The sequence below is a fragment of the Gossypium hirsutum genome, chromosome A13 (genome assembly GCF_007990345.1).
Source record: "Gossypium hirsutum isolate 1008001.06 chromosome A13, Gossypium_hirsutum_v2.1, whole genome shotgun sequence".
Classification (NCBI taxonomy): Eukaryota; Viridiplantae; Streptophyta; class Magnoliopsida; order Malvales; family Malvaceae; genus Gossypium; species Gossypium hirsutum.
Window position 1 is genome coordinate 91,444,283 of NC_053436.1, and position 72,089 is coordinate 91,516,371.

General features: G+C 31.8%; 5 protein-coding genes across 7 annotated transcripts; 1 reads left to right on the forward strand and 4 right to left on the reverse strand.

Annotated features, from left to right (window-relative positions):
* The first annotated feature begins 26,917 nt into the window (after nt 1-26,917).
* Nucleotides 26,918-31,479, forward strand: LOC107895156 (cell division control protein 48 homolog C). 2 transcript variants are annotated; one of them, XM_016820402.2, is made up of 10 exons: nt 26,919-27,965; nt 28,097-28,713; nt 29,354-29,506; nt 29,758-29,874; nt 29,979-30,083; nt 30,186-30,251; nt 30,357-30,421; nt 30,507-30,708; nt 30,804-30,935; nt 31,044-31,479. In XM_016820402.2, exons 1-10 carry the CDS (start codon nt 26,984-26,986, stop codon nt 31,089-31,091), a joined length of 2,487 nt encoding a protein of 828 aa, XP_016675891.1. In that variant the 5' UTR covers nt 26,919-26,983; the 3' UTR covers nt 31,092-31,479. The 2 variants fall into 2 exon arrangements, with proteins under 2 accessions (XP_040941165.1, XP_016675891.1); XM_041085231.1 differs by lacking the exon at nt 31,044-31,479 and having other exon boundaries at nt 26,918-27,965; nt 30,507-30,685.
* Nucleotides 31,480-31,640: 161 nt separating this feature from the next.
* Nucleotides 31,641-34,479, reverse strand: LOC107895157 (probable amino acid permease 7). Its single transcript, XM_016820404.2, has 7 exons — nt 34,262-34,479; nt 33,879-34,115; nt 33,288-33,381; nt 32,700-32,914; nt 32,492-32,625; nt 32,198-32,425; nt 31,641-32,097 (listed from the first exon to the last, which is right to left on the reverse strand). The coding sequence occupies exons 1-7, from the start codon at nt 34,332-34,334 to the stop codon at nt 31,696-31,698; spliced, it is 1,383 nt and encodes a 460-aa protein (XP_016675893.1). The 5' UTR covers nt 34,335-34,479; the 3' UTR covers nt 31,641-31,695.
* Nucleotides 34,480-34,971: 492 nt separating this feature from the next.
* Nucleotides 34,972-39,533, reverse strand: LOC107895158 (vacuolar cation/proton exchanger 5). 2 transcript variants are annotated; one of them, XM_016820406.2, is made up of 12 exons: nt 38,849-39,533; nt 38,261-38,302; nt 37,870-38,133; nt 37,721-37,788; nt 37,597-37,625; nt 37,309-37,505; nt 36,850-37,221; nt 36,416-36,532; nt 36,292-36,345; nt 35,844-35,960; nt 35,456-35,552; nt 34,972-35,346 (listed from the first exon to the last, which is right to left on the reverse strand). In XM_016820406.2, exons 2-12 carry the CDS (start codon nt 38,300-38,302, stop codon nt 35,327-35,329), a joined length of 1,377 nt encoding a protein of 458 aa, XP_016675895.1. In that variant the 5' UTR covers nt 38,849-39,533; the 3' UTR covers nt 34,972-35,326. The 2 variants fall into 2 exon arrangements, with proteins under 2 accessions (XP_016675895.1, XP_016675894.1); XM_016820405.2 differs by having other exon boundaries at nt 37,870-38,136; nt 38,849-39,515.
* A 95-nt stretch (nt 39,534-39,628) lies between these two features.
* On the reverse strand, nt 39,629-43,538 carry LOC107895159 (cytochrome c oxidase assembly protein COX15). The gene is made up of 7 exons (XM_016820408.2): nt 43,027-43,538; nt 42,088-42,383; nt 41,595-41,820; nt 41,262-41,507; nt 41,040-41,150; nt 40,793-40,924; nt 39,629-40,715 (listed from the first exon to the last, which is right to left on the reverse strand). Exons 1-7 carry the CDS (start codon nt 43,189-43,191, stop codon nt 40,542-40,544), a joined length of 1,350 nt encoding a protein of 449 aa, XP_016675897.1. The 5' UTR covers nt 43,192-43,538; the 3' UTR covers nt 39,629-40,541.
* LOC107894363 (oleosin H1) lies at nt 39,802-40,152 on the reverse strand. Its single transcript, XM_016819644.1, has one exon. The coding sequence runs from the start codon at nt 40,150-40,152 to the stop codon at nt 39,802-39,804; it is 351 nt and encodes a 116-aa protein (XP_016675133.1).
* Nucleotides 43,539-72,089: the final 28,551 nt, after the last annotated feature.

The following is a 72,089-nucleotide window of genomic DNA, read 5'->3' on the forward strand; positions in this document are numbered from 1 at the left end:
CTTTTTTTTTTGTTTCACTTGATTTTATTCTAAAAATTTCCATTGGTGCCTCCTGACACACTAGTGGTACCCATTAAAATGATGTTTTTTTCTTCCGAAATACCCGTATTGTTAACAGGTATTTTAAAAAATATATATTGGTGCCACCTAATACAGTAGCAACACTCCTTTTTTTTTGAAAAGGTGATTGGGTCATAATTGCATGACGGTACCATCAACTATAGAGGTAAAATCATTTACATATATAATTTTTGCCCTAAATCATTTTCGTAATTAATGAACTAAAATGGTTTTTTTTAATATGGATTTTAGATATAATTATTAAAATGTATTAATTTTATAATTATAATTCTAGTTTCCACGTCTAAAAAAGAAAAATCAAATTGAGCACGTTAATAACGTGGCATCCATGGCTTATCCATAAAATCTGGCAATGCATTGTAAGTTCACCATATGTTGCATATTGATCATCCTCAGACCCAATATGCATTTGCCGTCACATGCATTCTTTTTATTATTCAAACAACCAATGATTATGACTAAATATTTATATATATATATAATTATGAATTTTTTATCAATTCTATTTATATATATTTATAATCTTTAGATTTTTATAAACTTTTGAATATATTTTTAAAAGAATATATCTTTTTTTTAAAATTCTCATTATGCTATAATTCCATGATAATACAACACGTGGGCATATAATTTAATAATTATATAAAGCATTAAGAAAATGCAAAAAAAATCTTCTGTTAATTAAAATAATTAATTAAGTTATTTTGTTAAAATAAATTGATGAACTAATTAAATTGTGACATGTTGTAATTTTTGATATAATATAATATTCTCAATAAAAATATTATAAAATTATATAAAAATTATTAAATTGATTTAAACTTATAAAAATTATAAAATATAATAAAAATATAATAAATTCTAATAAATTTATAAATTTAATAAAACAAATTTAAAATATATAAAATTGTACAAAAATGTAAAACAAATACTTGAAAACTTATAAAAAATTATTAAAAATATAAAAATGATAAAAAAAATTATTAAATATTTTAACATTAAAATCATATAAACTTATAAAAATTATAATAAATATAAAAAATATAAAAAAATAATAAATTATTTAAAAAATATATAAAATATTTTAATTCTTATAAAAACTAATAAATAATATAAAATTATTAAAAATTATAAATATCATTTAAACCCTTATAATCATAATGAGCACATGACCTCATACCAATCGTTAGGTAATGAAAATAGTTATGACATTGTTAGTATCATTTTCATGTTGAATAAAATGTTCTCGATATTCCACAAATAAAATGATAATTGCGGAATCCTCTCTGTAACACCCCAAACCTAGCCTAAATGTTATGGCCGAATGTGGCAATGTCACATGGAATGAGATTTGAAATCGAATTAATCAAGTTAAAACCGTTTTCGTTTATTAGCTTTGATTTATCTCTCGTCAATTTTAAAATTATTTTCTCGTTAATTTGATTCGTTTAAAAATATATTCGTTTAAAAATATAGTTTAAAGAAAACTATTCGCGTTTAGGAAAAACATTGTGTTTAATTAAATTTTCGTTGAATTTTACAGTTTAAAAGTCCATGAAAACAGTAAAAATCCAGAACAAATGCAAACAGTCCAAAAGTCCCAAATTACATCAAAGATACCCCAGAAACCAAATAGGAAATAAAAGCCATAAATGAAATTAATACAGTTCAATAGACATGTGGTCACCGTTGAGTCCTCCGCTGCACCGATCCGTCTAAATTTGGGGATTACTTGTGCAGATAAAACAAAAATGGGTGAGTTTACGTAAACTCAGTGTGTAATCCCCACATAAGACATGCATACAATCACACGACAATTATCAGTCAAATATAGTCTGGGGCCTAAGCCTATTCAGATACAATTTCAGGTATAAATTAGAACCTTAGCCCATCTCAGATACAGTATGTATACAGTAACAGAAATCAGTATCTTACTCACCAGCCTCTACACACCATCTCCGACCATCCCTACACACCATGTGGGGTTTTAAACACCCATCCAGCCCTACACACCAAGTCGTATCGAGTGTGGCACATATTAGTAATATTGTAGCTGAGCTGCTAGATAATAGGCATGAAAGCCTTTCAGTACACTTCCTCCAATAATCAATCATCCTACCCCAATGCAGATTCAACTAAACATGCTCAATGCAAACATACATAAATACATGCTTACATGCTAAAATTCAGTTATCAGTCATACATAAGGATCAATGAACATGCATAAATTTAGCATGCTCAATACATACATTATATATCCAGGTCACACGATTTAGGGTTTAAGTATCGCTTACCGACCCTACAGTAGGTTCACAATCGACTTGGGTGACCCGTGCAACCCTAGGAGACATTTTAGCTAAATGGACCTACACGGCCATGTGGCTTGCCCGTGTGGACCCACATGCATGTGTGGCCCACATGCCCAGATTGGCCTTGGCCTGTGTGGATCACACGGCTTGACCCAAATTCCCACACGCCCGTGTAGACTACCCGTGTGGACCCGCACGCTTGTGTGGCCCACATGGGCCAATTCGGTCAAGCCCATGTGTCTCACACGGCCTAACTGGTCATCACATGGTGGTGTCTAGCGCACGGCCTGGCCTTCGTCGACCACACGGTCGTGTTGTCGCACACGACCTACCACACGGGCGACCACACATCCGTGTGGCGTCGACAGTGAGGTTTTTCAGCTTTCGTCGAGTCTCATTTTTTTGCATTTCAGGTACATACTTGGTATCGATTCGCTATGAAAACAATCTCGAGCCTTCTAGAACTTAAAATTGACAATACCCAAGTTCGAATTTAGCAATTTTAACGAAACTCAAGTGGGAATACTTCATTATTACAACCTTACACTATCACTAAACGCACTCGAATACTTACCGCTATCGAGCCGAAATCTCAAGTACTTAAATCGATGCTAAATCCTCAGCCCAAAACTTGTCCTTTGTCTAAATCGAAAGCAACAAAAACAAACCCCTCATCAAACCCTTAACCAAAAACATCGAGATTAAAAAGAATAGGACTTACCGAACAAATACTACCGGGATTTGCACACAGGAGTCGAATTAAAAAGCCGGAAAGGTAATGAAAAGAATAAAATTTTGACAGGGGATACGAGGAACTAAAACATCAAAAGGGGAAGAAGAATTTTAGAAAAAAATCAAATAATTTATTTTGATAATACCAAAATAACTCCCACATCCCTCAAAACTCTCCCACTAACCCATTACTCAGAGTTCAAAATCCATCAAAACTCTCTCTTTCATCGAATCGAACAAAAAATAAATATCCTTGCTCGCACAAAAATTCAAACACAATACCTCCTGTCCACACACAAACTCTTTACCACTTAAACCAACAAACTTATTCTAATTTAAAATTAGAAGTAATTAAATATAAGTCTGCTGAACAAGTGTAAGGCTTAAGTTAGAAAAAATACCAAAATTTGCTAAAGCTAGGTCTGAAACTTGAGACCTCTTACATGCTCTCATAACACTTAATCACTAAAGTAGATACCCAATTGTTAAAAACTTGTAGAAGCAGAATTATTAAATTTGGGGTGTTACACTCTCCTTTTATTGATAATTTTTTAAAATTTTTATCTCCACTTTTTTAATTAGAGTACAATAGCTTGGACTTGAAAATTGTTTGCTAAGTATTTTTAGTAAAATTAGATACAGCCAAATCAAAATTTCATTATCCAACTATTAACATATGTTGGAATGAAATATTTTGACCAAAGTTTTCAGAACAGAACCAGTGGTCAAACCGTTTAGGCCATCGATTTATCAGTTCAACTAGTCCATCCAATTCAATTAAATAGAACACAAAAATAAAAATATTTAAAAAATAAAAAAATTGGTTTAATCGCCTGATTCTTAGGTTAACCAATCTAATGGCTTTTTCTGGACCGGTACACTTGTTGATTTTAGACTAATTGGTCCAATTGACCGATTGATCCAATCCAGTTCAAGTTTTTATTTTTTAATTTTTATAATTTTATATCAATTTTAATATTTTTATGATTTTTTATAAGTTTTTAAGAACTTTAATATTTTTTTATAAAATTTTAAATATTTTTATAATTTATTAGAATTTTAAGATATTTAATAATATTTATATGGTTTTATTATTTTATTACAATTTTCATAAGTTTATATCAATTTTAATATTTTTAAAACTATTTTTTTAATTTTTAGAAATTTTTTTATTTTTTATAACCTGATTTCTATTTTTTAATATTATTATGAGAAAATATTAAATTAGACCTAAAGCTACCACCTACCACCTGTCACATGTCACTATTTGGTTGGTCCGTCAATTTATTTTAACGGTTAATCTAGTCAATGACAAAAACCGTTAATGGAGGGGCTTAATTAATTTTTTTTTTGTTAACGATAGAGACTTAACTATGTACAAATTTAATATAAAGACTTAATTAAATTTTTACATTTTTAAGGACTTTTTTAACATATAAGCTGTTATATTTTTTTGTTTGAGGGGGCTTACGAGGTCAAATTTTTTTAACAAAATTAGTTAGCACAGTTGTACATACATTATTTTTAGATGGAGTAAACTATTCTAAGCCTTACTTAATTGTATATTTATTCCCTAAACAATTTTTTTATGGTCTCGTAAGGATTTGTTTCGATAAAGATTTTTAAAATTTTGAAAATTTTCCCAACGTTAACATTTTAATATGCTAGTATTGGTGAATATTTCATTAGGTTAATGAAATTTAATAAGTTCAAAAATAATTATATTAAAAATAAATAATAAATAATATTATTATTGTGAGTCGTGTTTTTCATTGTCAAATTGAGTCTTTTATAGAAGGCTTTTACCTCTTTACAATGTCTTTCTTGAGAAATTTTATCCCTTACATTATTACAAACATTACACAATTATTATTTTCAGTACTATTATTATAGTTGTAGAGAATATATTCTTTGAATTACAAAACTTTTGCAAGGAATCTCTATTCTTTCTTCATCTTTTTTCTTTTGAGATGTTCAATTTTATTTTTTCTTTGCAGAGAATCTTTATTATTTATCTCTGTCTTTTCTTTGCAAAAAATCACTCCAGTTCATCTCTGTCTTTTCTAACCTATTCAATTTTAATTAGAAACAATAGTCCTTTTCGACACAGGAGTGGATCAAAATTGTATTAGAAAAGGAATAATTCCAATAAAATACTATGACAAAACATCAAAATCTCTTAAAGTCGTAAACGGTAAAAAACTTAAAATGTTTGATCTGGTACTCTAAGTATAGTATATTTGTTTTGTAATTTTTTCGAATAGATTGATTAATAAAAATAATTCATGGATTATATTACTATACTTTGTATAATGTTCTTATGTGGTTTTTGCATGCAAAGCAAAATAGAAGCAAATATTGACACATTGGTTGTCTAATGTTTAAACTAATATTACGCAGTATTACGTGGTCAAATCGTAATACAAAAAGACAACTTATATTAGTAGACGAATCTAAACATATCCTTAGTCTAATTGGAAATGAGCAAACTAATTGTGTTAGGATTTCGACCCGATTAAGCAACGAACAAGAAAATAGCGGAATAAATTGAGAAATTGAACACACAAATTTAACGTGAAAAAACCCCTCCAAAGAGGATATAAAACCACGGGCAAAGATAATTTTATTATAATGGCAAAAGAACAAAGAGTACAAAAAGATGGAGATAAAAACTAAACCCCGAAAACCCGGAAAAAAAGAACTCACAAAACGTAAACACAAAATTCTCTAAATGTGTTTGAGTTCTAATCTTTAATGGGTATATTTTCTAAGGTTGTAAAAGAGCCTATTTATAGGCTAAATTCATAGATCAAGTAATAATAAAATAATCTAAACTAATCAGTGTTTGATTGAAACAAGTAAACAGAGTTTAACTGAAAGATTATTTTTCAAATTTGACTGAAAATAGGAGTCATGTTTAACAAATTGAAAGACTAATATGCCGTCTATCAAGCCCAACTAGGGAGGTGTCTTGTGTTGGGCATCGAATACCAATTGTTAGCTCAAATAATCAAATTGAAATTGCCAAATGGGGGTGAATTAACTTTTTAAAATTATTTTGGATACTAAAGAGAAGGGATAGAAAATTGAACACAAGAATTTAGAGTAGTTTGGCCTCAACTGCCTACTCCGCTATCTTAGTTTTCTACTACTAAGTATTTTTTCAAATTCACTAATTTGATAACCTTTTAGGATAAGGTTTGACTTAACCTTAATTAAGATTTAAACCATCTCAAATAGATACAAAGAAGCAAATAAAGAAATAATCCTTACAAGATCAAGGTATTTACAAATTAAGCTTAATTACAAAGAAAAATATTTGAGCTAATAAAATAGCAATGAAGCTCACAAGTGTATGAAAGAAAAGTATGGAACTATTTTGCAAAGTTGTTTGATTGATCTTTTTGCTTGAACATTCTATCTTATTGTTGTAGGGCCTTTAGAAGATGTTATTTATGCCCTTTAATTTATTTCTAATTGTTCGGGTTGTAGTGGAAGTTAATAGAGCCGTTGGAATAAAAATATCAGTGCATTTAATTCACCTGCAACAAAAGATATCGATACTATTCGGAAAAGTATCGATAATTTTAACATTTAATGCCTTAATTTAGTGACAATTAAAATCGATACCAAATAAAATGTATTGATATTGGATTGATACTTAATGAATACCTCAAAATGGCAAAATGCTAATTTCGTATCTATACTAAAAAATGTATCGATAAAGTGTGTCAAAATCGATACCATTTAAAAATTTACCGATACCTAGCAAAAAGGTATTGATACCGTATCGATACTTGGTAACTCATTTGCAAGTTAGTAGCCTATTTTGGTATTGATTTCTAGAAATTTATCGATAGCTGACAAAAAGTATCGATACTTTTTGGCCTAGAGCATTTTTAACTTATTTGAAAATATTTTGAAATATTGTTTTTAATTTACCTGGCCTCGAAAATTTTTCAAAGTATAAATTTGACATTTTTGTATTTTAGAAATAATTTGAATTACAATTTTGTCAAGTGTTGTTTAAAATGACTTTTATTCAAAACATAGTATTTGTTATATCAAAATAATTTTGTTAAATAAAGCTTGGGTCAACAATTCTAGAAAAATGTTGGAGAGGAAGATGAAGATAAATTTGGGGAGAGACAGAGACCAACGAAGATGAAGAAGATAAAAATATATTTTAAAAATATTTAATATAAAATATTATTTCCAAACTTTAGAAAATATAAAAATAAAATATTTTAATATTAAATTGATGTGAAAAATACATTAAAATATTAAAGGGCTTATTCGTCATTTGAGTTTTTCTATTTTTACTATCTCATATCTATTCCTTTCAATAAAATTATGAATACTATTACAATACTTATTCCATTCCATTCAATTAAATTACTGGTATATCTATTCAATTTTATTATAGTTTTATTTCAACCAAACTTAGTATAAGAATGATTTACCCACATCTGTAGGCAACTTTCCACCATTGGGATTTGTGGAAACTCACATCAAACAACCTTAACCCGAGCTTGGTTGAAGCTCCATGGTGATGGTAGTGCATGGATTTGAGAGAAAGGAAGAATCCTATAATTTTCAAGGTCCACCAAATGGGGTTTGTTAATTAGAAATCATTTAATTTAAACCTTCAAATAAATAAGAAATATATGCAAAAACACATAGATTCCCGTAAAAACAAAATAGTGGGAAGCAGAAAAGAAGATGAACAAATATTTTAAGGGAACAGAGGAGTTACACTTAACTACCACCCCATCACCCTCGTTAATTTAATTTTTAACGGTTAGCGTTGGTGGATAAGTTTTTTTTATTTATTTATACATTTGTAAAAACTTATAAACAAGTTTTAATAAAATGGAATTTAAAAAAGTATATATTATAATTAAATAAAACATTATTTATCATGTTTAAGTTTTTCTAACTTATAATGAGACCATGTGTATTAAATCAAGTAAAATTATGAGAAACTTTGAGAAGTCACATATCTAGGGGGAATTTGAAAAAGAGAATTGAGCTATTAAAATCCTCATAAATTTTGAATTCTCCAATATATTTATCAAAAACAAGTAAATTTATTTTTAGAATTTTGAAAATCTTGATACAAATGAAATTCCTCACCCATACACACCCTAAAAATAAATAAGTAGGACATGCATCATTAACACCATATTTAGATTAAAAAAATAAAAGAAAGCTGAGCAAAATGAGGGAAAATGGGGGATTCATTTCTATTTTTATTAAAAGAGGGGAAGTAAAAAGGGTTTTAGAATTAATACTATTTCTTTTAAAATCGAACTAGAATGATTGATCAGATCGGTTGGATAGTGAATCAGTTAAGGTATTGGTTCGAAATAAAATATTAGATCCATTGGCCCGTGAATTGATTTAACCGATCGAATTGATCGAGCGATTTGATTGAATCAATTTTCTCTATTTTATAATTTTTTTAATATAATTCATTCAATTGAGCCAAATGAACTGGTTGAATCTGGAATCAGTGGTCTGACCAATTAGACCACTGATCTAATTATGAAAACCTTGTTACTTTAAATCAAAATTAAAAATAAAACTTGACATTTAATAAAGTCTTAATTTAAAATATGAAGATTTAAAAAGCTTAATTACGAAGTAAAGTATAAATGATTGACAACATAATGGAGCAATGGTTAAGCCCTACACCTTAAAGGTTAAGGTCAATTCTTTTTGTTTTCATTCCCCTCCATATGTACAATAAAAAATTAAATAATTTAAAGAATTCGATTTTAATATATATTAGATTCAAAAAAGGAATAAATTTAATAATTTGAAATAATTTAGACTCATATAACTTTAGTGTCATGATTGAATCCGTAATAACTCAACATGAAAAGTTCGAATGATTTAAACCTAAAATGAAATAAACTCGAAATAGTTTAGAGATTTAAAATTTTAAATTAACCCAAAAATTTAAAATCTAAACTTGAAGATTTTAAAATTTTATTAATAATACCTATCCCTTCACCTTCCAACTTCTAGTTCACAACTATTGAATCATCAAAATTAATCTTTAACTCATTGCAGGAAGGTGGTTCTCAAACCAAGTTGGTACTAGTAGCAATAAGTAATGCCACACTCAAATTTACTTTATCTTAGGGGAGAAGTTAGAATTTTTTTGGGTTGAGATTGAGTTATATATTTTTATGAGAGTTAGAATGCAATTTCACCATTGTATTGACATGTATTTTTATAGTTTTAGGACTAAATCAACATTTTATCATTTATAAGTGTCAAACTATAATTTTACCATTTATTTACTTAATCTTTTTATAAATCTTCAATGGCTAAAAGCATAATTTTCCATTTTAAGGGACTAGGGCCCCTAGTTGTCTCACCCATTTGCCCGTGATTTGCCTGTCAAGATAAGTGTTTTTTTTAAAAAAAAAATTCGATGGACTTTATACAAAAATGAAAAATAATTTTACATTAATTTTTATACATTTTATATTTAAGATAAATAAAAATATTTTAATTATCAAATAAGAACTTGCATTAACTAAAATACAGTTTGCTACATAAAAGAGCCATGAGCATTAGCAGATGAAAAAGCTTTGAAGCAATCAAGGGACTTATGATACATACAAAAGTGATAGAAACAATTAAAAATATTTGATCCAAGGAGATTTTAAAAGTTGTTTCAATACAAGTAAGTGCATCTACACTTTATTAACATCCGTAAATGCATGCTTGATGAAACTCTATTCAAATTGGTATAGGAAAGTCATGCAATCCTTAACCAAAACAAGCATTTAACTCAATTTTTAATTGTGAAATGTTAGCAGATGAAGCAAGTCTAAGACCATTGCAGAGTGCCTATAATTCAGTTTCAACACCAGTGGCATAGAGGATATAGTTGAAAGAACTAATGACTTAATTTCCTCTAAAATCTCGAATTAAAGCATATGTGTCTCCTATCCTTAAGTGGCTAATAGAGAAACCGTTTGAGCTTAATTTGTACCATTCAATAAAAGGGTTTTTCCATATGACTCCAATGACAATTTTGGTGGGAATTAGGTCTTTTTTGTAATCGAGACAACAAAAAAATATTCCATTGCTTTCAAGATGGAAGTATCGTTAATTTATTTGTCATTGAAGATAAGGGGATTTATTGCCAACCAAATTTCACGAAGACGGAAGTTGAAGACAATGAGCTAAAGAGTTTATGAAGCTAGAACCAACTCTTTGATAATAGATTGATTTTCAACCAATCTTTCCAACTGAAGGAAAATGTGAGTGAGTGAAGAGGTTTGGGTTGAGCTTCTTCCACTAGTTATTGCTAATAGAATATACGCGAAGTAAATATTCAGTTGTTTCACAGTGGTTTAAGCATAAAGGATAGATGCCTTAAAGGTGAATACATTTCTTGTAAAGGAGATGCCTAATGGGTAAAATGTTGTGCAAACATTCCCAATTGAAGAGTATATGGTTGTGATAAGTTTTAACTTCCAAAGCCATTACTTGTTTTTTGTAAAGAAACACAACAAAATGATAAACCAAACAAATGTTTTCCATTGAAAAAGAATACGTCCAAGAGATTGAACTTACTATATTTATACAATATTTCTTAATGAACTACTTCAACAGCTTGTTAGCAAAAACAACTACTTTAACCGCTAACTGATTAACAAACTATCAATTAATTGTTGACTTATTCCTTGACATTCACCCAACTGATGCACCTCTGTCATCTTCTGCTTTGTAAGGACTCAATTCTAATAAAACTTTAAGTTGTGTCCTGAATCTGGTAAAACACCCAGCTGAAAGAGGTTTGGTGAGCATACCAGCCATCTGGTCCTGACCTAGAACATGACCAACAATTAGCTTTCATATGATTACCTTTTCACAAAAAAAATAAATCAAGCTTCACATGCTTGAACTTAGAATGTAGAGTTGAATTAGCAGATACAACTACTGTACTTGAATTGTCACACTAAAGAACTGCCTCTCTAGCAAGCTAACAAGTTGAACTCTTAATTCTCCTAACAAAGACTCCAGCCAAGTAACTTCTACTGTAGCATGAGCCAGGCTCCTATAATCTACTTCTGCCAGAGAACGAGATACCACATGTTGTTTCTTTGAACCCCAAGATACAAGATTCCTACCAAGGAAAATACAAAAAGCCGACACTGAGCGTCTATCATCAAGATCATTTCTCGAACTAGCATTTGAGTAACCAACAAGAGATAGATGAAAGGCAACAGTGAAATAAACACCATGATTTATCGTTGCCTGTAAATATCTTAAAATACATTTAACAACTTTGAAATAATGATCAAGGGGCTTGTGCATGAATTGATAGACCCTATTGACAACAAACATAATATATGGCCTGGTAATCACAAAGTATTGAAGGGCCCTTACGATGCTCCTATATTTTGATTCATTGTTAATAGGACTCCTCATATGAGCAAACAACATACAAAAAGATATCATGGGAGTAGGAGTGCATTTGGAATTTTCCATGTGACTTCGTTGCAGCAAATCTTGAATGTACTTTCGTTGACTGAGAAAGAGCCTCGAAGCTGTATGTGACTTCAATGCCCAAAAAGTAACTCAACTATCCCAAATCCTTAAGAGAAAATCTCGAATCTAAGGACTTTACAAAGTTATGAATACTTGACTGATGATTGTCTGTGACTATAATGTCATCGACATAAACTAGAACATATAGAAGAATCTCACCAGATGGTCTAATAAACAAAGAGGCATCAGATTTTGATAACACAAAACCAAAGGCAACAATAGGATATCTCAACTTTTGAAACCATGCCCGAGGTGCCTGTTTGAGGCCATACAATGCCTTCGTAAGCTTGCACACCAATGGTTTACCTCCATTATGACGTTTAAAACTTGGAGGCTGAAGCATGTATATTTCTTCATTAAGATCCCTATTAAGAAAAGCATTATTTATATCCACTTGCCTCAAAGCCCAGCCAAACGTAACTGCAAGGGAAAGAACCACTCAGATTGTTGTAGGCTTAGCTACCGGACCAAAGGTTTCATGGAAATCAATACCTGCTTCCTGAAGATACACTTTGACAATAAGCCTGCCTTTATAACGAGCCACAGAGCCATTCGTATGTCTCTTGATTTTGAAAACCTATTTACAGCCTACTGCTCTCTTGTTAGGAGGCAAAGATACAAGCTCCCATGTTTGATTATGTATGAGTGCAACGTATTCCTGTTGGGCAGCTTTAGTCCACTAAGGACTTAAAAATGCCTTGTCAATCGTCAAAGGCTCATGTTCAGCTAAGTCAGTAGTACAAAGCTTTGGTTTGAAAATACCATGCTTAGACCGTGTTTGCATAGGATGTGTGTTGGAACTAACAGGCGCAACTGAAGATGTAGGAGCAACTCCAAATTGATCTGTAGGAACACTAGTAGAAACTGATTCAGAATAAGAAGAAGATGTCCCATGTGACTTTTCAAGAGAACCACTTAATTGATTAACAGGTTTGAAAACTTCAGTAGTCAGCCTTTGAATGGAGTCGAACAAGGAAGTAGCAGTACCGGTATCAAGTGATGGAACAACTAAAAAACCAGGTTGATTGACAGGTGTCGAGACTCTAGCATTCAACGCATCACCAGAACTAGATAAAGAACCAGCAGTATCAGGATCAAATGATTGAGCAGTTGAAATACCAAAAAATAATTCACTCGGAATTTTATGCAACAAAGGAACACCTGATTGTTGATGCATCATTGATGAGAAGATCTTTGTAGAAGGAGTCTCTGTCTTAGCAAACAGATAGAAAGCTTCATCAAATATCACATGCCTGGACACAAAAATTCAGCCACTATAATCAAGACATTTATAACCTTTATGATTAGGACTATAACCAAGATAGGTGAAAGCTCGAGATCGGTATTGAAGTTTATGCTTATTATAAGGTCTAAGATACGGGTAACAATCGCAACCAAAAACCTTAAGCAACATATAATCTGGTGAAGCATGATATACTATTCATGAGGGGATTTCCCTTTTAAAACAGACGTGGGAAGTCATTGATTAAGTAAACAACATGCAAAAACGCATGACTCTAATGATGCATAGGCAAGGAAGCTTGAGCAAGCAACGCGAGACATGTTTCAACCAAATGTCTGTGTTTCTTCTTGACAATTCCATTCTATTCAGAAGTATGGGGGCAAGTCAATCTGTGTTGAACACCAAGCTGAGAGAGGACATTAGCCAGTGGTCTGTACTTGCCAACTTAGTCACTTTGAAGCATTTTGATTTTGCACCCAAACTGAACTTCCACAAACTTATAAAACTGAATAAATGTAATGGCCTAAATTCAAGGTTATCGGAACAATGGTTTCGTAACCATAGATCCGATTTAAAGAGAAATTTATTTCAATATTTTTTCTTGAAAATTGATATGATAGGAAAATCGTATGAAAATATTGATAGAAAAATTTTACCAATTTAGTGATTAGATAGAAAAAGAAATTATTGAAGAAATTGGGTAAAAACAAGGTATCGAGACCTCTATCTCGTAAAACCGAGTCAAAAATAATTTTATAAATATTTATGAAATGTTATTAATGTGATATTAAAATTTCGTTAGGAAATTTTAATGTTTGGGTAGTCAATTAAAAAAAGGACTAAATTGTAATAGGTGTAAAAGTTGCTAGAATGATTAAATAGCTTAAGAGTCTAATGAGAAAGGATTTAAAAGGCAATTAGACCCAAAAGTTATTTGGGCTGGACGGAAGGGTATGAAATCAGCAGAAAAATTGATAAATTAAGGGTAAAATTGGAATATTGCAAAATTAACTAAATAAAGCTAGGACTAAATAGGAAATATCTAGATTTCTCTTCATTTCTCTTCAATTCCAGCAGCTAAAAACACCATAGGAGGGTTATCTAAGCTGACATTTCATAATTTTTGCACCAAGTGAGTTAATCCTTGCCTTTTTCTTGTAATTTTTGTGTTTCTAAGACTTTTACAACTAGGTCCTACTATTAAATTCATTAGTTTTTGATTTCATGGATGAAATTGAAAGTCACCATGGTTGAGTGCTGTAAGTTTATGATGAAATATAATTAAATTAAAGCTTTAATTTGTTTATGAGATGATTTTATTAGGTAATTTCAATAGAAATTGATTTTTAGGACCTAATTGTAAAAATGCTTGGAATTAAAGTCTATTGCTGAAATTCTGATTCCTAAAGGCTGTAAACTAGTTTAAGGTGATAGAATAAAATGTTAATTGAGAAAAATCAGCTCAATTGAGAGGCTAATTGAGTAGGGACGAAATTATCATTTATTAAAAGCTTAGGAGAAAATGGTAATAAACAGCTTGCACAAAAACAGTTTGGACAGCAGCAGTAGACTAACTTTGAAAAATCACCATAAATTGTAGAAATCGAATTAGAAGATGAAAAAAATATGTAATTAAATATTATTGAGTCTAGTTTCTCATAGAAGAAATAGTGTAAGCAATGGATTTGTAAATTTTGAGATATAATGAATTTTGTGAGACAAGGTCAGAATGAATTCGGGTTCCCCTTTTCTGACTTTGAAAAATCATAAAAAATTTAAGAAAAACAATTATGGGCTTAAATTTATATTTCTAGAATCCTTAATGAGTCTATTTTTAATAGAAACAAACGAGAACATTATTTGAATTCTGTATGAAGAGATAATTAATTTTTAGTGAAGAAGGGTCAGAACTATCGACAACAGAACAGGGGTGACTTTAAAGAATAAACTGTACTTATTTGCTAAACCAAAAATTCTGAAAATTTTATGGTAAAAATATATATGAATCTAGTTTCAGGTAAAATTAATGGATCTTAATTTGGAGTTCCATAGCTCAAGTTATAAATAATTTAGTGACTATGACTCAAGTAGACAGCTTTGAATGAACTATAAATAATAGTTGAATTATAGAGAATGTTGCATATGAACATGAAAAGTATTAAATTGATAATTAAATTTATTTATTTAGATCCGGAAGATTCAAATACGGAGCTAGATCGAGGAAAGGAAAAAGTTCGGGATTAGTAGATTTTTACTGTTTACAAACAAGTATCAAGGTAAGTTCGTGTAACTTGAATTATATTCTTAAATGCTTGAAATGCATTTTTTTTATATGAATATGATTCGAATGTTCATTATATGGAAATTTATGAAACATTGATATATTTGATAAAATGGGAAGAAATCCTGTTTGAATGAAAGGAAAATTCGATGGATCTCTGAAAAGGAATTGACCGTAAAAAGGATCTAGCCCGGACGGGTGATCCTATCCTGATATAGCCCTCCCGAAGAATATGTGTAAAATGAATTTAGCCCGGACGGGTAATTCGAATTAGGGTCTGAATTTAGCCTGGACTGGTAATTCAGATCCAAGCTCATTAGAGTAATCGTCGTTGCAGGGGATTTAGCCTGGACTGGCAATCCCGACAATACTCTATGAGTTTATATTACAGGGGATTTAGCCTGGACTGGTAATCCCGCTGCAAGGTTGAGGTTCGCGGGAGTGTGCTCTCTGAAATGGATATGTGCGCACATGAATATGAATTGACGGACCCGGAATTGTACAATAAATGTGTACCTCTGAAAATCCATCGAAATTCCGATAAATTCAACGGGATAAATATGGAAAAATAGCAAGGAAATGGAAATCATGGTATTGACGAGCTCATCAATCATGGTATATATATTATTGATACATTGAAATTATTGTACTAACTTGAATGTTGAGTTTGTGCATGTTAGGGTAATAATGCATTGAATGGATATATGAATGTTTATTATATTGTATTGAAAATATTACGTAAGTATAATTCTTGTTACATGAGCTTACTAAGCACAAAGTGCTTACCCCGTTTCCTTTTTCCCTATTTTGTAGTGTTAAGAGCTCGGAGGTCGGATTTGGTCGGAGACACATCACACTGTCAACCTCAGGATTTCGGTATATAAAGAAACTTTATTTTGGAAATCAATGGCATGTATAAGCTAACAAAGTAAATGTTAACGTGAAATGAATGTAAAGTTAGCCATTAGTATGGTTAACAAACCTGGTTTTAGATATGTGATGACGTTATCTTATAAATATGCATGAATTTATCTTGAAAATATGTTGAATTGATTTGGTTGATGTGGATTGGTCTCGATTTAATATTGCAGGGAATGTTAGATATTTATAAAGGGGCTATATTGAATTAAAAAAAATTTAATTCGTAAACTCCGGTAATGCCTCGTACCCTATTCCGGCAATGAATACGGGTAGGGGTATTACAATAAACTTGGCAAGAACTTTAGAATTTGTCTTTAAGAGATAAATCCAAGTATATCGACTATATGCATCTACAAAAGACATATAATAGAGACAACCTTCAGAAGGAAGAGGAGCCGGTCCCCACAATTCTTACACAACAAGTTCAAAGGGTAAAGAATATACAGTCTGATAATTATTGAAAACTAGTTTATGTGATTTTCTTAACTGACAAGGAGCACATACCCTAGGCAGTGTGGATTTATTTAGAAAAATATTACAACTTTGAAGTACTTGATGCAAAGTTTTTATACAAGGGTGGCCAAGCGTTTTGTGCCACAACTCTAACATAGAACAAGAACCATCACGAGTGTGAACCTTAGTAATATATGTACACTGAAAACCATCATGAGTGTGAACCTTAGCAGTATGTGCAATGAACGGGATGAAATTTGAAAAATACCTGATTATCCCTTACAAAATGAGCTACAGAAATCAAATTTTTGCAGACATTTAGAACATGTGAAACATGTTTAAGGTGTAAGAGTCTACTACCAGTAACAATCGAGGAGGTCTCTACATGAATGATAGGAACAGAAACACCATTACCTATCAAAAGTTGACTCATACTTGTATATTTAATAGGATGATTGAGTGTCAAAACATCATTGGTAATATGGTTTATGGCACCTAAATTCGGGTACCAAATTTGACCAGCATCATTAGTGGAAGTTACTAAAAAATGACACCCTGGTTGACCACCACGTTCTTGAGTACCAGGAGTTCTATTGCAGCATTGATGCATTGCACGGTTTGATGCAGATTTTTCTACCTATCGTGAATCAAGCAACTGATGATGATTCACTGACATGGACTGACCTTCATTAGAAACACCTGCAAAACTTTCGTCAAATCAATAATAATATTTTTGGACAACATGGCCAACTTTACTACATAGTTAGCATTGGGGGCGAGTGTGAGAACACCGACCCCCACGACTCCTACCACGATGGAAGCCTCTATGCCGCTGAAATCCACCACCACGATATTGTTGCTTATGCCATTGATAGTCAAAATTCTTTAATAGACCTACATCTTCACGGGCTTGTTTGCTAGCTAAGTTAGCTTGGACAGAGATATTAGCCAGGAACTTCACTTGTCTTGCTTCACAATCTAGCAGCATTTCAGTTAACAGATCAAGAGAAAGACAAGTAGCTGAAGCTACCACCCGTACTGACTCATATCTGATAGCCCTGCAAGAATAATGTTGACATGTTCTTGCTCCGATATTATGTTTCCTGTAGAAATCAATGTATCACTCATTGACTTAATCTTTGCCAAATAATTTTTGATTGATAGGTGACCCTTCTTTTAATGATACAACGCATGTCGTAGACTTGATATCTTAACAGTAGACTTGATGGTGAACTTTCTTTCAATTATAGCCCACATATCAAAACTAGTACAAGTACTAGTAAGATAGATCAAGATCTCATCAGAGACAGTCGATAGTAGCCAAGAAGCCAACAATTTGTCTTGTTAGACATGCAACACATAATCGGAATTCTTAACTAACTGCCCATCTTTATCAATAACGAATTAAGCAGGAACATTGGTAGTTCCCAAAACAAAATCTTGCACACCATAACCTTCAAGAATCAACATGATTTGGTGTTTCCATAGAAGAAAATTGCTTTCACCAAGTTTAGCAGTATCGTGTTTAGAAAACTATTGAACTTTTTTCCCAACAACAGAAGTTGCTGAACCAGGATCTAAACAAGGAAAGTTGACTTACTCTCCAGCACCATTGGAAGAAATATGGTGACTGTCTGCAACCACCTCTGGTGCCATAACGATTAAACACAATGCAGGAATAAAAGGAAAAAAAATAACAGCAAAACCTTAGCACTGATGCTATGTAGAGAAACGCAACAAAATGATAGACCAAACAGATGTTTTCCATTGAAAAATAATATATCCAAGAGATTGAACTTACTTTATTTATACAACATTTCTTACTGAACTACTTCAACAGCTTGTTAATAGAAACAATTACTTTCACTGCTAATTGATTAACAAACTATCATTTAATTGTTGACTTATTCCTTGACATTTTCAATTAAGTCAGGTTGGGGGCTTTGTGAAGTAAATTGCAACTTTGTAAGAACTGTTAAGTGTAAGTTCTCTGTTTAGGGAGTAGTTCCCATAGATCAAGTATTTGCCTTCCTCATGAAGGACAATTAGAGTACTTATAAAGTGATTGAGAAATCAAAATAGATGCAAAGAGGTCCCGAGTTATTCCAATGCGAGCCTCTTCCCTTCTTGAGAGAAGTATAATAATTTGCCTCCTCAAAGGGTCAAAAATTGACCAATTATTTATCTAGAAGTTAATTGAACTCCTATCATGCACAATCTAAGAAAGGCATTTTCAAGGATTCTCTAAATGAGCAAAACTAAGTTTGCAATTTTAAGGTTAGATTTCCTTTCGATGTATTTAGAATCAAGAATTCATGCGCAAAGATTAACAGGTTCATAGATGACGTACCAACCAACTTCGTGACAAGGGATTGGTTTCTGAATTTTGTCTTCTATGAGGTCTAGTTTACCCTTACTATTTGATTTTGTCACTTCCTCTCATCTTGGAAGGTGAATATTTTTTAGGAATCTATAGAACTGAGGTGATCAAGGTTGGTAAAGTCCACTATGCATGTAGTTAGGAATTGTAATTTATGGATTAGATAAAGGTTAGGAGGGTAATTTAGAGAAAATGTTCCTTTTCCACGAGCTTAACTTCGTTCTAATTTTCTCTACAATAAAATTGTAGCCAATATAACTAACCCCAAGTGTTAGGTTGGGTATATTTTGATCACTTAATTATTAAATGACTAATTGAAAAATCACATGACCTTTTTTGTTTGACATAATAATAAATATAGTATTCAATATTTGCACATCATGTCAAACTAGTACCAATTCTAAAAAAAGTAGCCATCAATGTTTACACTTTGTGTCAATTTGATTGTGATTCGAAAATTAAAATACATAAAATTATGAATTTTTTATAATTATATGAGAAAATAATTTTTCATCTAGTTTATTTTTCACATGAAATATGCATTTCATATAATATATTAATATTCTAATTATAAAAATATTTGAATATAAGGTCTTTTTGCTTGTATTTAAAATATTTTTATTGTTTTAGGGTGTTTGTTTGGTGGAAAATAATTTACCAAAGGAAATCATTCTAAAAAAAAGGGTAAAATCAAGGTTTTTTTTTTAACGAAAATGTCTTATCAAAATTTTTTCTGTAAGACATTTCCAAACTGATAAGGCTTTGTTCATTGTTTTCATTATTGAAGAAACAAAAAGGGGAAGCTTTCAGAGCAACAAAGATGAAGCTTTTTTCAACGTCGAAGAAAACAGTCCCATATGTTCTAGTCTTATTTTGTTTACAATTTAGTCCATGAAATCCAATTTTTTTATTATTCTACAATTTAATTCCTCAAAAATAGATTTTCTTATTCTACAGTTTAGCCCTAAACCTCGTTTTGTATAGATTTACAAAAATAGTCCCTTTTCTAAAATTTCCAAATTATATAATTTAGTCCTTACAACTAAAATTGTCAAAATTTCCAAAAATTAGTCCTTGATTTTTGAACAATTAAACTTCCATATTCTATTTTTCAAAATTGTAAATTCTCAAATAATGTAAATTAGTCCTAAAACTCAAGTTTTGAAATCTTTAGAATTTAACCCCTATAGTTTCAAACTTTACTAATTTATGCTCAACTTTCCAAAATTTCATATTTCATAATCATATAATTTAGTTAATACATCAATGTTCTAGATTTCACTACTTAAAACCTTAGAATTCAAAATTTTAAAAATTTTACAATTCGGTACTTACTTCAATTTTTATCAAATTAAATAATTTTTCAACTTACTCATTCAAATAATATTCAAAATAAAAATTTACCACTTTCAACTTATTTAAACATAAATTTTATCTATAAATTTATATTCCCTAATACATGAAATTAATAATTAAGTTTAATTAAGTAAATTAAGATTAATAAAAACTAAAACATGATTAATTAAATTATAAATAAGCTTTATGAAATAAACTCAACTAAACAATGAAAATATAATAAAATCTCAATTGTATGTTTTATTAGAAACAACTTTTATGAAATATTTTCAAGAAATTCCCAAACAACAGAAAATAATTTACACAGATCTATCCAAACATTATAAAATATTAGCTTTTCCAAAAAAATAAGTCTTTTTCCAGAAATCATTTTCCAGAAACCATTTTTAATGAAACAAATGGAGCTATATATTTATTCCTTTTTTCATAATTTAGGTTGAAATATCATTAAAAAAAAGTATAATAGCAAATTTTAATACAAGTATATTGACAGTATTTGGGGTTTGCATGACTACTACCTAAATATTTTGAAGAATTGAATCTTATAAAGAGAAAAATAAAGAACACAAATGGCACCAAATTTGATCATACTAGAAAACAAACCACTTAAGTATCCCAAACTCAAGATCTTGACAATAAAAGCATAGGACAGAGTTAAAAACAAAGTTAGAGGAATTTCTTAAGGGTTTTTCACCCTTAAATTCATTTGGATTTGAATCTCCGAGGAAGTGGCAGGCTTTTATTTGGGTAACTTCCTTTGGATATAGTGTGTGCGAGTGTGGTACAAGTATGTCCCTACCGTGGGTGTGTAAGTACTAACCTTTTAATTGTACATTAAAAAAAGGTTAAGATATTTTGAAAAAAATGATTTTTTAAATAATTTATATGATTTTTTAAATTTATTCTGGTTGTTTCACGAAAAAGATTTTACAGAAAATATTTTCAGCCTTTTCCGATGTTTGTTTCATGTAAAATAGGATGATCAATATAAAAGACTTTGTTTACCAAAATGTCTTCAGATATTTTCTAGTCGACGTTACCTACGGATTAATATAAAACATATAGCACTATCAATAATCAACCAATTCACATTCAATTATCAATTTATATAAATTTTGTAATCTATTCACTTTAGTCTCTAAAATTGGAACTAACATAACTTTTGATTTAAAGCTTCAAATTGAATTCTAATTTCACTATTATACATTAGGGACCTCCCATTTCTTATTTTTATAGTCAATTTTACATTTTATTCACTTTAGTCCCTAATTTATGAAACCATCAATTAAGCTTTACAATTTAGTCCTTTCTCACGTCTAAGCTTAAAATCTATCAATTTAACACCTAAAACTTCAAGAAATCAACAATGACAAATTTCTAAAACTTGAACAGTTTTACAAATTGGTACATGGGCGAGCTAAATCAAGCTCCCATTACCTCAAATTTATAAAAATTACCAGAAAATAACCAAGAACTTACTTAAATTTCGAAGTTAAAAGCTTGGAACCCTAAGAATGGCATCTCCCTAATTGTCTTAATGTTTTACAATTTTACCATAGATCTGAGCCCCTTTATTCTACTAATTGAATAATAACAAAAGCTTTTATTTAATCTTTATTCTACTTTTTTTTTAAGCTAATTTATTATTATTCAAACAAATATTGTAGTCATAATATGGTGTACTACTAATTCTGCACTTGGATAATATTATTAATTTAATGTTAGTAGTACTAATTGTGGTTTAGAAACTAATTTTTTATTATTCAATCTTCGTTTTTTGTGTTTCTATAATACAATCAAGAATCATCTATGTAACATCCCGAAATAGGGCCTAAACGGAACAGTGGTTGCGAAACCACAAATTCGAGGTAGAAAATTTTATTTCATTATTATTTTGAGGTTCATGATATGATTGCATGATTGTGTGAGAATTTCGTGATGAAATTCTATGCATAAAGTGCTTAAGTTGAGATTAGGGACTAAATCGAATAATTTGCAAAACTTGCATTCTAGAAGTTTTTAGTATGAAATTGCTTTGGAATATTAATTAGGAGGGTTTAAATAACAATTTGACCAATTTCTAAGTTCATGGACAAAATAGAACATGGATGGAATTTTTGAAAGTTTAATAAGGAAGGGCATTTTGGTCATTTGGATATTAAATGAAATAAAAAGGAAAAAATAACACAAAATTCATCATCTTCTTCATTAGCACGAAATTTCAAGGGTTCTCCATAGCTAGGGTTTGTTTCAAGCTTTCAAGCTCTATAGTAAGTGATTCCAAGCCCCGTTTTTAATGTTCTTTACGTTTTCGGAGTCCCGGTAGCTCGATAAAGCTTATGCTAGCAATAATTTAAGTTAGGGTTCATATTTGGAAAAATACCCATAAGTGAAAAGTGTTTATTTTGATGTTTTATGATAGAATATGAGGTTTTAAATTATGTTAGACAACTTGTGCTACTCGGTTTTAAGTGAAAACGAGTAAAAGGGCTTAATCGGTAAAAATACCTAATAGTCATAAGTACATGTTAGAGTGTGAATTTGATGTCGTCATAGAAGGGAAAAATGATCAGCATGTCATAAACCATAAGAAAATAAGATGAAATTTAAATTACGAGCCTTGGGGCAAAAGTGCAAATATGTGAAAGTTTAGGGGCAAAAATGTAATTTTGCCAAAGTTTGGGTCAAGGACTGTTTTGATAAATATGAATATTAAATAAGTTAAATTTGCTATTGTAGATCAAGAAGAGCGAAATTCGGGAGTAGATCGGGGAAAAGAAAAAGTAAAGGACTAAATTGTAAAGTTTAGTCACATTTTGTATCGAGGTAAGTTTACAGTAAATAAATGCAATATTCTTTTATTTTACATTATTATTGTCAATTTCCAGCATTTATATACTTATTTTTTTGAGAATATTTAAAGTGAATTAAAGGCGAAGTGACAAAGAGAAAGCATTAGGAAACCCCGTTTGAACCTTAGGAACGTTAGGATATTGGGGTTGACAGGACAGGACAGGACAGAAATGAGCCATGTAAGTCCATATCAGATATATGGCTTTGGAGACAGGAATGAGCCATGTAAGCCCATATTAGACATATATATATAGCATTGGAGACAGGAATAATTCATGTAAGTCCATGTCGAAGACATGGCATTGGCAGGATATTGTTAGACAGGAACGACCCTAGTATCCTTAGTATTTCGAGTGGTTCAACGGGTTATTGTACACGTTAAATTACAGTGAATTATCAGCAAAAGGGAAGGTAGATTATATTTATGAATAGTGAAAGGTCAGGTAAGAAAGAAGGTAAGTGAATAAAGAAGAAGGTAGAAAATAAGAAGTAAAGAAAGTTTATGAGGCTAGGTGACATTATGTATAATTATTCATTATGTTGAATGTTGTAATTTATTTGCTTGTAAGCTTACTAAGCCTAGTGCTTACTATCTTTATTTTCTTTTTCTTATAGTTTTTATCAAGCCACTCGGGGATCGAAGGAAACGTCGGAGACCCGATCACACTATCGAAGAAATCACATTGGTATAGTTAGACGTTTCGTTTTGTGTATGGCATGTATAGGAACTTGGTTTCTTTTGATATGATATGATCAATGAATGATGTGTAAATACTTGCTAGTGATTAGCTAATAGAGTGGCTGATGATATACATGTTTAATAGTATGTATGATTAAGTAGTAACTATCACATGAAAACTAAGAAAAATGTGAAAGTAACTTAAAAACAGATTCAAGTATTAGAAATAATGGGATTTTGAAAAATCACAAGAAATTGTAGAGACATGGGTTCATGGTGAATAATATATGAAATTAAAGCTCGTTGTGTCTATTTTCATATGGAATAAGCAAAACATGTAAAGGTTTTGTATTTTATAGGGTATCTGAGTTTTGGTGAAATAGGGCCAGAGCGATTTCTGGATCCCCTGTTCCAACTTTAGAAATTCACCATAAATTTTACAAAAATAATTAGGTGGTGTACTTTATATGGTTAGAATCCTTATTGAATCTAGTTTTAATAGAAACAAACAGTATAGTCGTATGATTTTTGTACAGAGAGAAAAGTGGTTCGTAGTAAGTAGAGGCCAGTGCAGTTGAATTCTGAAACAGGGGTAACTTTAACTAATAAACTGTACTAATTGGCTAAGTAAAAAATTCTAGAAAACAATTAGTAGATAGATATATGAGTCTAGTTTCAGGAAAAATTTACGGATCTTAATTTTGAGTTTTGAAACTCAAGAAATGAATTTTTAAGCAACCATGACGCAAAAAAACAGTTTATTCCGAAAATTAAAATAAGTGGTTTAGAGTTGTTTAAAAGGTAAGATAAGTTTAGTAACACCTCAAGCTTGACTCCGGTGACGGTTTCGGGCGTGGGGGCGTTACAATCTATTCGTTTTGATTGTTTTCAATTTATGTCTGTTAATATTCTAGCTTAATAATTGAGTAATATTATATGTTTAATTTGATGTATTTATTTATATATAAATCATTGCAATATATGCAAAAAAAAAGTAAAATATAAATTTATAGATATAAAATAAACTTAATTAAACAATGAAAATATAAGAAAATCTCGAATGTATGTTTGTTACATTGAAAACAACTTTTAAGAAATATTTTTAAGAAATCTGACAAACAACAAAAACTATTTTACACAAATTCATCCAAATACTAATAGATATTAGTTTTTCTAGAAAAGTAAATTATTTTCTAGAAATCATTGTTTGGAAGACATTTTCAGTGGAACAAACGGAGTCTTAGGGTGGGTTTGGATGGGTGATGTATTTACCTGCAATTAGTGTAAAAACAACGGTGACTGTGAGATTATATATTGTAGCGATACTGCAGTGTGAAACAAAAAGTAAGCTAAACACATTGCACCGCACCCCACCGCACATCCAAACCCACCCTTAGTATTTAATAAATAATGTTGAATTTTATTTTTATTTTTATTTTGCATTTTTTAAAATTATATATATATACATATACATATATATATATAAATTTCTAGAATCAAGATCAAATTAATATAATATGTAAATATTGTTAGTTAACTTTATTATTATACCAATTAAAAAGGTCACATCATTATTCTATTAACAATTAATAGTTGTGTGATCACAAAGCACAATCTCGAATACTTAAATAATCACATTGTAACTTTTTATAATTAAACGACCAAAATGAAAACATACATACAATTGAGTCCTAATTCGTTTAGTTTACTCTAATATATAAGGCTTAGTTTTATTTAGGGTAAACTATAAAAATAGTCAACCAATTATTATTCTGTTCCTATTTTGGTCACCCAGGTTTAAGAATTTCTATTTTAATCACCAACGTTATCAAAATATAATATTTTGATCACTTCTCCAACAAATTACTAATGAAATGATGATATGACCTTTTTTATTAGCATAATAACAAATTTAGCCCTCCAATATCTATCGATTTGATCAATTTGGTCCCAATTTTAAAAATTCAACAAATTTATCCCTTAACTTTACACATTCTATCAATTTAGTCTTAATTCTTAAAAAAATAAAAATTTAAAAACAAAACTTATTTAAAAATTTATTTTTTCGATAAAAATACATACAAAATTATAAAAATATGTATAAATAAATGAATACTTATTTTTCTCATTTTCTAACATGATATTTATTAAAATAATAATTTTACAAATAAAACAATCAAGGGAAAAACATTGAATACAACCTAAGTAAATTTAGATTTTCTCTTTTTTCAACAGTAACAATCACTATGCTCAAATTGGGTAAAAAATACAGCTTGAGATTAAAAAAGGTAAGAATCAATGTCTTTAGGTTGTTGCCCATAACAAGTTTGTTGCGCTTGAGGCAGACATGATTGGGATATATAAGTAAGAATTAAGTCTTGAAGATCTAATAGGTGCAAGGCCATACCACTAGCTTCACAACTTATTCCTAGTTAAATGACACAACAAGTGATTGTTGGTTAAGACAGTACCCATTGCCTGACAAATTTGAAAAGGACTAAGAAATAAAACTAGTCGTATAATAAATAAATTATTATTAATAAAATAAAACTAAAAAAGAAAAGAAAAAGTTTAAATGTGATTTACGTCTTGTGGATTTTTTAAAAAATAATTTATTTATAAAATTATTATTTTAATAAATAAATTTTATGATAAAAAAAGAGAAATTAGGTATTCATTTATTTATAATTTTGTATGTATTTTTATAAAACAATAAAATTTTTAAATTTTTAAAATTTGAATTTTTAAGGATAAAAATTAAATTGACATAATATATAAAGTTAAGGGCTGAATTTGTTAAATTTTTAAAATTAAGACTAAATTAATATAATTTATAAATATTAGATGGTTAAATTTATTATTATGCCAATAAAAAAGACCACATAAACAATCCATTAATGATTTAAGTGAGGAGAAGCCAAAATATTAAATTTTAATAATGTTAGTGACTAAAATAAAAATTTTTAAATATGGGTGAACAAAACATAAACATGTTAATAGTTGGGCTACTATTCGTAGAGTTTACCTTATTTATTCCCCGGAAGAAACCCTCGCTCACCCTTTCTTTTCTAAGTTGTATCAGGCGTCGCTCTCCAGAAAAAAAAAAAGAAACAAAACTATGGTAAGAAGATCGGGCGGCCGCCGCTCCCCCGCCGGTTCCGGCGTTCTCAACCGCAAAATTCTCAGCCGTCGACTCGAATCTTGTCAACAAACGCACTCCACCGTCGAAGAAATCGTCGACCACCTTCGAACTAACTACCCCGATTACAAACGCATGAAGCAACAACCTTTCACAATCGCTGTCCGACATGCTCTTCGATCCTCTTCCAAATGCACCCAAAATCCTTCTCCTTCACCTTCTAATTTAAACTTCGATGCTGATAGTGATGAACACGAGCATGCCATTGCAGCTTCTTCTTCTTCGTCACCTCTTCATTCACGTTCTCGGAAAAAGGCTAGGGTAACCGACGGGAAAGAAGAAAGGTTACAGCATTTCGAGGAGTTATACATTGAAAAGAGACGGAATCAGCGCTACGATTCAAGCTCGAACTCGGACACTGACTCATCATCTTCATCTGAAGAAGTAGATGAGGGGGTTTCAACTTCTGAAGATGCTGTTTATGGACAAAAAGAGGAACCCAAGTTTGATTTAATGAAATCAATGTTACGACAAGGTTACAATCAATCCAATAACACAAAACCCAAGCTTGAAGAGAACAACATGGAGATGGAGGTTGCAATTAATAAGACTAAGGACAAGATTGACATGACCAATGGACGTGGGACTGCAAAAAAAGATGCAAAGGCTTCATTTACGGCTGCTGCTGATGCTAATGGTATGGAGGTTAATGGGAAAGAGGGGCCAAGGTTCAGGGATTTGGGTGGGATGAAGGGAGTGTTAGAGGAGTTGAAGATGGAAGTCATAGTGCCTCTTTACCATCCACATTTGCCACGATGGTTGGGAGTTAGGCCAATGGCTGGCATTCTGCTCCATGGCCCGCCTGGTTGTGGCAAGACCAAACTGGCTCACGCCATTGCCAATGAAACTGGTGTTCCTTTCTATAAAATTTCAGCTACTGAGGTGGTTTCGGGTGTCTCAGGTATTCATTTTCTCTTTTCTTTCTTTGATTCTTCCGATTGACTCAGAGCACTATTCATGGAAGTATTGCTAAGGGTTTGGATAAATGAAATTTATTTGCTGATGATTATGTTTTCATATTTAATATTCTAGGTGCATCAGAGGAAAATATTAGGGATCTTTTCTCAAAAGCATATAGGACTGCTCCTTCAATTGTTTTCATTGATGAGATTGATGCCATTGCATCTAAAAGAGAAAATCTGCAGAGGGAGATGGAACGCCGAATCGTTACCCAGTTAATGACTTGCATGGATGAATCTCATAGACTTGTGCAACCAAATGATAAGGATTCTAGTTTGGAGAACTCTGATTCCAAGCCCGGTTATGTGCTTGTAATTGGAGCTACCAACAGGCCTGATGCTGTTGACCCTGCACTACGTCGGCCTGGACGATTTGATCGTGAGATTGTTCTTGGTGTTCCTGATGAAAACGCTAGGCTTGAGATCCTTTCTGTGCTTACAGGCAATCTTAGACTTGAAGGGTCTTTTGATCTTTTAAAAATAGCTAGGGCTACACCAGGGTTTGTTGGAGCGGATTTGTCTGCCCTGGCTAACAAGGCTGGTAATCTGGCCATGAAGAGGATCATAGACCAAAGAAAGCATGAGTTTTCTAGAGAACCAATAGATGATGAACAAGCTGATCAGTGGTGGAGGCAGCCTTGGTTGCCTGACGAGATGGAAAAGCTAGCAATCACTATGGCTGATTTTGAGGTAATGAAAACTATACCTTTTATTCTGTTTTCATTTATTTATATGATTAAAAATAAGCTGTTGTATATGCTTAGTGGCTTACATGTTCCATATGCTATTATTTTGCTGTCAATGTTTTAAATATGAAAGTTGTTTGGGAAATGAATTTTTGTTGTCAGTTCAAAATGTGGTTTTACTACTTGCAAGTATCACTTTGACTGGGATGCAATATAGTATGGTTGTCATTCTTAAGTCTTCTTGTTATTGATGCCTTAATGGGCAAGAAAAGAAGTTAAAAGCGCCAAAGATGGAAAGATTAAGCAAATTTGTTTAATAGTATTCTTAATTAGAATACTCATTTAGGAAGTATTTTAATGCAATTAAAAGTACTTAATTTTAGTTTCCTTAATTATAATTTATTATTCTACAAGTTAGTTTTAGTTTCTTAGACTACAAGAATAACCTCTATTAAGGGGACAATTCTTAGTTTTAAAATAAGACAGAAATTGTTCCAATTAAAAAAAGATTTATCAAAAAATTGAAACAAAGCTTGTATATTCTTTCTGGTATGCAGAAGTATTTCTTTTATGCTAGAAAGTTTAGATGAAATTTAGTTATGCCCTTGTATTTATGTATTTGCTTAAAAATGTTTTACTTGCAGGAAGCAGCTAAAATGGTTCAACCCTCATCAAGAAGAGAGGGATTCTCCTCAATTCCAAATGTTACGTGGGAGAATGTTGGCGGTCTTGATTTCCTAAGGCAGGAATTTGAGCGTTACATAGTTAGGCGCATTAAATTTCCCGAGGAATATGCGGTAATTATAGATTTTTGCTACCTCTATATTCTCTCTTTTTCTCTGCTGATTCAAAAAAGGGGGAAGAAAACCTTCGAACATAGAAATATAAAGGGATTAGGGTTGACCTTCTTAACATGGTAATTGAAACATGTCTTTCATGTCCTCCAACTTAGTTGATTTGAAAGCTCAGAGCAACTATAATATATGCCCATATCAACTTTGTTTGTGGGGTTGCTAGTAGTAAATCTTTGTGTTATTCAAAATGTCAGGAATTTGGAGTGGACTTGGAGACAGGATTTTTGCTTTATGGGCCACCAGGCTGTGGTAAAACGTTGATAGCAAAGGCTGTAGCTAATGAGGCTGGAGCCAATTTCATTCATATAAAGGTCAGCCTAGAGCATCGATTTCAACTTGTTTTTTGTTTGTTAAAGATGATGTTTACTGGTTATGATTGAGCTTTTACTGATCATAAATCCATTTGCTGATTAAGGGTCCTGAACTTTTGAATAAATATGTTGGAGAAAGTGAGCTTGCAGTTCGGACATTATTCAGCCGTGCTAGGACATGTTCACCATGCATACTTTTTTTTGATGAGGTTTGTGGCTCTCTTTTTTATTTCTAAGTGAAAGGAAAAATTTCTGGAAAAAAATTACTACTGTTGGATTTGATAATTTTGAGGATTTTCTGTAATATGTAGGTGGATGCTTTGACCACAAAGCGCGGGAAAGAGGGGGGATGGGTCGTTGAGCGACTTCTGAACCAGGTTAGTCAATTTGTTAAGCAGTCCTCTAAACAAACAAATTAATGTTTCCCATCTTCTCCATATAAAAATTGCAAATAATGATGTGGAAGCATCGGTTGTTTTCAGTTACTCATAGAGTTAGATGGTGCAGATCAGCGGTGTGGTGTTTTTGTTATTGGTGCCACTAACAGGTAGAATTTGTTGTTTCCATTTTTGGAGGAAGATCATTGCTTATAATTTCTTGACAATTTTTGGCTTCGGCTTATGTTTTGGCAGGCCTGAGGTGATGGATCGTGCTGTTTTACGCCCTGGTAGATTTGGTAAACTTCTTTATGTACCTCTCCCCAGTCCAGATGAACGTGGGTTGATCTTGAAAGCTCTTGCTAGGAAGAAGCCGGTAGATGAGAGTGTAGATTTGAGTGCCATTGGACGAATGGAGGCTTGTGAGAATTTAAGTGGGGCTGATCTTTCTGCACTAGTATGCCTGTTCATTCTACATTAAAATCCTGTAAATTACAAAGTATGTACCATGTAAGGACTGATTTGAATAACATTGGGCTTGCAAATATTCAGATGAATGAAGCTGCCATGGTTGCTTTGTATGATAAACTCAGTTCAACAGAGACATCTGAGGCTTCATGCACAATCAAGACATGCCATTTTGAACGTGCACTAAGTAAAATCTCACCATCGGTCTCTGATAAGGTATCATTACCTTCAATCACTAAACTTCGGCTTCTGATTAAAAGTTTCTTTGATAGCAGTGACTGATTAATTTAACCTGTTTGTATCATCTTGATCTTCTTGAAACAGCAAAAACAGTTCTATAAGGTATTGTCGGAGAGCTTCAAAGCAGGTTGATTAGAGTCAAATCTTCATTGATGTACACCATTAGCCGGAGCTGTTGTTCTTGTCTGATATCCAACACCCCAGAGCTGCATGATCAAAGGAGCCACCATTCTAAACGTTGAGATTAGTATTCTATTTATATGTTTTTTTTTTCTTACCCATAATATTGAGGTGTTAGAAGAAACTTGCTTCTTCTCTTTATGAGGGTAAAAAATGTGCCAACACATTAAAATTTTGTTCGTTGTGGAAGTAGTTTACAGAAATTAGGGTGGGAAACATTTATTCATCCATTTTGAGGATACAGAAATTAGGGTGGGAAACATTTATTCATCCATTTTGAGGAATCTTTTGAGTGTAGAAAGAATAATATAAGTAAATATGGCAAGATGCCTTAATTCCACCTGATAATCTGTAGCTTTTATTTCCCTTTTCCCCCTTGTTTCTAAAGGTACATAATGAATGGCTATAAGTGGACAAAATACCATTGATCTAAAGGTACGTAGATTGGTCTGTAGGAGAGATCTTGAAACCTAGTCATAAATTTCTCAAATTAAAACTTAATTTCAATTAAAGGGATAATATTTTAACGTATGATGAATGTGATTACAATGATATCTTATTCAAATTTTGCATTTATTAGTCCTTGAATCGACCCTATAAAGGCCACTATTGTCACAAGCAAGCAAACAAAGCTGAAACTCTTAAGAACAACCCATTTTCTAGTCCAGGATTGAATCTTCTTCTGCACAATGCACATTTCCACTGGAAAATAAATAGCCAAAGGCCAAAAGTTCAAAGCCCCCAGCACTCCCAAAACCTGGTTGAAGTATGGGAACATCATTGCAATGGCTGTTGTTGTTGCGACATAGGCTGTCCGAAAGCATATCTTGAGGGGATTAATCTGAAACGAAGGAAACCATCGGTGTTTGTTCGTATAATAGTTATTCACAAACCAACTGTTTGGGAACCTGTTGATAAACCATCTCTCCGCAAATGCAAACACTGGTTGACCAAAAATCTGAGGAAAGAACAGCAGATGCCATCGTATTTGTCATTCGATTCTATCAAGAAAAAAGATTCAGATTGTCGACCACTGAGCTATGCTCGAAAACATGTACCTGATATCCTCCCACAAGGTGAAGAACAATGCAAGCATTGGCTAAATCAACCAGCCAATATGGCTCGTAAAATCCGAATCCTGTCAAGAGGTTTCCTGGCGTGTTGTTCCCGAAGGCAGCATATCCGAAACATCCACAACAGAGGTAGAAGAAGGTTGTCAAGGAGACGGCAATTATTGAGGCCTTTTTCATGATTTTGTTCTCTGGTGGAGGTGATTTCAATGTATCCTGAATTTTATGATTTGTCAAATATTTTCTATTTCATTTATTAAAGAAAATGGAAGCCATTTTTACCTGTATTTCTAGAACAATGACCGAGTATGGATAGGCAAATGCAATGTCCCCAAGTGCCTGGAATACTAACCATAGTTTATCAGCAATATTTGCAGTGGGGACTCCATTTATGCTCCCCTTAATCGTTCCATTTTCTGCAATGGGGAACATGAGTATGATATCAGGAATTCCAGATGAGTAAAAGTGAAAGGCGAATTTGGAGTTATACCGATCACTTGTGCGAGCCCAAGCCCGAATCCGATGAAAGAGTAAGCAAAGGACATGATTGCAGCAAACATTGAAAGCCATTTCATGTTATGGAAATCTGGAATCTGTGACATTACAACCTGAACAGCTCCAAATAGAAGCATAGAGGAAGTATCTTCATACGAACATGGAGCATTGTGGCCTTCTCTGTGGTAGCAGTTTGATTTCTGAATTGCTCTGTATGAAAGCCAAGCACAAAATAAACATAAAATACTTGACATTTGATCCTTATCGGTCCTAAACACAGACAAATCCAACACCCATGTCTGACGTATATATAAATATTAGTTTGGATATACGAGCTTCTAACGGCCCTCCAAATATATGAAAAAACTTGAAGAGAAATGAACTGAAGACTCCCTTGTTGGGCATATACACCAGGATCTGAGTAACATGGTGTGTGTATTTACTATCACCTAGTCCAAGTTGGCAACTGTTTGAAGCAATTGTAAGAAACATGGTATGGGAAACTTTGTAATTTTGCAGTACAATTATATTAAAAGTAAACAAATTAATTAAAGAGTAGTAAAGAGCAAGAATTGAATCATACTTGATGCTGCTAGCAGAGGTTATGACATAGGCAAGTGTGGACCCATACAAGGTCTCCATTAAAATTACTCCACACGCTTTGTGGTTCTTCTCTCCTGCATTGCATATGTATTTTCCATGTTTTTACATATCTAATTCTTCCTTCCCAAAAATTTAAAATTTGAAACATTCATAAAATTTGTAAATGTACAACTTTAGTAGTATTTAGTATAGTGGCATAATAAAACGAGTTTATCCTAACCGAAAAAATTTATTAGAAAAAAAAAGAGATTTGATATCGACTAGTTAAAGATTGGATTGTGACTACAAAATAAGAGTCACTTTTTTTTTTTCGTCCATCAAGATGTGTTTACTTAAAGTACAAAGTTGTGTAGATGATTTTGACCCCTAAAGCGTTAAATACCATATAACAAACATACATAATCCGACTATTCTTGCATTATCAATGGGCTGAGTTTTCTACTTTTAAAACCAACAATAGCTCATAGCTAAATAATGCATCAATAACTTATAATGGACATAGTACAACAGTCCTTACATCAACAATGACGGAGGAAACAAGTTGGTGATGAAAGTAAAGAAATTTGGTTACCCAAATAGAAAAGGACGGCATCCATGTAAGATCTAAGGCGGTTGGGGCCATAGTGAGGGTGAGGATACATGTTGCAGTCACATAGAATGTAGGTGGAAACCAGGGTGGTTGCTGCAAACACAAGCACGGAGATAGGGCCAGCAATCCATCCAAGTTGAGCGGTGCTCCACGCAAGGGATAAAACACCTGCCCCTATCACTCCTGTTATGATGTGTGCTACTGCTGTCCACACAGTCCCTTTTACAAATACATGTCAAACATAAAATATTCAGACCTTCAACTACAAGCAAAATAGCACTTCATGAAGTGACAGGCAAACAAATTTGAGATATGAAAAACATGAACTGCATGTCCATAAAATTAAAGGAAAAAGGGTCATCTACCTGTTCTTTTGACAGAGCTTGTTGAAGAACTAGGCAGCAATGGAGACAACTGATTGTCTTCTTCTTCACCCATGTCTGATGTCTTTGATGCTACAAAGGTTTTTTTTTTTCAATTGAAGAACCTTAATTCAAGATATCAATTAATGAAAACAATGTAAAGTGGGAAATTTGATTAAATGAACAAAAAAAGTAAGTTGGGTTAGAGGTTAATGGAATTAGCTTAACCCTGATTAAATAAGCAAAATTTGGAAAAAAAATGGCACCTAATGACGCAAGGTATATTACTTGCACGATTAATTAATGAATTTAATTATGGATTATTATATAAATATATTTTCTGTCATGGTCCATTAAAATTTTTCAAAATCCACTAAGCAAATAATAAAAAAGTATTTCCTGGAAAATAAATAAAAGGTGAATCAATCAAATGCACATCGTCTCTTTTAATTAGTGTAGTCAGTAATGATTGGTCTTACCTACAGGATATTTTTCATTTTGCATAATAATCCCACGGAACACCCAAAATTTTTAACTCCATGATATTCCCAAAGAGAGATCTTCCTATTGCATGTTAATATCTTACAAAATATTTATCAACTTTGGCCTATTAAGCTTCACTTTTGTTCATACAAAACGTACATACACCAATCTCTACAACTGATATCATGCATAAGGGTTCAATTCCTAGGTGCCATAAACAGTAGTAAAAATTGAAAACCAACTGATATTTCATTGCACACAATCCCAAAGGGAACCATGTTCAGAAGAATTAGTGTGTTACATACTTAACTATCAAAATTTAAGAGAGTAACACTTTTTTCTTTTTTCTTTTTTTCCTACGTTATACAAAGCCTCTCCTAATTTGCCATTTTGGGCAGTTGTTTTGGCATTCACAACTAGAATCGTATAGTGAGCAAAGACCCCTTGTGTCTCCACAATCATGTTATCTGCACAAGCATAAGCAGCTGGAAAAATGGAGCATCTGTTATAGAAAACAATTATTTACAGTAGCAGCGTGGGACTCAACTTCTTTCCCAAACCATCCCTTTCATTCCACTGCTTCATTCACGGTTGCTTCTTTTCGTCTGTAAGATTGAATCAATTACAGTGCAGTTGTTATTAAAACAACGACAAAGAGAGCCATGAAAGAGAAACCAAAAGAGAGAGATGGAACAGGCAAATGGGAAAACTTACTAGCTGATGTAGGATCTTCGTGTGCAAAGAAACTTGCAGCTACTATCAGATATGCAAGTATGAGCATTAATCCTTTGAAGTAGTTCGACGTTCCCTCCTGCAGACACAAAACAAAACAGGAAAGTTAATTCATTTACTTCACACTGCCTTCTGGGCTAAATGAGCCTTCAGATATAGGTTATGGTATGACGGGTATGTTCAGTTTTTTCCTATTTTTTTAATGTATTTGGAAAGTCATATTCCAAGATGCATGTCCTTTTATGCGTTGGACACCAGTATTTCAAGAAAAATAGAGTCGCCGCAGCATAGTATTTGAATATTGCTTTCATTCTTGATGGTAAAGATACCCATTGGCCATTATTTTCCTAAGTTCTTGATATACACAAACCTGCAGAAAGAAGGCTACAACTATAACAGTAATGAAAAGAGTTGCCGTCTCGAAAAGCTGGAAGTTTAAGTCCATTTCCTGTCCCATAATCCACCCAATAACCACACAAAAAGGAATCTGCGTATTCAACAAGAATACCGGATTAGCACACCAAGGAAAAGAAACAACACATTAGAATTATATATATTTATATATCATGGTTCAGTTTCAACTTCAAGCTTTGAAGTTAATCACAATGCCACGACTTAAACACTCATTGGGAGTTGTCATGTAAAAAGAGTGGAGATTAGTAAATAATTGACGAAATAAAAGAACACATATAAGAATGTGATTCAGTACTTGCTACTGAGAAAATAAAAGTAAACCCAAAAACTCCTGACCTTAGGAGGTATGTATGACAAAATGTAATATTGATACACAATGAGCACATTCAATGTACAACACCTACCCCAAACATAGAAATTTGAGTCGATGACCCTATTGCCACTCCCAATGATATGTCCTGCAAAGAAGTTTATTAATTTGCAAGATATACAAATTCTAAGAACTGAGAGTTAAAGAGAATCACTTACAAGCTTGTCTTTCATGGCAAACATAATAGCACTTGCGTGCTCTGCGGCATTCCCGATAATGGGGAGCAAGATAACACTGATAAATGCAATTGATACATCCCAGGCCTCAGATGCTCCCTGATAAACAATAATCAGAAAAGATAATGTAAAAGCAATCAGCATATACCCTTACCAATATAATTTTAGTAAAAGAAGTGGAAAAATCTTAAAGCCTGTTGAGTGCTAACACATATGCTGCTAGTGGGAGCAGACATGGACCTCCAACAATCTTACATACTGTTAATGTCACAGATTCATGTTCAGCTTGGTACAAGTCAATCCCTAAAGTATGCTTCAAATCTAGAGGAAATCGACCACCTGTTCCGACCCACCCTACCAAATGTTTGCTCTTATAAACACAATATAGCAGATGCATATAAAAAACCACATGATACCTGTATTGTGTCCACCAAATAGTCTGATAGGATAGAGATCCAAGCAGTCAAGATTACAAGCCAAATCCCCGATTCCCATTTGGAGATCTCTGGAGCTTCATCATCATCATCATCATCATCATCATCATCATCATCATCATCATCATCATCTAAGTTCTCCTCATTGATAGGGGCATATAGATCGTTTTGACCTTTTAACTGGAAAACAAGATAGGCAGCATACGCTACAAGCATAACACAACTGCTAAATCTTGAAAGAGACAACTCCGACTTCCCATATTGCCGTTCAGTGTGTGTGTAGTGGAGGACAGCCGGGAAGAGTAAACCCATGACTGCCATTAGCAGCAGTCCTGAATTGACAATAGCTGTGGCCTGAATGAAAGTTTAGGTTCATTTAGAGTGATAAAACAAACAAAATAGCAGAAATAAAAATCAGGCAAAATACTGCTGTGTCTTTACCTTGTTAAAAACTTGTTCTTTTCTATGATATACAAGCCCACCGCAGAAGAATGCACATCCAAGAACAAGAAGCATGTTTGACAAAATTGAACCCAACAATGACAGTTGAACCACACGAGTCATTCCACTTTTCAGTGCATATATTGAAATAATCAGCTCCGTTGCATTCCCAAATGTAGCATTTAGAAGACCACCAACTGCAATTGATTTCAACAAATTAAAGACCATTTTTTTTAAAAATCTAGACAACAACAACAAAAAGAAATCCATAACAATTAAGAGTAATACTTGTTGGTCCAGTGTAGAAAGCCAATTGCCTACATTCATTCAAAAGAAAAGGCAATGTAAGGTGACAATAAAACAACTAGTAGCATCAAAAAACCAAATTCAATGAAAGAAAAAGACTGCGTACTCGGTAGCATAACCCAAACGCTCTGCCAAAGGTGTTATACCCAGTAAGCTTAGAGAGAAAACCCACCCCTACAATCCACCTCGCAATTAAACAATGTATACAAAAAAAAAAAAGCAACGGAGGAAAGAGCATCAAAACCAAAAACTCACATTATGAGCAGTCAACTTGTGAACAAGGATTGCTAGAGGCCCGAAAGGCATGAGCAAGTTGAGTTTATTAGAGAAAACTACAGTCTTTATGCTCCTATAGACACCATGTCCTATCATATTATTACAGCCAGCAGGCAGACGACCATCAGAAAATGGTAACGGTTCATTTGAATAAGTAGTCTGATTTTTTCGAGCATCTGTTTCAGGGGAATGGAGGCATTCATCATGGAGATCTTGCATTGACCTATCTTCTAGTGATCCCATCTGCTTCAAGAGAACATTACAAACACAGAGTAAAATAAACTCGAAAGATCAAATTAGCAACTCGAAATGCAGGGTAGGGGGAAAGAAATGGAGAAGGGTAAAACATTAAAAATGAATAATAGCATACTTCAAGGTGGGATTGAACTCCGACTTGCAGCTTGTAATCCATCTTCACATATCAAAAGAGCAATAAGTTCTCCATGGCCATTAACATAAAAGCATTACAAAATCATGTGCTTAGTTTTTAATTCCTCAATGTCTAAATAACAACAGCACAATTGAAATTTGTTCCAAAGAAGGAAAAAAAAAAGCATAATATTAGCAAGTACGCTTACAATACCCTGAAATTGCAATAATGAAATAAAATTCCAAATCAAGATCTCATCTTTCAAGTTTATCCCCCTACCATACTTGTCTATCAATTCATGCTATAATAAAATCTAACTTAAGAAATTGGTTTTCTAAGACTTGTATGCATAAAAATAGAAACCAGCTACATCAAATCAATGAAAACATGTAACAGATTCAAATTTCCAAACAATCAATAGCATACAATAGAATAAAGACAGAACAAAGAAACAAGAAATATAGATTCCTGTTTGCCAAAAATAGCATCAAATATTAACATCTATGAATGCTTAAATAAACAATCTCCAGAACAAAGGGAAACCAACAAAAGTTGTCAATACATCAATGGATCTGAGAAAGGACTAACCTTTATTATAAATCTTTAGAAAATCTGAGTTGGGTATGAATAAAAAACCCCCTCCAAAAAAAAAAAAGAAACAAAATAATATTCTTTACCCAAAAGAAAAAAAATACTGTTTTTTTTTTCTTTTGGTAAGAAAGAGAACCCTTAACGACGAGACCGTATGAATGAGACTGGATTCTAACTTCGTATTTAGGGGGTTATATGTAGTGTAGCTAAGTTCTGATTTTCCGTTTTCTTCGTATAATTTTTCCTACTAATTTGAATTGCCTGTCTTTCATTGTTTCCCTTTCTTAAAAAAAAAAAAGAAGAAAATTCCCCTTAAATTGAAGGTTGGAGAAAACAAAGGAAAAAAACTGTTAAACTTGAAAAGTTCACTAATGTTAGATTAAATTAAGTAATGTAGTCTGGCGGATCGGATCCCCATTTTTATTTTAATACAAAATAATCTGTTATTTGTATTTGTTTGATTGATCAAATTTTGTTCTAAAATTCCAAAAATGGAAACATTTAAATATATGAATCCAGATTTCACTATACAAACCCATCTCAAATTTCATAAAGCTATATTCATGATAAGGTAATGATTGATTTAAATTAAAGATATTTATTTAACTTTTATCCCAAATTTAAAGCCTTAACTTTTTTCTAAAGAAAATATGTGAGTTTCCATTTCCATGGTCAAGCCAGACAATGCTGCCTAAATATTTCTTTATGGGAAAAAAAGGACCAATGTTCAACGTCTGGTGTTGTTGGGTCAAGTCTTGAGCCAGCCAGAAAATAAAATAAAAAAAAACACATCCATTTCTAAATTTATGTGAAAGAGACTTTACAACACTACACCAACTTATTTCCATTTTCAAGCTGCAGAAACTTCAACACAACACAACGTACATGATTTCCAGACCAGACCATGACCTTGTTTCAGGTATTGAACATTGGCTAATGTTTCAAGCGATTCATTTCTCCTGTATTGTTTGCTGCAAATACCTCCCTGGCACCAATTGACCCCTCCTGGAACCAACTCCTAAACTACCTCTTATCTCTCTATACATCCATGCCAAAGTTGAGACACCTGCAAAAGCCATGGTTGCAGCAATGCCGAAACCAACCAAAGCACCCATGAGAACCAACCCGGTAAATAGTAGCAGTGGACTGAAAATCAGCAGTAGAGGTGACGTTATAAATAGCAGTGTCAGTGTTGCCAAGAAGCTGAACCCCATCATTCCTAGCAGCGGTGCAGCCAGCGCCATACCAGCCAATGCTGCCAACATCACTGACTTGCCATACACCACATTCCTTTCCGCCATTGTTCTCAACTTTTCTTGTTTTTGGTTATTTTTCCCCTTAAAAAAGGGCTTGATTCTCTGATTTTATAACCGAAAGAGGTTAAAAAGACGTGCTGTTCAGGCTTTTCTTGGAACCTATGTGTGGGGGTTTGGCTCTTCCATGTGGCCGTCATTAGTCCATTCAAACGACACGTGCTAGTTATTGAATTAAAGTACAGCTTTCTTAAATATGCCGATAAGACTTTATTTCAGTGCTAGCAAACAAGTTTCGAAATTACAAATCAGTATGCATTCTCCTTGTTGAGGTCTTTACAATCAAAATGACCTTAAAAAATGGAACGATATGTGAACCAAATAACAAATTGAAGTGTTTGATTAATCTACCTAATAATATACTTAAAAGACAATGGCTACCAAGCTGTCTTTGTCACCTGAGGCAGTGTTTTCAAAAGTGACATTGATGGCCTCCTCACAGTGTGATTGAGAAGTAGCATCAGTGTTAAAAGGGTCAAGGCCCCTGCCTGATGTGCAGTGCCAAGTGAAACAGGCACATATGATAAAAGTGTTGATACACCTAAGGTTACCTACAAGAATGAAAAATAATGTTATTAGTGTTTAAACTGTTGAAAGAAAAAACAGGGTCTAAATGAAGGAGAATCACCTGAAGAGCAGCCATGCCAAAAGTGGCGCCAACCAAAGTTCGAATAGCTGGATGGATGTCGAGCTTTTTGGTCGACCACCATAAACCGCAAATGGAGATTAAAGTGGTAGTTGCAAGGATACGATGGTCAAGCTGGAAAACGAAATGCATTATACCCTCTATATATGAACTGATACCAGCATTTAAATTGATTTTCTTATCTAAGCAATCATAAGAGCACCAGGAAATAATAGAGAAGACAAATTACCTGCACCATGGATGTATTCTCAAATAAGTTTCGGATTGTTGGTTTCAAGTCAAATATATTATCAGGAACCCACACATCTCCCATCTTTGGAAAAGTATTGTATGCACGGCCCTAGAAATTAAAGGATACAAAGATTGCTAATCAGAAAAGACCCCAAATGATTTTAAAAAGGTTATTGTGAAAGAAAAAATTTGCAAGAAATGAACAAAATAAGTTACTTACAGCATCGTTTCCTGCAACAAATGCTCCTGAAACAGCGGTAATGCCTACAATGAGGCTCACTGGAATTGCAAGCCTCTTGAGTTTGGCAGCACCTTGAACCCAGGCTAATGACTCAGCAGGAGGTTCAGGCATTACAACAGAGAGAGCAGTCCAGAACAGGCCACTGTAAATAACGAATGCAGAAGTAAGATGAGCAGCAAGTCTATAAGGGCTCACTCGGGGCTCAACATATTCCGAAGCTGGTTCCTGTAGGAAGAAACAATATTATTCTACAAATTTAAACTCATATTTACTAAGGACGGTGAAATAAAATTAAAACAAATTACTTCTCACCTCTAATCCACTTTTAACCATCCACCAACCAATTAAACCCTGACCAGCACCAAGAGCAAATAGAGCAGAGAGTCTTAGTCCAAGGCGCATGGTAATATATCCCTTACGAAGAAAATACGAGAACGGCAATGCAAACATCATGCCTAGGGCTCTCCCCCACATTCGATGGGCATATTCCATCCAGTATATAAATTTAAAATCTTCAATACTCATCCCTTTGTTTACTCTGCATGATACAGATTATTCAAATGAAACTAAATCATTAATAGATAATTTTCATTCTAAGCGGTAAGCACTAAAAAGAATGAAACTTCACATCTCCTGGCTGATTAGCAATGTTTGTTAAGAACATAATAGAAGTTATAAAAATAAATCAATTATGGCAGCAAAATATAATCATGAGAAGAAGTTCTACCTAGGGCTGCAAAGTACTTAGAAGTGAAACTACGATTATTGTAGCAAATACATCATTATAACAGATTTTTGCTCATACCGCTTGTACTCTGGTGACTGCTTGTATTTCTCAAACTCTTGCTGCCACTCGTCATCAGATAGGGGAGGAAGGTTCCCGGTGAATTTCCAATCAGTCATTGAAAGGCCAGATCGGGTTAATCGAGTGACACCACCTAGTACCACCATACTAAAAACCCATGCAGCAGAACCGAAAAGCCATATCCCCACCATTTTCTGAGCACGTGGACCTGCAGTTACTAGCATCTTCAATCCCTCCTCCTCAGTGCCAACAGAAGCCACGGTGGACATATTCCTGAAAGACGGCACATGATGTCCCTAAAACGAATAAAAGATCTTACTTTTAGTCACATTCACATACAAATTGGAGAGCATATCACCATTGTTCTTTTACATAACTTTAAGAGAAAATCTACAGCAGAAACAACTTTTTTTCATTGGATGTTAAAACAAGACTTGAACCACCATTTTCACCTTCAAGTACTTATGCTAAATGTAGCCTCTACATGGATATAGAAAAGGCAATACAGATCAAAATCCCTAATAGTTCTTTAAATTAGAACCAGGGAATGCATCTGTTATGCTAGAATAAAAAACTAATCCCAAGTGCTGTCATCTAACTCATATTATGGTTCTAGTATGAATGTTTCTAATTTTAAATGACTTCCCATCATTCATCCCACACTCCAAAAGCTTTAATCAAACAAATCCAAAAAAAGGGGATGATCCAAGTCACTTGTTCTCCCACCAATAACCACAATCTATCGGCATCACAGTAGGGAAATGAAGATTCCAATTACTCAACAAAAAACTTAAAGAAATACGCTAAAAGAAAGTGATCAATCCAATCACATCCCTTCTCAAGAACTAAAAAATTAACTAAAAATGACTAATTCGAAAAAAAAAAAGATACCCATGTCAATAAAATGAAGAAAGAATAAAAATCGAGAGATAAAAGAACCTTAGGCAGAGATCTAAAGCCAAAAAAGGAGGTCCTAGCAACTGCATTAGCAGAAGAAGGCGTAAAACAACGAGAGGAACAGGTTCCCTTGAGATTGGATGGTAAGCTGTTGATTATAGCTTTGTTTCTCCTTAGAATTGAAGCAACTACTCTGCTTTGAAACATTTTTTTTGGCTTTGGGGGGGGGGGATTAGTGTCTTCTCTCTGGGTTTCTCTTGGGTTTAATTCTTAAAACTGTGGGTTTATGGTTCTCAAAAGGGAAACAAAAAAAAAACTGTGGGTTTATGGAGGTTTTACGACATTGTAAAAAGGGATTGCTCAGTTCGATGGGTTTGCAGGATCCCTTTGTTGGTTTCAAACCGCTAGTTTACCAAAAAGGCAAAAACATGATTCACCGTTGGCACTGAAATGAAATGTCAAGAAAATTGAGGTGATTTGAGTGCCACACTACACCTTTCCAATGCCCGGATAGCCCACTGGGTCTAATAAACCCAGCCTGATTTGGATCAAACTTTGAACAAGAATATTGTATTTTGGATTTGAATTCATTTTAAATAATAAAAAATAATTTTAAATTTAATTAAAAGATATTAATATAAAATATTCTTAATATTTTATTATTTTTAATAGTAAAATAATTTTTTTTAGTGAATCATGTTGGCCCGAAATGGGTATGAACGTGAAAATTTTTTGAAATCAAGCCTTGAGTTGGCCCAACTCATGAGAGGCTCTAGACTCAACTCATAACTAAATATTTTTTTCTTCATTTGATATAAATTATAAACCTGAACATAAATCCTTCTCACCATTGAATAAGAAGAAAAATGTGTTGAACACGCTCGAACCAATAAGATATTATTTTTTATTTTTATATTATAAAACTTATGTCATATAAAACTTATAATATAAATATTAATAATATATGTGATTGTTTATGTTTATTACTAAAATAAATATTAATTAAAAATTATATAAAATTCCTAAATTTTAATAAAAGTTTATATGTATATGTACACAAAAAATTTCGATCCTAAATTGAATTGAAAAATTAGAATCAAATTTTATTTGTGTTCTTTGAAAAGAGTACAATTTTTGAATTTTTTAATTACAAAGAGAACTCTTTTAATTCTTATTTTTGATGGAGCAATCCAAAAACCATCTAAATTTGATCTTAAAAAGATGTGGTTTGCTTTAAGGGTCATTAAGTCTTGATATTGAAGTTGAATTTAGTAAAATGTTTGCTTAAGAATTTGATTTGATTAAATTTAAGGATCTTTGATATGATCTTAAATCAATAATTTTCGCTTCAAAAGTCATCGAAACTTGATCTTAAAAATGAATTATCTCTTTTATATTGATACAACTGAATTAGAGATGATCATTTTATTTGTATCCTAATTTTCAGAATTTTTTAATATTTTACTATCCGTAAATTTTTTTTTATTGAGAATTTGAACCCAAATTTAAAATGCATGCCACTTATATTTTTGTTTAACTCAAAAAAAAAAACTCAAAATTCAAAGTGAAAGTGGTCTAAAAAGCATCCGCATTTGGGGGCAAAAGAACGTCTAAGGGTAGCACTTTTAAAAAAAAATGTCTGCTGGCAGTAGGGATATAAAAGCTTTTATGCTTTTTAAGGGAGAAGAGATCTTGAGCGCCAAAGAGGCTGTGAGCGCCACTCATAAGGGCATTGCCCACGCATATCACATGGTTAGGTGAGTTTGGATGGACGGTGTATTTATTTGTGATTAGTATAAAAATAGTGATGGCGGTGAGATTAAATACTGTAACGATATTATAGCATGAGATAAAAAATAAGCTAAACGCACCATACCGCACCGCCGCCCCAAACGAAGCCTAAATCTCGAACGTTGGAGCCCCCACCGTCAATTAGGATCTCGACTATGCTCCAACGAGGCATTTCAGAAGTACAAAATGACGCAACAAGTCCTTCCCCTCACCTCCAAAGTTAGGAATTCCGCAAGCTTTAATATAAGGATGGTTTAGATTATTTTAGATGAAAGATTTTGTTTCAAGAGTATTTTAAATTTGATCTTAATCTACAATAATTTTAATTTGATACATAATATTTTATAATTAATTTAAAATTTCTTTGTTCACAAATATCCTCTGCATGAATTTTGGAATATAAAAAATAATTAATCTTAAATTTAATCTGGTGTTGCTCCATAAATTTGAAGGAGAAAAAAGGCACATTATGCAGCCACGTAAAAGATTAAGCTGCCAATAACCATGACATCTTCTTTCTAGAATAATTTTTAGCCGTTAAACTTCAAAAGGCAGCTTATCAATATTTATAATTTATTAAAAAATAAGACATATTACACTAAGGAAAGAAGAATCTAAATTCAAATCTTTAAAACAAGTTACAGAAAAGAAAATTGTATCAAGATAAAAGTCTTAATTTCCAGAGTCTTTCTAGGCTTTTATCTCATCATCTTCCTCGCCTATAAAAGTAATTTTCCCTAACTTCGAAAATTTTTGTTTGAGAAATTTAAATGGTTTAACTTATAAACTAGTATTTAAGTTATATCTTTTTTTCAATTTTGATATGTAAATAATTTTTTGTTACAAGTGTTCTTAATTTTTTTTTATCAAAACCATTTTAAAATGTTAATTTTTTTTAAATGATTAACTCATAAATTGATACTTAAATTATATCATTTTTTTTTCATTTTGGTACCTAAATATTTTTTCGACCACAAGTATTACCTAAACTATTTTTTTTTCAAGTTGATATCTTCATTAGTCAAACTATTAGTTAAAGTATTAAGACTATTTTAAAAAAAAAAGAAAGATTAACCCATAAATTGGTATCTAAACTATGTCATTTTCTCATTTTGGTACTTCAAACATTTTTTTGGTCATAAGTGGTACATAAACTATTTTTCTCTAAACTGGTACCTCTATTTGTTCAATTGTTAGTGAAATTATTAAGTTTATTTTTAAAAAAAGATAACTAATTAAAAACTGCCATGTAGCAAGAAAAGACAAAGTATTATTTTCTTCTTATATATATTCTTAAAAAATATTAAAAATAAAAATATTTAAAAAATAAAGAAAATCCATTCAACTAGATCAACCAATTTTTAGCTTGGTTCAACTAATTTGTATTGGTTCACGAGTCAACTAGTTCAACCCTTATCTCCTGACTGATTCTGCGTCCAACCGATCGATCTAATCCAGTTTTGAAAACATTGGTTTTGATCGATGAAAGAACTTTTTTAATCCCATTAGGTGGCGAAATTCGAAGACAAAATTAATCGCTAGTGTCTCGACCTCAATAGGGCCAAGTTTGGGCATTGCTGACATTGTCAGACATTATAAAATAAGAAGAAAGGGAATAATGTAATAGAAAATAAAAATGAAGAAATAATGTTATAGAAAATAAAAGAATTAAAATTTATTTTTAAAGTTTATATGATGTGGCAATCTATTATTGGTTAAATATTATTAATGGATATAACAATTTGGTGTAAAATGAGTAACGAAAGAATAGTTTAGGTACCACTTGAGACAAAAAAAAGTTTAGGAACCAATTGTTGGAAAAACTCCAGTTCGAAAACGGTTTTCTTGCAAAATGAAAAATAAAAATTTAAAAATCGAGCCGGTTTGTGATATTTATAGTAATAAACTTTTCTCGAAATCACACTTGTGTTTTGGGCTAGACAGATCCTTGTCATTCCTGACTTTCAACTGAACGACCTTTCCCGCTATTCTCGTACCACAAATTGCTTCGAGCGTGGGTCGAACAAATTCGAATCAAACACAAAATCCAAAATTATTTACTACATTCAGTGGGAAAGTAAAACTCTTTCTTTAAAAGAAATTGGTAGAACTATTATTGCTGGAAAAAAAAATTATACTTAAAAATAAATTCTCACTATTTTCAGGCAAAATAACAATATCTCAAACTTAGGTGTAACTTATTGTGTTTATAATCTTATCGGTGCCATCTATTTATAGCGATAGGAAGTGAAACCCTAGTTGAATTAGTAGAAATATTTAATGCTTATTTGATAGAAAAACAATCTTCTAGTTGAACTAGGAGAGAGAGAGCCTAATAGTGTGTGCTTCCCCTCATATGTATTATGATGGAGATTAGAGTCTCTGTATTGGTTTCAATTCTATGTGCTTCATGGATTTTTAACTCATCACTTTATAATTTAATCCAACCTAATACATATTTTTCTATTTCTCAAAATGCACATTATTTATTAAATTAATTTTAATTAATTAATTTTTCAATTAAATAATTTTCTCATCCCAATTCTCAATCCATTAAAATCATGACAACTTTACTGTAAAAGACTTTATACTATCCAATTAATTTCTACATTCTACGGATTTTATACTATCCAATTAATTTAATTCCATTTTCAAACTTCAATTATTTAATTAAATAATAATTTAAAAAAACTTATTTTCATACTAAGTGAGAAAATTACATTCATTTTCGAATATTTCTTATTTCTGTAATTGACCACACCCTAATGTGTTCGCACTGGAGCTTGTAAATCTATAATTAAATATATGAACATGAAGTGCGGTATCTGCAAGTATACAAGTCAAATTGTAATATAGTTAAAAGTGTTACAACGAAATACTAGGAAATATTTCGAGGATCGTAACTAAGGAAGGCTTGCCTAAACTAAATTGCAAATAATCACACAACTAGGTCTAAATACTATTTTCGTACTAATTATATTATGACAAAACAAATAAGAAGAAGATATAAAATAAAATCAAAATAAATTCTAAGATAAACAATCGATTTTCAATCAATTTAAGGAGGCAAAGATTAACTCGCGTCTGTGTTCATGGTTAACATCATATTCAGGTTTTTAACAAATTAGCTAACGATTAACCTAGTTAATACCTTTCAGCTTATAACTAAATTAATTGATTGATTTAACCTACTTATCTTGTGATATCTTAAATCGGGATAGATTAAGTGGTGCTAAGTAGACTATCCTTTTAGCTTCATCTACCTAAGTTACTTCCTAGGGTCGTTAATCCTATGGTTTAATTTCGCTTAACCTATACCAACTAATTTGTGATAATACCCTAACCCTTAGTCAATCACTCCCACTTCCACTCGATAATCTTCCTAGGGTTCTTAGTTCATGGTTATTCTAGATACAATTTTTCCTAATCGATTTTTGCACATTCAAAAGAAACGTAAAAATAAGAGAAGGGAAAAGAGAAATCTAGATCCGCAGATAATTGTTGAAGCTTTGATCTTTGAAGCCCTTTGAATGGATATTGATTGCAATCCGATTGAAACAGAAACGAAAATAATAAAGTAAATTGCTAAAAAGAGCAAAACTTAAACTTGAATTGAAGAAAAATAGTATTTGAACAGAAAAGCTAAATTAAAAACTTTAAATCTACAAAGAAGAAAATTCAATAATCAAAAGATGCCTTCTAATTGATTTCTGAGCACTAATATTTATGGTGTTGTTGTTAGATGACCAAATTAGGTTAATTACAAGCTACTAAACATGTTAATGAGGATTTTGCGGACGAAAAACACCCTTGGCTACTAAATGGCCTTGTCGGACCGCATCCTATGGTTATTGTCACGACATTGGATTTTGGTTCGAAGTTTGTTATCACGACATAGGGAAGTTAATGTTGCAACATTGATGGCTAGATGTTTCCTTTAAGGTTCAAAGTTTGTTGTCATGACATTCTCTTTGAATGTTGCAACATCCGAGGTAGTCCATTGATTCATTGGCCTAAAAAGTCGTTCTACGCACTCAACCAACACATTAGTTCTTTATCAGGCTCATATTGGCCTAACAGGTCATAAAACACACTAAAAAGCCATTTTATCGAATTCAATGATAAAAATACTAAATCTATAAACTAACTAAAAAGACATCAACTTACTCGAATACAAGCTTGTTAAGTGTTGAAAAAAGTTTAATTTGCCACAAAAAATTGTAGCAAACCACTAAATTTATCATTTCTATCCATTTTTTTTCATTTGATTCAACAAGTAATTCATTTCTAATTCTAAATGCTTCTTTTGCAGTAAGAAAAGGCACATAAAGGTGAGCTGTAAAGAGTGGAAGAAATACCAGGCCACCAAAGAAAAAGGTATAAAACTCATTATGATAGAAGCTTATTTAGTGGAAGATTCAATAGACCCTTAAGTTATTGATTCGAGAGCCACTAATCATGTATGTGTTTCTCTATAGGGTTCGAGGAGACGAAAGATCTTACGTATAAGAGTCTATCATTGTAGACCAGAAATGGGACAACTATAGCAGCTGAAGCAGTGGGAGATGTACATCTTTATTTTGATAATTTTAGGAAGCTGATTTTGAAAGACGTTTTCTATGTACCAAATTTAAAAAAAAAACTTAATTTTTGTTGCATGTTTATATAACGATTGCTTAACCGAGACTTTTAATAATAGTATTGCAATATTTAGAAATCGTAAACTTATCTATAATGGATGAATGTCAAATAATCTCTACTTTATCAAACCAAAGATGTACACATTGCTTGAGATTGAAATATCGAATAAAAAACTTAAAATTTCTCACTCTAATGAGGCATACATTTGCATTTGAGACTTGGTCATATTAAACAAGAAAGAATCACTAGATTTGTGAAAGATGACACTTTAAGTTTGCTTAAAGAAGTTGATCTTCTACAATGTAAATCTTGCTTGGAAGGTAAGATGACTAAGCGATCTTTAAATGCAAAAGGAACGAGGGCTATGAAACCTCTAGAACTTGTGCACACTGACGTATGTGGCCCCATGAGCAACAGTGCAAGAGATGGTTACAAGTATTTTGAAAAGTTTATTGATGATTATTCTAGATATGTGTATGTGTACCTAATGCACTTGTAAGAGTGAAACCTTTGATAAATTCAAAGAGTTTCACGCGAAAGCGGAGAAACAACTAGGTTTACCCATAAAGGCATTTTGGTCTGATTGAGGTGGGGAATATTTTTCAGATGAGTTCTTATGGTACCTCATAGAGAATGAGATTCTATCCCAGTTAACCGGGTCGGGCACTCTACAACAGAATGGTGTGGCAAAGAGAAGGTATCAAACGTTGTCAGACATGGGAATCAAACCTTGTCAGACATGGTTCGTTTAATGTTAAGTTATTCGAAGTTGCCAATTTCTTTTTGGGGATATGCAATATAAATGACTTGCTATATTCTGAATGATGTGCCAACTAAGGCGGCATAGAAAACTTCATGCAAATTGTGGCATGGCAAGAAACCGAATCTAAACCATTTAAGGATTTGGGGATGCCTAGTCTACGTCTTAGACATAGATGTGAGAAAGTTGGACTCACGGACATAATTGTGCATGTTTGTAGGATATCCAAAAGAAAAAATTTTGGTTTGTTTTATAACCCGAAATAGCAAACTATGATAGTGTAAACTTTTATTACTTTCCTTGAGAAAAGTTACATGAATGACTTCAAACCTTGGAGTAAAAAAGTACTTGAGGAGCTTTTGGGAAATATATAAAACCCTACAGAAAAGGTTCCAAAACAACTCCTAATAGTAAACTTAAAAATGATCAGCAACATAGGGTGCTTCATCGCAGTAGGAAGGTCTTTAATAAGCCTGAGTTCTTCCAATCTGGCGAAAGTGGTTTAAACACTAAGTCTGCCAAATAAGAAGATGAATACTCACTCACATATGACAAAGCGATGCAAAGTTCTGATTCCAAGCTTTGGGAAATATTTATGAAAGCTGAGATGGATTCTATGGATTCCAACTTAGTGTGGGAACTTGTAGACTTACCGGAAGGGATAAAACCATATGGTGTAAGTGGATCTACAAGAGGAAAAGAAATGCGGTAGGAAAAGTGGAAACTTATAGGGCCAGACTTGTAGCAAAAGGTTATATTAAAAAAGAATGTATCGATTATGAAGAAACCTTCTCTCTAATTTCCATGCTCAAGTCAATTCGCATATTGTTATCCATTGCGGCGACTCTCTTCAAGTCAATGCTAATTTCTTTTAGCTATATATCCGGAGGGTTGTATCATATAGATGCTCTCTTTAATATAGTCGTTTTAGAACACTGTATTGACATCAATTTGTCAAATCTCGTAATCGAGATTCGCCATAATAGATAACAATATGCGAATTTACTTGAGCATGACAACCGGAGAGAAGGTTTTTTCATAATCTATACCTTCTTTCTAAGTATAACCTTTTGCTAAAAGTTTGGCCTTCTAAGTTTCCACTTTTTCCATCTGCATTTATTTTCTTCTTATAGATCCACTGCATTTATTTTCTTCTTATAGATCCACTTACACCTTATGCATTTTATCCCATCTGATAAGTCTACAAGTTCCCACATTAAGTTGGAATCCATAAAATCCATCTAAGCTTTTATAGCTATTTTCCAAGGCTTTAAATTAACACTCTGCATCACTTCATCATATATGAGTAGGTTATCATCTTCCAATTTGGAAAACTTAGTGTTTAAAACACTTCCGCTAGATTTGAAGAACTTAAGCCTGTAAGAGACCCTCCCACAACGACGACGCACCCTATGCCACTGATCGTTTGTATGTCACTATTAAGAGTTCATTTTGAAACCATTTCTATAGGGCTTTGTGCATTTCTTGAAAGTTCCTCAAGTACTTATTTACTTCGAGGTTTGAAGTCATTCATGTAACTTTCCTCAAGAAAAGTAACATGAGTTGACACTATCACAATTTGCTATTTCAGTTTAAAAAACAAACCACCATTTGTTCCTTTTGGATAATCCCACAAACATGCACAATTCTATCCGTGAATCCAACTTTCTTAAATATTTACCTAATATGTGGGTCGGGTACCTCCAAATCCTTAATTGATTTAGATTTGCCTTTCTGCCCTGCCACAATTTGTATAAAGTTTTAAATGCTACCTTAGTAGGTACATTATGTAGAATATAAAAGTTGTTTGCAATACATATCCCCAAAAAGAGATTGGCAGTGTCAAATAACATGACATCGAATGAACCATGTCTAACAACATTCGATTTCTTCTCTCTACCACACCATTCTATTGTAGAGTGTCCGACACAGTTAATTGGGATAGAGTCTTATTTTCTATGAAATGCACTAAGAACTCATCTGATAAATATTCTCCATCTCTATTAGACTGAAGTGCCTTTTGATTGCCTCCAGATGTACTAACTTCTAGAGTGTAAAATCCTACAACCAAATATTATCGTTAGGTGATTTTCGCAAGTATACAAGTCAGGTTATAATATAGATTTATACAACGAAGTATTAGAGTACTCCAATGATAGTATAAAAGGAGGAACTAATTCTAACCTCAACGTTACTAGATCTAATTAGTAATTTAATTAAACTATATTACGATAAATCCTAAGGTGATGAAAAATTATAATGTATGAAAATAATTAAAATGCATAAAATAAAGACAGGAAACTAATTTGTAAACTCTATAAATTTTAACGACGGAAGACTAACTCACTCCGGTTATCATAACTAACACTTATTTTGGGTTCTATTCAATCAACTAGTCATTAACCTAGCAAGATCTCTTGATGTTCCACTAAACTAATGAGTCAACAAAAACTAATTATCTCTTGACCTCACAGTCCAGACTGAATTGGGGTAAGTTGTTCACATATAGGAAATACCAATTTTGGGTTCATTCCCACCTAGATGGCTTTCTAGGGCTGTCAAGCTTAGTGCTTTTAAGTTCGTATTATCCCAACCAACTGATCCACTAAGAAACCCTATATAGAATTTAGTTACTCCCACGTCCACTAACTAATCTCCTATAAAAGGATTAGTTCCTCATGCATCTAATAAACATTAGGAACTTATTAAAAAGATAAGTATATATAATAGATCAAGAATTAAGTTTAAGAAGAATCTTGATATGTATTTATAATTGCGAGAACAGAAATCCATGAAGAGTTGATGAATCCACAAATCGAGTTCTACAACTAATGAAAATAAAAGCTAGAATAAAATTACAGATGAAAATAACCTAAGTACAAAATAAACTAGAAAGAAACTGAAAATAAAACTAAATCAAAGTTGTAACCTAAAACTTGAAAAAACTGTTTATGAAGTGTTTAGAGCCATCTATTTATAAGCTTAAGGCTGACCATTGTCCATTGACCTAATTTGGCTGATGTTTTTGCATAAAATTTTGTTGTGCGGACCAAAACGCCTTTGGCACATTATTTCTCATCATCAATGTGGTGTCGTGACACCTTTTGGCCTGTGTCGCGACACTGATGACAATTTACAGTTATCTTATTAGACTCCTCCAAACATTTTTGTTAGCTCAAAAGGATCAACTCGAGATCGACGATAGAGAGGTTGAATCGGCCTTTGAGAAGTTTTGGTGGAAGCAACAAAAATTGTGAAAAAAAACACACAAGGATTTGTAGTGGTTCGGCCCTCATTGCCTACTCCACTACCTTAGCTTTCCACAACTAAGGATTTTCCCAAATTCACTAATTTGGTAACCTTTGAGGACAAGGTTTAACCTTACAATCTCTCTTAAGACTTATACCCCAAAATCTTAAGATATAACTCCCTTAAGGTTTCTACCCAAACCTTAAGAATAAACTCTCTCTCAAAAGAGATACAAATAAGCAAATAAAGAAAACAATCCTCACAAGATCAGGATGTTTGCCAATTAAGGACAAATACAAAGAAGAACAATTGAGCTAAATGAATACAATGAAAGCTTACAAGTGTCTACAAGAAATAGTATGAAATAATTAAGCTCTAGGTTGTTTTGATTTATCTTTAAGCTTTGCACATTGCTCTTCTTATTGCTAGACCTTTAGAAGATGGTATTTACACCCTTTAATTGATTTCCAACCATTGTGGTTGTTGTAGAAGTTAATGTAGTCGTTGGATATGAAATACCAGGTCATTAACCGCACTTGCAGCAACTAGTATTGATACCTACTAAAAGAGTATCAATATTTTTTGTAATTGATGCAGATTTCAGTGACTGTTGGAGCAGGACTATCGACACCTTAGGAAATATATCGATACCTACTTAGGTTTGAAAGAAATAGGATGTCAATTTGGTATTGAATATCAGAAGAGTATCGATATCTTGTACAACATCGATACTTATACAAAAAGTATCGATAGTTTTTGTCCTAGAGGAATTCTAATTTGTTTGAAAATGGTTAAAACTTATTTGAAACTGTTTGACTCAATTGAAACCATTTCAACTTGATTTTATCAAATTGCTCAACTTTACTTTTATTCAAAAACACTTTAATTTGTTATATCAAAACATATTATCCAATAAGGCTTAGTTTAACAATTTTCTAGCATCAGCTTGTGTGGCCGGAGGACATTTATTATCAATGACTATTTTTAGTTTTTCATAGCTCAGGACAATCATGAGGTTCCTTTTTTATTCTTTATAGTTATTTCCATTCAATTTGTTCTCAATGAGTATATTTAATAAGGGTGTATTTCGAACTGAAAATAAAATATTCTTTAATTAATATCTTTGTATTAAGAAAACATTTGAAAACACTTTGTAACTTCAGGATATGCATTAAGATGATGCATACGTATTACATTAAACCTTGAAAACATTTGTAAGCCGTTGCAACAACGATTCTTACACCCATTAAATCAAGTCACTGTGGGATAATCTCGATCAACTAGTAAGAACATGGATTTCCATCGAATTAGTATATGAACCTAATTTCTTAGGAATTCTTACGTACTAATAATCGTTTAACGTTTGGTCATCGTTCTAACTTAAGTAGAGCTTCATGAGAAGTTACTTAACTAGAAGATATTGAGTGTATAACCATTAACTCAACACCTATCACATCATGTACCACAAATGATTCATCATGGGACAATCTCACCGAGAAGCACGCTGTGACTTGCTGTCTTCTTTGAAGAAAAAATTCTTGTTATATCGTATGATAATACCTACAACAGGGTCAACCAACTATCATACGATTACAAGATAGTTCTACTTACTTTCAGGAAATCTTTTCAGTGAGATCCACATGACAATCCTACCGTAGGGTTGCTAAATTGTCATGCCATCACAAGAGACCATTAATAGAGGCTGTAGGTCTTGTTTAGGGACCTTCTCCCAATTAATCTTGAATAATCAATATATGCATGACAAGTACATTTGGCATTCTTTACCTAAACTATATGGCATACTTATCATACATATGCATGAATATACTTTCGCATTCAAATAAATATCATCATACTACCACATATAGAAGTATAAAATTTAAATGACTCTGACCAACCAAAGTTTCTATGGTTCCATCTTAGAAAAATAATAAAAATACAAAATTTACCCCAAAGCATACATTGGGTATTTTATTTTGCCACCATGAACTTCCACTATGGTACCTGTTAACATGGACTTCCACTATCGTACCTGTTAACATTAATGTTGTCATTGTTTTTCGCTGTCGTTTTTACGTTGTTGCCATCATAAGGATGTTGCTAACCATCGCTGGCCACCACCGATAGCCTTTGCCATTAATCATCACCATCAAACCACCAACAACCTCCTGCTTTTGGACCACCGTCAGTCTACTACCAGTTTGGTTGGGTCGGGTTTGCGTCATCTCAATCTAACTGGATGCATCTCGGTTCTTCAAGTTTCGTAAAAAAATAGGATACATAGGTCCTATGTTCGTTTCCAGCTCACATAATTTATTCTAAAATAATAAAAATAAATCCTGTGTTGAGATAATAGTCCATGATCTAATAATACATACCCAAAAGTTAATAATAATTACATTTATTTTTTTAACAATCACAACTTTGGCAAACTTACTTTATCATACATAATAATAAAATAATAACATACATTCATTTGCATACATTCCCCTAAACATGCATATAATTACAAGAATGTAGTCTTATCAAAATTAATCGCACTTGAAGAAGAGAGAAAATTTCGATATTGGTTTATACTATAAACATAACACAACCTAGATCTGATACCAATTGTTAGAAAAAATCTGGTTCGAAAACGGTTTTATTGCACAATGAAAAATTAAAAATTTGAAAATAGAGCTGATTTATAATATTTATAGCAATAAACCCTTTACCAAAATCACACATGTATTTTTGGCTAGACAGATCCTTGTCATTCCTAGCTTTCAACCAAACGACCTTCTCCACTATTCTTGTACAACGAATTGCTTCGAATGTGGGCTCGAACGAATTTGAATCAAACACAGAGCCAAAATTTATTTACTTTACTTTCAATGGGAAAATAAATTTCTCTATTTAATAGAAACTAGTAGAATTGTTATTTCAGAAAACAGAATTTATAATTAGAAAATAAATTCTCACTATTTTTTGGGTGGAATAACAATACATCAAAGTTGTATATTTAGCTCTACCGGTGCCATCTATTTATGGAGAGAAGTGAAATCCTTGTTGAATTAGTAGAAGTCTATTTCAATAGAAAAACAAAATCTTAATCTAATTAGAAGGGAGAGGAGTGACAACCCGATTTAAATATACTAGGGTTTGTCATCCATAGTATTAGCATGAGGAGCTTTTGGGCCTCTCCCGTATCGGGTCAAATTATAAGTACTTCCTGAACTTTTAACCAGTACTTTATAATTCAATCCAATCTAATACATGTTTTTCTATTTTTCAAAATAAACATTATAAACCAATTTAAATAAATAAATAAATTTCCAAATTAAATTATTTTCTCAACCCAATTATAATTTCGTTAAGATCATGACAACTTTACTGTAAAAGAATATATGAGAAAATATATTTAATTTTTCTACATTCAACAGATTCACTAGGACTAATTAATTTAATTCAATTTTCAAACTTCAATTAATTAATTATTAATAATTCGAAAAACCATAAATTAATTTTTCAGGTTTTTTCCATTTAGAGAGAAAACCACATTCATTTCCAAATGTTTCCCATTTCTCCAACTTTATCATTTCTATTCATTTCTGTTCATTTGATTCAACATGCAATTCATTTCTATTTTTAACGAGCTAAAAGAGAGACTGATTTGACATATATAATTAGTGCTCAAATGATTTATAATGAAGTTCCAACTTTTCACCTATTAATTATAAACTCATTTAGTCATGAAATCATTCCATTATAGTATCATGACTAAGCTCTCCCTAATGACATGCCATACGAAAGTAACTCGATTAGTACTTGTCCAATGACCTTGTCATAAGTGTGCTACCCTTATAGGATATTTTTAATCTATTTGGGATAAATCTGCTCTCCTAATATGATTCTATTTTATCCTATGGTAACTATTACATCTCTGTTCATGAAAAGTCAATTCTTATAAATAGTAATCAAGCCACTCATCACAAAGACGAATGACCCATGACCACATTTACTTTTCATCAATCATGTAATGCAAATAAGAGAATGTGATTTACTTAGGATATCATTTACTCATGAATGTATCAGCTTTTAGTTCCTTATCTATTTAAACTTAGGGTTTTACTTACATCAACATATATGAGTCAAGCATATATAGTTCATCATCCACTTAGGATTAAGGTATGCCACACTATGAACATCACAAGTAAATAAATCTATAAAAAAGATTTAGGATTTATTATTCTTGGGTCCAATCTGTTGTACTATCAGTCTAATCAGTCACATCTATGTCTCTATCTTTTGAGAGTCATTTGCTTTGATGCTCAAGATAAGGCATCTCCCTAATTAGACTTGATAGATGGAATACTAGTCTTTCAATCGGTTTGCACATTTTCGATTAGATTAAGGACATGTTTAGCATTTACTAATATAAGTTGTGTTTTTGTATTATGATCCGACCACGTAATACCACATAGTATTAGTTTAAACATTAGACAGCCAGTGAGCTAATATTTGCTTCTATTTTGCTTTAATATAAAAATGGTATTAATGTAATTCATGAATAATTTTATTAAACCAATCTGTTTAAAAAAATACAAGTATACATAGACAAAAATACTACACTTAGGGAACCAAATCCAACAATTGCTTCTTATTCAAATCGATTTTCCTTTCTTCATGGAGTTGCATAAATTTGTCTTTCAAATGAAGTATTTCTTGAAAGGATGACTAATGAACATATGGTATTTGCAATAGCTGAGATTATCTACTCGATCGACTTTTTTTGGTCACTTCATTCTTTGCAACCGAATTAACTTAGATTTTAAAGGTTCCTCAAGTATGCTTGGAACATCAACATAAAGGAAATGATACTTCCTTTTTAGCCTTTCCATTTGAGTGAATTTTTCTTTACATTTAACTTGAGCAGAAATGGTTTCACATTCATAGCCATAGACTAATCGACATTTTCATCATCAACTATAGTTTTGCCCTGATTATGGATTACTTGCTCATGAGGCACTTGATTTGTATTAATATTCATACTTAACTCCGTTTTGTGAGCTCGAGTAGCTAATTCTTTAAAAGACTTTGGCTTGATGCCTTTGAGAATATAAATCAAACCCTATTTCATGCCTTGTATGCACATGTCGATGATAAATGATTCTGGCAATTTCCCTTTTCATTTTAGACTTAGATTTATCTAGTAGTGATGCGATCGATGACTGACTCACTTTTATGTTGTTTTGAGCTTGTGAGCTCGATCATGCGAATAATGCGACGAGTGTTATATAGTCTATTAAGAAATTGTTGCTTAATTTATTCCTAGTTTTCAATCATTTCATTCAAGGTCGATCTACCAATTAAAAGTATTTACTTTCAATGAATGCATGAACTGCTTCACCATAAGATCTCTTCAATTCAAACGCTATTACAAGTTTCCACGATGTGAGCAAAATGTTGATATGGATTCCCTTTGCCATCAAACTACTGGAGTTTTGGAGGTTGATAACTTTTAGTAATCTTCAAATGATCAATCCTTTGGGTGTATGACTTTGTGTATGTATATGAAGGTGGAGCAACACTTTTGACTTGATCTTTGATGGCTTGTTTGATGAGCTCATTGAGTTTGTATGAAGAAACACTTTGAAGTCTTTCAAAAACTTTATTTTTACAAGCTTCTTGAAGAGGTTGTCGTTGAATTTCGTTTGTTGAAGTTTGGTTACTTCAACTTAGATGTTTGATTTGAGCCATCATGAAAGCGATTTGATCATCTATTCCTTTGATGCTTGTAAAAAGACTTTCCATCGTTTTTACTAAAGATTACATTTGTTCTTCCAAGGATGTGGCACCAGTTTTCATGACATTCATCACTCAAAAAATTTGTTTTGGGGGAAATCTTAGAACAAAATTATTGCTTTGTTAACTATCTTTGTCCTTGAATGATAATCAGTGAGCTACACTTGATTTATGAACAAAAACTTCTTCTAAGTCATGACTTGGTGAAAAATAATCATAAAGTGGATTCTCACTAAGCACTAAAGAATTTTGACTAAATAACTCACAAAATTGCTTTCGTTTTATACCTAGTGCCATAGGGATGAACAAGGACAATTATGCTTGTCAATGAAGTTGAACGAGTAATAGGGTTAGCTTAAGTAGGCTTACGAGCTGGTTTGTTGATGATTTTCTTTTTAGATGTCATTCTAACTTTGAACTTTGAATTTTGGATAGAAGATATGGAAGGAAGAGATTGTCCCACCTAGTATGCCTGAAATCAATGTGTACATATTTCGAGTCGTAAATTGACTAGAAAATTTAAAGTCATATTATATTTATGAACTTTAAAAAGAGTAAAATCTCTAGATTTCCTGATTACAAAGAAAACTTCTTTGGTTCTTCTCTTCGATGGAGCTTCTACCCAAGGTTCATCTAGACTTGATCGTGAAATGATGTTGTTTGCTTCAAGGGTTGTTAATATTTTATCTTAAAACTGAGTTTAGTGATAAGTGCTAAAAGTAAAATATTTTAATCTTATTATTAATGCATTTTTGGGTGATTATTCGTTATTAATTGTGAATTTTATGTTCATAATCCTTTAAATTCATGTTTTAATGCTTAATAGAGCACTTAGGAGTGAAAAACGAGTAAAAACCAAAAAATCAGAGCAAGCTCAGGAGCCACATGGGTTGACCCATTCCACACGACTTGGCCACACGATTGTGTGACCCACACGGGTTACCACACGACCATGTGGTAGGCCGTGTTGATTGCGCGGATTTGCACTTAGAAAACCAAAAATTTGCGATTTTTATGTTTTTCGGCCATTCTAAATGTATATATGAAAAATATAAGAAGATATGAGAGAGCTGCCATATAATTTTCAAGAAAACATCATTGAAGCTGATTCTAAAGTAGATTTTTGTCAAGATTGAAGACCCCAGTTCACTTCTCAAGAGATTATCTTGAGTTTCTTTCTTTTTTTCGGTTATACTGTATCTTGGATGTTTTAATTTTCAAGCATGAACTAATTTTCTAAATACTTAGGGAGACGAACCCTATGATGGATTATGTCGTTTGATTTTTATTTTACGTAATAAATTATTAGTTTCTTATTCTCAATTAAGTGTGCTTAATTTCTTGGTTTAATATTTCTAGACTATTGATCTATGTTTGATGTGCTAAAATCAGAGGTTGAATAGACCCTATTTAAGAATAGATCTTTCATAGTTGAGTGGAATTGCATGCAATTCTAGAAATATGATGACATAGATCTACCAGATTAGAGTCAAATTTAATAAGGGAATCCATAGCATGAGTTAATGCGATAATAGGTGTTTTAATTAGAATGAAATTTTTATTAATCAACCTAGAGTCAGTTGCTCTTACTGTCAAAATAGATATTAGCATAATTTAGGGATTTTTACGGATCAAGATGCTAAGTAAAGAAGTTGTTTAATTTAGATTGATAGTGACAAATGAAATCTTGCTAAGTAAAGAAGTTGTTTAATTTAGATTGATAGTGACAAATGAAATCTAGGTGAATTCTTTCTTAGGTATTGTTAGTGACAAATGAAATCTAGGTGAATTCTTTCTTAGGTATTGTTTTGCTTCTTGGTTGTTAATCAGTTATTTTTCTGTTTTGTTCTTTGTCGTATTCGTTAGTTAATTAATTCAGTTAATTTTAGTTTTTAATCCATCACTCGATTTATTCGATTAAATAATAGAAAGAAAATAATTACTAGTAGTTTTAGTCTTCATGGGAATGATATCTTTACTCACCATAGTTATATTATTAATTGATAGATGCACTTACCTTACACAAATTTTTAGTTAGTTTCGTGGACATCATTTAGTGAGAATTTTGCTAGAGAATTTGATTTGATTGGATCCGAGGGTCTTTGAGACTTGATCCTGAATTAATGGTGTCCACTTGACTTGATCTTAAAAACAAGTTTTGTATCCTTTGTGTTGGAGCAACCGAATTAGAGAGAGCTTTGATCCAATGGTCATCTCGACTCAATCGTGGATGGAAGATTCCGCTTTAAAAGCCTTTTAGACTTGACTTTGAAAGAAAAAATAGATTTAGCCTCCCTTTTTTTCCCCCGGTTGAATATGATTAAAAGGCAATTTATTCATAAATGGCTTTTGATCTCCTCTCCGTAATTGAACTGGATCGGAAGTCAACTTTTCTTCAGAAATGATATGATGTTCATCATAATTTCTTTAAGTTCTTCAGTTTTTTTAGAGATTTCTGTAGAGAATTTCTAAACTTCTTAAACTTATAAATGTGTAGAATGACTTGTAGGTGACCCAATTTTATAATGTCAATTATTGAATAAAAGAAAGTTATTCTAGAATTTAACTTCTATATTTGAATGTTCTACAAGAATTAAACACTTTTTATTATTATTTATCTCTTATTAATTTAATTAATTAGAAATAAAGTAATCATTCAATATTTTCACTAAATTATTTTATTTTAATTATTGATAAATTAAAATTTTTATTTATCTCTTAATTAATTTAAATTAGTTAAAGAAAAATAATTATGACATAGTATATGATGTCATCATTTTCACCCATGGTAATTTATGCTTGACCATGGTAATTTTGACTTGACATGTGGTGCTTTTTAATTGGTCTGAAAATTATATACAATATATTTTAAATAATGGTGAGTGATGAACTTAATTGGTGCTTCAATAGAACATTGTTAGTGCTTATACCAAAAACTGATTATCTGGAAACAATCAAACTATTTCGACTTATTAGTTTGTATAAAATTCTCTAAAAGGTTGTTCCCAAAATCATTGTTAATAAGCTGAAACTTTTCTTGTGATACCTTACACTAGACCTAATCACTGGATCCGAGTGTGGGACATCACATTACATTGTTGGAACAACTCAGACTATTTCAACATAATTCCACCAGGTTTAATTAACTTTTATAGTTAGCATAAAAAAATAAATAATTTAATAAAATCAACATGTATTCATAAGGTTTAAGATCTTATTTTTATCAAATTACGAGGTTATGCTAAGTTAAAACCGAAGTTAGGGCACAAATCCAAACTCACTTGTAAAAATTCAAGACTATGTCTTGAGACAAGGGACTCTATGTCTCAAGATAGACTATAAATTATTTTGGAAAATTTATCTTTGATGTTAACATGTCTCAAGACACTAAAGGATGTGTCTTTGAGGCAAGATCCCTTATGTCTTGAGACTAGCTATCGAGACCAACCTCCCATGTTTTCTTATTTTTACTTTGATATTTAGATGTCTCGATACCTGGAGTAGAGAAAAAATTTATTTAGCTTCGATGTGCCCTTGCCTTGAGATAAAGACCACTTTGTCTCAATAGCTTGTTGAGGTTGTCTCGAGACTAGCATGAAAAGTCTTGAGACATCAAGAAATCAAATTTATAATATGGTAAATTTTCTTCTACTGGTCTCGAGACATGTTCTTTCTGTTTCGAGACTCGATGGAAAAATTGCCTTAAAAGCATATTTTCAAACATTCAAATCATACCAAATTGCATCTAAAACATACTCACACCTAACACCAATGCAAAATCATCCATTCAACATTTATAAACACATTCAATTACCAGCATAGCCTAACATTCATTTCATCAAGGCATAACCAAACTAGTTATGCAACCAAACACCTAAAATCATGCATAAATAACTCCAAATCAAGAGATGAAATTCACCAATCAAACATTATAGGTTATGATAATAGAAGTACCCAAAACATTAGCTTAACAACTAACCAAAATCAACCTAGGTACATGCCATATGATCAAAAATACATATATACATACAAAACGACAACGAGTTGATTTCTGAGCTGAGTTGTCAAGTTGGATGCTTTATGACCTTTGATTTTCTATATCTCTTATCTAAAACTTGTGCACTAAAACAAACATATCTCTAAGCTGAATAATGTATACTTAGTGGTGCTAACATAATTCAAATTCAAAAATAGCATAACAAAAATCATATAAAAAACTAAATATCAAACATAAACATATGAATAAAAAATTAATTCACTTTCAATATCTTTAGCACGTATATACCATTAAGCCAATGATCCATTATTGTTCAATCATATTTATTTCATATAGATGCCAATTTATGTAATATAATTTTCGATGCACCCTTAGGGTATTTGCATCTATTTTTTTTCAAATAAAATTCATATATCACATAATTTACAGATTATATCAACTGTAAGTTTTACATTTTAGTCCCTACTAACAGAGTCAAATATCTTATTTCATATTACATTCAATTTATTAGTTTAGCCCTTATTAACTAACTCAGATTAACATGCATAAAGCACTGAATATAACATGCACAAGGTGTTGAATATAACACACATAGTGTTGAATGTAACACATACAAGGCATTGAATATAACACACATAAAGCATTGAAACTCCCACCTATCAAACGAACCCTATGGCATGCCAACTATACACGTAACTCTATCCAACAACGTTAATAGGGCACATTCCTTTATCAATGATCACAATGTATAATCACAGTAGAATAGCAACCAAATATCACGTAGCAAGTATATACATATCCAAATAACATATCGAATAATCACATACCACATAGTAAGGTATATATGTACCTTTTGATCATGTACATTATGTAACGACCCGGAAGCTGGTGGGGTCAGAAAGTGTGGTTTTGAAAATCCAATTGCATAAACCAGACCTGTAAATATTTTTATTAAATATATTCGGAGTTAATTTTTAGACAAATTAAATTCTGGTTAGGTAATTTTGTATATTTAGTGCTTAATTTAAGTACAGGGACTAAATTGTTTAAGTGGTCAAAGTGCAATTTATAAAAGGATTATAGTTTGAAATAAAAAAAAGGATAAAGTAACAATTAACCACTAAACTTCATTATGTGTGGCCGGTTAGCATATATAGATATGTTATTATATATAAAACATAGGTAATTAAAAGTAAAAAAAATATAATATAATATAATATAATATAATATAATATAATATAATATAATATAATATAATATAATATAATATAATATAATATAATATAATATAATATAATAAAGTTAAATGGTGGTGGTTGGTAAAAAGAAAACATTTGCTTTCTTTCCATTTGCAACCATTCGAAACAAGGGAGAAAAGAAGAATTGTACGACCTTAGGGCTTAAAAGTTTTGAGTTTAAATTGATTAGTGCAGTTTGTCATTTTTTCATAATTTTTATGTTTTTAGAATCCCGATAGTATAAGCTAACTGACCCATGTTCTATTTTTCGGTACTGCTAAATATTGAAGATGTTATCATTGTTGAATAGCTAAAGTTTTAGGAACCAATTTGATGGATTTTTGGGTTAGAAGCGAAATAAGACTAAATTGTAATGTTAGTTGTTGATTTGGTGCAATAGAGACTAAATCGCAAAAATTTTGAAATAAATTGGGGGTAGAAATGTGAAATAGGGAGTTAAATTAGGCCTGGAGTGAAAGTTGGTATAATGGATATTGTTAATTTATTTTATTTGTTTTAATTAGTAGCTAGCATCAACCGTAGTCCTCAAGAAAGAAAGTAAAAGACAAGGTCAGTGACGAATAGCTCAGAATTTATGGTTTGCGTTTCTATAACCGAACTATTTCATTTGTTGCTTTTATATACATATTATTTTGGTAGGTATATAAGGTAAGATAGCCTTTTGAAATAACATGGTGAAATACTAAAATTTGAATCGAAACAATGAGATTGAATGGTTTTTGGTAACAAAGGATTAAATTGAGTAGTTGTAAAAATAGTGTGTATTGTATGTGAAATTAGTTATAAAATGGAATTGAAACGTTGGTTTTGTATAAATGGGCATGCCATAGAATAAGAAGGGTTTTATGACTACGTGTCAGAGTGTGTTGGGCACCCCATTTATCGATTATACTGACTAGTGCTGGGCACATTTATTTTCGGTTTTACCGACCAGTGTTGAGCCCATTATTGTCGATTATACTGATCAGTGCTAGGCACATTTATTATCGATATTACCAGCTATTGTAAGGCGCAATTCATTATTACGAATGTATCCGTCAGCATTAGGTGCCAAATTTGGTGTGTTGGTTGGATTCATGTAGACGTCCGAGTTCAAGTCATGTTAATAAGGGAAATGAATAGAAGAAATGGACATCAGAATTGATATGTGAATAATGAATTATACTAATGTTGGTTATGAGTTTTGGATACTTTTTATGAATCTTGGAATGGAATAAGATGCTTATGTGGTTATTTTATTGAGTAAGAAATGAAAGTGAGATGATTCATATTAAAAACTTTTGAGAGATTGATGAATGTAGTTTCAAAAATATGAAAGCGACATGTTTCTTTGCATATCTCTTATTGTATTTAAACTGTGTACTTGGCTACTGTAATGACCTGAATTTTACCGTTACCAAAAAAGTATATTTTCGGGTCTCCGTTTCTGAAAAATGGATTCGTAAATATTTATTAAAAATATTTACGAAGTAAAATGAGTAGTTAATTAGAGTTTAATTAAGTGAATTTAATTTAATTAAGAATAATTAAGAAAAAAGACTAAATTGAATAAGAGGTAAAAGTTGAATTATAGATTAAAAGAAAATAAAAAGGACTAAAAAGGAAATTATACAAAAAGTATAAATTGAGGCGGTGTACCGTGAAGAAAATCTAAGATTTTTTTTTATTTTTAGTATATTATTATATTATTATATTATTATATAATAAATATATTTTATGTTTTAATTATATTATATTATATTATATAAATTAAAGAAACAAAAGAAAGAAAATAGAAACAGAATGAAACGAAACAGAGAGCAGGGGAGAAAAAGAAAGAAAGAAAGGGAGAAAAGAGAAAATTGAAGGTTTGAAGCTTTAAGCTTTAATAGTCAATGTGGTACCGGAAATCTCGGCTAAGAAAGGACAGGATAAAGTCAACGGGAGTTAGCTCGAAAATTACGGTTTGTATTTCTATAATCCGAACTTAGTTATTATTTGTTATATTTATATACATATGGCAATTGTTAGTGTTAGAATTATGATGTTTTACAATTGGAATGGATTGATTTTGGTATGCGATGAATTTATTGAATTTATATTGATTGAAATTATTTTGATTGAATTATATAATATATATGATTTATGTAGAAATTTGAATATTGAATGAATATTATATTGAAAAATATATTGATTGAAAATATGAGGAAATTGATATGAATATATGAGATTGTGATATTTGAATATTTGATATTGAAAAGTGAATTGAATTGTATTGAATTATGAATTAATGTGAATAATTGAAATATATTGTTGAATTGAATGAAATTGTATGAATTGTGAAAATGGGTGAATATATGTGATTATCAGAATGGTATATTGATGAAAGAATTATTAAATTGAGAAAGTGAATAAAATACCCTATTAACTAGTCGGGCTGAGTCGGATATAATTGGCATGCCATAGGATCTGGAAGTGTACGGGATTTGCCGGCTTTATTGATCAGGCACTTTATGTGTCGTATTTCAGGCACCTCGTGTGTCGTATCAGGCACCTCGTGTGTTGTATCAGGCACCTCGTGTGTCATTTTAGGCACTTTATGTGTCGTATACTGATCAGGTACTATGTACCGTTTTAGGCACAATGTGCTGTACTGGTGTGTTTGGGTTGGAATCCGTGTATCCGTCAAAGTCTGGGTTTGTTAATAGGGGTAAATAAGTGAAAGATAAATCGAATAAATTTGATTGATCAAGCTATTGAAATGAAACGAAAAATTGAATTGAGAATTGAAAATTGAAAATTTAGATATGCAATTAAAAATATGAACCAAAGGTTCATGAAATGATTGGAGTTCGAATTGATGATATATGATGCCACTTGATGAATTGAAATGTGATTTGAGATATATGAATCGTATGTATATACTGAAAGCTATCAGGGATAGTAAGTTGATATGATATAAATGAAATTGATTGTTATTGAAATGAATTAAAATGGAATATGATTGATAAGTGTATAGTTGAATATAGTTTAATGATATTGAATTGTGAGTAAATTAAGGAAATCTATACCGAGTAGTAAGTGAAAGAATGGAGTAATAATAATGGATTTAGTTAAGAATTTAACAATTATGTTATTGTGTTTATTATATGATTTGTATAAAATTTATATGGTAAGTAGTTGAAATTTATCTATGAATAAATAATTGAATAATTGTAATTGTTATTATGATCTTAAGTATTTGTTATATTATTAATTGTTCAGATTATAGAAATACCACTGATTATACCATACTCAGCGTACGGTTTGTTTCCGTGCGCAGGTTAAGTAAAGATAGTACGTTGAATCAGCATCCCAAGATGATCCCGAATTCATTAAGGTAAAGTATGTTGAGTATTGACAATGGCATGTACCCAGGATGTTTAATGAGAGTCATTTAAGTTGTAAAAGTATTGATGAAATGAATAAATTATGGTTGGCAACGGTATGTAGTATGAATTTTGAAATTTACTAAAAATTCGTAGTCATTCTAAATTAGTCTCGAATTGAATTTACTGTTCATATTGGACCGCGAGGGCCCATTAAAGGGACGACATCTTAAAACTAGGATGTGTGTGAATATTTATTTTAATTAATGACCAAAATTGGACTGTACTGACTGGTAATGTCTCGTAACCCTGTTCCGGTGACGGTATAGGGTTAAGGGACGTTACAAATTTAGTGGTATCAGAGCTATTCAGGTTTAGCCGATTTTCGGACTAAATCGAGCTCGAAATTAAGTCTAGAGGTACATGCCATAATTGAGTTGAAATTGAGTCGAAATTGAGTCGGGATCGGATGCTGATATATTTGTTTGGTGTTATTTTATAGTGAAAATGTTAGAGGAAAATATCTATGGTATTGATTATGAAATGTGTACTGGAGACGAATAGTCTCGTTAATTAGATGAAAACTGAATCAACAACACTGGGTATAAACTCAATGGATAATTAATTACTGAATAATGACTGATGAAATAATAGAAAAAGAAATGATAAATAATTATTTAGAATTATAACTGATGTTCTTCAGTGAGTAGAAGAAATTGTATCTACTACAGTATCTATCCCTCCTGTTTCTTACTCGGTTCCCGAAGTGCTTCAAGGTATAGAGCTTGTCTGAACGGGTAAGTTATCTGCTGTTAATGATCTGTACATGTATATATATAGTGTGGATGAATTGAGAATTATAGTTGAGAATGATCTTGAAAGAATTGAAATCTGGTTAGAGAATATTATTGGGATTGTAAATGAATTGTTCTGTTCACCGATTAAATGTTAGAAGGGTATGATATTTCTGTTAAAAGATTTAGGTTATCAATGGTAGAAAAATTGATTATGTTGTGATTAAGAAAGGGTTATTTGGAAATTTTCTAAGATGAGTTCTGAAAGAAATATATATATATCAGTCAGAGATTTCTTGATCAGAAACATACAGAATTCTTGAAGCTTAAACAGGATCATATAACTGCAACTGTGTATGAAGGGAATTTGTTTGATTAAATAAATATATCAGAGGGTATATTCCGATAGAAACTGTATGATACAAATGGTTTCAAGATGGTTTAAATGAAGACAGAAGTTGAAGAATATAGAATAAGGAATGGAATATGTGTTAGACATGATTCTCCTGATTATTATCTTAGTGATTGCTTGAAGAAAATTGAAAAAAAACATTATTTAGAGTTCAAGACCGAGTAATGTAGTTAACAGAGGTAGGTTACCCTGTAATCTCAGAAATACGAGTGAAAGCCGAAGTGTGACAAATGACTTCACTGTAAAATCTGGAGAATGAACATCAGCCAGGGTATATGTTAATTGTATATAAGAAGATATTTCTCTACCGGATGTCATTACAGATACTTTCTTCTTTATCGACACTAATATGATTATTTTAAATTGATCTTGGTTTGACTATTCCTATGATTACATAAGTTTAGTATCTATTAAAGATTTGTCTGTTGAGTTTGCTGAAATTTTTGGATTGAAGCATTAAATTTTTCAGATTAGTATTTATAGGCTGATAAGATCTGCAGGAACTGTTTGATAATGATACTACTGTTTTCTGATCGATTTGATGTTCTTACTGTTTGATATAATCTCAATAATGGAATGGTTAATTCTGCATGATATGGTGGTAAATTATAAGCAGAAGTATAATATGTTGCAAGATCAAGATGATGAAATGTTTGTTTTGAACAAGAGAAGATTGAATGATTTGTTTATTGTGATATTAATTATGTACACACAGAAGTGTGTTACAAAAGGAGTCAAGGTATTTACCTTGTTTATATATTGAATATTAAAGTATTTAAGTTAAGGTTTAAATCAGTGGCAATAGTGCAAGAGAATTCTAATGTGTTTCCAGAAGAGTTGCCCGAACTACTGTTGATTGAAGAAGTTGAATGTGCTATAGATTTTGTAACTGAAATGATAGTGAAAAATATATTTGAAATCAGAGGTTTTCTAAAACTAGTTGGTTATTACAGAAAGATGTGGAATTGGAATGATCTGATAGACATTAGCAAGGTTCTGATTAGTTGAAAGCTCAGTTAATTGAAGCACTAGTTCTGGTTCAATCTGAAATCCGATAAAGAAACTTGTGATTTACAGGGATAGCAGTGTTTTGATGCAAAAAAAAGAGTGAAGTAATGATTTATGTTATGAAATGTTAGAATCACATGGGAAGAATTATTTGATACCTGATTCGGAAGTGGTAGTTATTGTTCTTGCATTAAAAGATCAAGATATGATAATTAATTATCATCCGAAAAGACAAATGAATGCATGTATATTCAAATTGAAAGCTTTATTTTGTGTTATGAGCTATGAACATCTGACTGTTATCATTTGAAGATGGATCAATTTTGGTAGAGATAAAAAAAATTAAACCGACTTCTTTACAGCAGATCTGCGAAGCTCGGAAATGTAGTAATGAGTTATCGGTTAAATGGATATAGTATACAGCTGATTTCTGATTAAACATTTCGGATTGGATATGATGGTTGTTTGCTATTTAGAAATAAAAGCTGAACAGAGGGATTCAGAACTTATACAGGAGAATTTGCATGAAATTATAGTAGTACTATGTCTATGCATTCTGGAAGAATAAGATGTACAGTGATTTGAGACAGATGTATTGAAGACTGGGAAAAGAAAAACAATACTTTGAATTTGCATATAAATGTTTATATTAGGTACAGATATCTTCAGAACTGTTACAACCAGTGGTGATATCAAAATGGAAATGGGATATAATTTCTATGAGTTATCTCTATTTTTGAAAAAGAATATGCGGAGCTGTTTGATTCGTGAAATTGAAGAAAAGTGCAAGTAATTCAAAACAGACTGAAAGCAACTTTTGATAGACAGAAATTGTATGTAGATTTAAAATGTCGGGATTTCGAGCATTCTGCCAGTGATGCGGTATTTCTTAAAGTTTCACATCGGAAGAAAACTTTGAGATTGAGATGAAAAAGGGAAATTGAATTCTCGTTCTGTTGGGCCATGTAAAATTTCGAAAAAAAAAGTCAGACTGGTAATATATTATTGGGTTTACTTCCAAAATTATAAGAAATTTATGGGGATTATCAGGATTTGGTGCTCAAAAGATGTAAATCAGATCTTTTACATGTTATATCGACAAAGGATATTGAGATTTGACGCAATCTATTGTATGAGAAAGAGCCGGTTGAGATACTAGCCTGAGCGGTAATGTCATAATATTGAGGAAACAATACGGGAACCGAAAGAAACAGTGAGATCACTGAACCCCCACCTCTCTTTTAGGAAAATTTCAAGGACGAAATTTCTTAAGGGGGAGAGAATTGTAATGACCCGAATTTTACCGTTACCGAAAAAGTATATTTTCGAGTCTCCGTTTCTGAAAAATGGATTCGTAAATATTTATTAAAAATATTTACGAAGTAAAATGAGTAGTTAATTAGAGTTTAATTAAGTGAATTTAATTTAATTAAGAGTAATTAAGAAAAAAGACTAAATTGAATAAGGGGTAAAAGTTGAATTATAGATTAAAAGAAAATAAAAAGGACTAAAAGGAAATTATACAAAAAGTATAAATTGAGGCGGTGTACTGTGAAGAAAATCTAAGATTTTTTTTATTTTTAGTATATTATTATATTATTATATTGTCATATAATAAAGATATTTTATGTTTTAATTATATTATATTATATTATATAAACTAAAGAAACAAAAGAAAGAAAATAGAAACAGAATGAAATGAAACAGAGAGCAGGGGAGAAAAAGAAAGAAAGAAAGGGAGAAAAGAGAAAATTGAAGGTTTGAAGCTTTAAGCTTTAATAGTCAATGTGGTACTGGAAATCTCGGCTAAGAAAGGACAAGATAAAGTCAACGGGAGTTAGCTCGAAAATTACGGTTTGTATTTCTATAATCCGAACTTAGTTATTATTTGTTATATTTATATACATATGGCAATTGTTAGTGTTAGAATTATGATGTTTTACAATTGGAATGGATTGATTTTGGTATGCGATGAATTTATTGAATTTATATTGATTGAAATTATTTTGATTGAATTTATATTGATTGAATTATATAATATATATGATTTATGTAGAAATTTG

What these genes read in the sequence shown, in the direction of transcription:
- LOC107895157 (XM_016820404.2), bottom strand. Translation starts at nt 34,334, where the DNA reads ATGGGTGAAGAAGAAGACAATCAGTTGTCTCCATTGCTGCCTAGTTCT. An exon ending in AAGCTCTGTCAAAAGAACAG is followed by an intron (nt 34,116 to 34,261) that starts GTAGATGACCCT and finishes TATTTGTAAAAG; the next exon opens with GGACTGTGTGGACAGCAGTA. An exon ending in ACCTTGTGGGAGGATATCAG is followed by an intron (nt 32,098 to 32,197) that starts GTACATGTTTTC and finishes TTCTTTCCTCAG; the next exon opens with ATTTTTGGTCAACCAGTGTT.
- LOC107895156 (XM_016820402.2), top strand. Translation starts at nt 26,984, where the DNA reads ATGGTAAGAAGATCGGGCGGCCGCCGCTCCCCCGCCGGTTCCGGCGTT. An exon ending in TCACTATGGCTGATTTTGAG is followed by an intron (nt 28,714 to 29,353) that starts GTAATGAAAACT and finishes TTTTACTTGCAG; the next exon opens with GAAGCAGCTAAAATGGTTCA. An exon ending in GGGCTGATCTTTCTGCACTA is followed by an intron (nt 30,709 to 30,803) that starts GTATGCCTGTTC and finishes GCAAATATTCAG; the next exon opens with ATGAATGAAGCTGCCATGGT.
- LOC107895158 (XM_016820405.2), bottom strand. Translation starts at nt 38,302, where the DNA reads ATGGATTACAAGCTGCAAGTCGGAGTTCAATCCCACCTTGAA. An exon ending in TTTCTACACTGGACCAACAA is followed by an intron (nt 37,506 to 37,596) that starts GTATTACTCTTA and finishes AATCAATTGCAG; the next exon opens with TTGGTGGTCTTCTAAATGCT. An exon ending in CTCAAATTTCTATGTTTGGG is followed by an intron (nt 35,961 to 36,291) that starts GTAGGTGTTGTA and finishes TTGAATACGCAG; the next exon opens with ATTCCTTTTTGTGTGGTTAT.
- LOC107895159 (XM_016820408.2), bottom strand. Translation starts at nt 43,191, where the DNA reads ATGTTTCAAAGCAGAGTAGTTGCTTCAATTCTAAGGAGAAACAAAGCT. An exon ending in TGGTTAAAAGTGGATTAGAG is followed by an intron (nt 41,508 to 41,594) that starts GTGAGAAGTAAT and finishes TTCTTCCTACAG; the next exon opens with GAACCAGCTTCGGAATATGT. An exon ending in TTGGCATGGCTGCTCTTCAG is followed by an intron (nt 40,716 to 40,792) that starts GTGATTCTCCTT and finishes TCATTCTTGTAG; the next exon opens with GTAACCTTAGGTGTATCAAC.
- LOC107894363 (XM_016819644.1), bottom strand. Translation starts at nt 40,152, where the DNA reads ATGGCGGAAAGGAATGTGGTGTATGGCAAGTCAGTGATGTTGGCAGCA.